The 72089-nt window shown below is 36.6% G+C and overlaps 3 protein-coding genes and 1 pseudogene across 3 annotated transcripts; 1 reads left to right on the top strand and 3 right to left on the bottom strand.

Annotated features, from left to right (window-relative positions):
• Positions 1-20380: 20380 nt before the first annotated feature.
• LOC145956851 (ERBB-3 BINDING PROTEIN 1-like) lies at positions 20381-22993 on the bottom strand. Its single transcript, XM_083072616.1, has 2 exons — positions 21799-22993; positions 20381-21719 (listed from the first exon to the last, which is right to left on the bottom strand). The coding sequence occupies exons 1-2, from the start codon at positions 21931-21933 to the stop codon at positions 21579-21581; spliced, it is 276 nt and encodes a 91-aa protein (XP_082928742.1). The 5' UTR covers positions 21934-22993; the 3' UTR covers positions 20381-21578.
• A 7398-nt stretch (positions 22994-30391) lies between these two features.
• On the bottom strand, positions 30392-31111 carry LOC109813788 (G-type lectin S-receptor-like serine/threonine-protein kinase At1g11300 pseudogene; annotated as a pseudogene).
• A 9616-nt stretch (positions 31112-40727) lies between these two features.
• On the bottom strand, positions 40728-44587 carry LOC109792687 (auxin response factor 4). The gene is made up of 4 exons (XM_029270194.2): positions 44299-44587; positions 44103-44187; positions 43910-44000; positions 40728-43604 (listed from the first exon to the last, which is right to left on the bottom strand). The coding sequence occupies exons 1-4, from the start codon at positions 44389-44391 to the stop codon at positions 43340-43342; spliced, it is 534 nt and encodes a 177-aa protein (XP_029126027.1). The 5' UTR covers positions 44392-44587; the 3' UTR covers positions 40728-43339.
• Positions 44588-61147: 16560 nt separating this feature from the next.
• On the top strand, positions 61148-62243 carry LOC145957376 (uncharacterized). Its single transcript, XM_083073621.1, has 2 exons — positions 61148-61631; positions 61720-62243. The coding sequence occupies exons 1-2, from the start codon at positions 61148-61150 to the stop codon at positions 62241-62243; spliced, it is 1008 nt and encodes a 335-aa protein (XP_082929747.1).
• The last annotated feature ends 9846 nt before the right edge of the window (positions 62244-72089 follow it).

Genomic DNA, 72089 nt, shown 5'->3' with positions numbered 1-72089 from the left:
GTAAGTTTGAATGAATAATATATTCCGAATATAATATAAATAATAATGTATCAAGCTTTCTAGTGTGAACAAGGTATTGCACTATTATTAAACACATAAAAAAATGTTGTGTTTGACCTAATGGTATGAGAGGCTAATTTAATTTAACAAAATCATAATTTGTTAGTTGAGAATTGTACACTAATTTGTAATTTGGTCATATCACTAGTAAGGTGAGACATCTAACATACCACATTGAGAAAATATTGTACTCCTCTTGTACTTAGTTATAATTACATATTAATCAAGAAAATTAGTTAATACTATATATTGATCCGTGCGTTACATGATTAAGATATGTGTAAGTTATATTGTAAAAAAAATAAATTATATAAATAATTTAATATTTTATTGAAAATTTCAAAATATTAATGCATTTTTTATTCATATAAAAAGATTAATTTAAGTCAAAGAAAAATAATAACATATTCTTGATACATATTGTTTATATAAGACTACTTTGAGTAGAGAAATTTAGCACCCTAATAAACATTGGATGCAATATGCAAATAATGTGTTTGGTGTTAGGGTTATTTTATCGGTATTAGTATGAGAGAGTATTTATATAAAGAGGAGAGGGTTATAACATGTTATTTTTATAAGGTTATTTCACACAACTTCACATTGGTGAGATATTGAGATATTTATATTAAGATGATAGGGTTATAACTTATTTTTATAGGATTATTTCATACACGACTTCACAATGGTGAGATATTGTCTGCTTTGAACATAACGATTTTATTTTTAATTATCATACAAAAGGCTTATCAATCATTGAAGTATGTGTATGCTTTATAAATTATTATTTTTTCTTTTATTTTACCGATGAAGATGTTGTTTGTATCCCAACATTTAGTAACATGTATGAATAAGTGATAAGAGACAACTAGAAATAGTCAAGATAATTGAAGAAAAATATATTAGTTTCATACTGTGGTGTGGTAGATCTAAGTCTTTTGAAATAAAAATTGTTCAAAAATTTGTTTTGTTAACCAATACAGTATAGAGACGAAGAGAAGTCTTATACAGAAACTATTAGACCTTGTTTGCTTTTAACATTTTTTTTTGTTTTTATTTTCATAAAAATTAGAAAACAATAACGAAAATATGTATAATTATATTTTAGGAAACATTTCTTTTAAAAGTCAACTAAAATCTAAAATTAAAATAAAGTTGTTTTCAGTTTCCAAACGAAAAAAGAACACCATAGTATGTGGTATTTCCCTTTTCTTTTCTTTTCAAAATATGTTTGATTTTTATAATCTTTGAAGAAGAAATAATTTTCCTTATCTTATTTATTTTTTATTTTTTTGTTACAAGAGAAAAGAAAGGAAAAACCAAGAAACCAAAGGAGAAGCGAAAACTACAAAGGATGAGCCCAACTTGGCGAGGATGTCCGCACAACTATTTGCTTCTCTTAACGTATGAAGGACAAAGCAAATCCAACATCTGTTATGAAGCCTCCTTATGAGTTAGATCTCATTAGCATAGCGGTGATGGTGTTCAACTCCTCAGAATCAGAATAACAAATGACGTTTCTGTATCCAACATTCCAGCATAACTCGAGCCCTTGCAGCAACACTAAAATCTCAGCATGGAGGATGGTAACTGAACCCGCATTACTGTAAAACCGCATCAGAAAGTGACCATTATGGTCTCTACAGAGACCACCTAAGGCAACATTCCCCGACCCCATGAGGTTGTCATCAATGTTCAGAGCCACACAAGGTTCCACTGGGGCAACCCAACTCACCATCCTAGGGACTCTCATATGGGTAGTGGCAGTGGAAAAAGCATCCTGCACATGACGAGTTTGAGTGGCAATAGTCACTTAACTCGGAAACTGACTTATTACTCTCACACCAAATGAGCCACATAAAAAAAAATATTTTATAAAAATTATTTTTATAATATTATTTTATATATAATTTTATAATGATAAAATATTATATGTTTTAGAGTTAAGTCTCCACAATTTTATTTTTTATTATTATTTAAAAGATCTTTTAATTATTAAAATATGTGTGTATTTTATAAATTGTTATTTTCTCTATTATTTTATTAATGCAAGAATTTTTTGTATCTCAATAACTATACTATGCAAGAATAAGTTCGTATGGGAGCACTAAGGTTAGACAACCCACAGGGCAACCCAATAGCCTGAGTGAAAGTGCAGTGGAAGAGGCAGTGACTAATTGTCTCTTCTTGTTCATGGTCTATTTTTTATTTTATTTTTAATTTTTTAATTTATATCATGCATTATTTGCATAGATTTTTTTTAATAGTTTGTAAAGTTTTTTTTTCTTTATTTTTTTTCTTTTTACCCTTAATAGATGTAATGCATGAGACACCAAATCTTATTCTCTCTTTTTTTGAGCTATAATCCGCAAATATTTCTTTTTCCAATTTAACTTATTCTAATATGATGTAAAATTAATTGTTTGAGTAGATCCATTGTTCCATAAAAAAATTTATAATAAAATTAAATATAAAATATTTGTTATCAAAAACTAAAAGAATATAAAGTTAACTAAAAGATACACAATCTTTAATATTATATATATATATATATATATATATATATATTTAATCATAATTATGCATATTATAATATGAATATGGGATATAACTATGTATAATTATTTTCATTGTGATATTGATATTCTTTAATTATTTTTAATTATCTTTTTTGACAAACATTTATTAAGAAAATATATTTATTTATTTAAAAAATTGTAAAATTTGTTAAAAAATATTTATAATTTTCTTTGAAAATATTTAAATAAAATATATTTTGAATATTTTCATTTTCAAAAATTAGACATTGAGAAATTAATTTATTTTCTAAATTTTAAAATTTTAAAGTGAATTTTTTTAAGTGAAAATAGAAACTAAAAATAAACAAAAACAGTTTTTGAAATCAAAACATGTAATTTTTTTTTATTTTTCTCTATCCAATGTTTAATTCATAGGGTGAAAGCTAATAATTAACACTAATTAAAAAGATAGGAGTGAAGAAAGTTTTAATATAATTATAATGACATTTTATTTGATCTTTTAATTTTAGTTCTTATGAGCATACTATGTTAGAAGAATAGTGTACTGATTACATAGAGGTGAAAAATATGAGATAAAAGGACAACACGTTAGATTAAAATTTATATAAAACATGTTTCTAAATCAATGTTATCATTATATGATCTTTAACACAATTTTCAACAAATCATGCAAATTTTAAAATATATATCAAATCATCATATTAACCATAATACATTCTCAAACATAATCATAAATTTGGGAATGTCCTAATTACAAATAGTTCATTAGCTAATTTATGCATTCATAACCGAAAAAGAAACATTGTTATATACAATATTTTCATCAAGATAATAATAATTTACGATAAGTAATCAAAATTTGGGAATGTCTTAATTACAACATTTGCAATATATTAAAAAAAAATGATTTAACTATTCACAATAATATACAAATTCTTTGATGAAGCATATCACCATCAAATATATATGCAATACATACATATTATTATTATTATTCGACTACTATTTTAATTTGTAGCCAAATAAATATCAAGAAACCAAAAGGGAATAAAAATATAAAATTTCTAACATATAGCTAATGCCAAAAAATACATTAAAGACTAATCGATGTGAGTCATTTTAATAGATTTGGAGAATGGGCATGGAATGGGTGAGAGGTGGTGAGGGACATAATAGAATGGATTGTCGAGTATGGTGAAGAGGTTGCAGTGATGGCATAGAGGATGTCAACAAGAGAAGAGACAATATTGGGGTAGACGAGTTTAAGCGTGGTCTTGTCCTAGACCATAAGGTTGAAGGCCTTGCTTGAGAGGGAGAGATTCATGTTAGTGTCACCTCAGAGGAGGTGAAAATAATAGAGGAGAGGAATATAGACATGTCACAGTTGATATATTAGATCCACATCCAATGACAATGGTGGGACTGTCAATCTGCTTGGCTAGCGTAGAAGAAACTAGATTTTCAAAAGTGAATTTGTAGTTAAGCATTTGAAAGTGGATTTGTTGTTAGGGTTATGAAGGTATATATTAAAAAAAGAAAAAGATTACAGAATGACATGTTAGCATTTTTGCTGACATGACAATGCCTAAAATTTATTTTAAAATGATGTGTCATAGTAATACAAAATAACTAAACTTTTATATTATAAATAGATTATTTAATTTTGTTAATTTTAATTTAAAATTATCTATTTTTCTATAGTATATACTTCGTTATTGGGACTTGATATTAAAAATAGAAAGTGTCATTGAAGAATGAGTCTTAATCAAATGAATGATATTTTAAAGAAGTTATCATTAAATAGTGTAAAATTAATTAGTTAATATTTACTTATATTTAGGTCTATAATTTATGAGTTGTTTTCTTTATATCAAATTCTAGAGGGAATATTATTTACTTTTAGTACTATTATATGATTTTAATTTTTATACATTTATTAATGTATAAATTTGTATTCTATCAATTAATTAGAAATACCTTATATATAACATTTGAAGTAACTAGTACATAAATTGATATTTCTCAAATATATGATTGTTCTAGTGGAAAGTATAGAACATATCGACAAACTACATTTATGACAAAGCAACACTCAAGTGATAATAAGGTCTTATTGAACCTTAAAAAGGATGATCTAAATAGAATCAAACTATTTTGGTTGAGCTCACTAAACCTGATAGGCCAAATGGTCTTAAGTCAGGTTAACCTGCAAGCTTATGGGATAGTCCATTTAATTAATAATTAAAATAATTTAAATTAACATAAATTTGTAATGTGTTATAAAATAATAGAATAAAATTTAATAATTCTACAATAGTAATAGTCTTTCATTTTTTTTTTTGTATTTGCTTTTGCTTACAAGTTTAGAGTTACAGTTAGCCACTATAAGAGTTTTGCCCCTCCCATAATCCCATTGTCCCCTTGAAGGCTTGACTCCATGAGTCATCATTTCTGTTCCCTTTATCGATGAAGATGAAGATGTAGTCATGCTCGTGTTTGTGCTCATAGGATGATGATAACGACTCATTGTCACTGGTTAGAGCACAAAATTATAGGGCACCACTTCATTCTGTAAGAAACTTTCTTTTTCTTTATATATATATTTTTTGCTCAATTGTTCAAATATATTTACTATCAAATAAATATTTTTATTATTATGATATTTTTTTATCTTATTTCAGTTATCATCTTTTAGTTAATTTATTGCCTATTGTTGGTGCTACCCTTGATTCCAACTTGTATCAAATACCAAGTATGTTATTTTATTTTTTTAAGGCTTATATTGTGTGCATTGAGAATTGTAAATTGATTTTTTCCTTGTAATTGCTTGTGAATTGAACTAAGAATTATGTTGGCTTGTTGCTTTATAATTCATTGTGAAACCTATAAACTGAATGAGTAAACTTGTTTAATTTTAAATATTATAGTCAAGAATTTGAATGATACTTTTGATAGTATGAATGATGAATTATATAAAATAAAAACTCCACCTAATACAAAGAAAAAGCTTATCATTGTTACTAATCCTATCATTGTAACCATGTAAAGACGGCATGAAAAATCAGTTGGAGGGATGATGAAGTCAACTAATTAAGGACTTCTCTAGATCAATAGCTCCTATGTTGATGTTATGCTCGAGCATAATATTGGCTTCTTGTGAGTTGGTCAACTAAGGACTTCTTCAAGAGCCCCCAAGCCAATTTATGTTACAGTATAACATTGACTTTAAGCTAGGAATTTCCATTTACTTCCATAAGACACATGGGCATCTCTTATTTCAATTTTTAAATTAAGTACAATGACATAACAATTTTTTTTTTATTACTATAAGCATTTATTTAGTTTTTTAATTCAAACTTTTTTAGTTTCTTCTTTACCATTTTCTATTTGAAACCTTTTCACTACTTTACCCTTTTTCCCATGTTTTAGAAGGGACAAAACTTGGATAGAATTTATTAGGTGAGGTTGGTATTATTCTTCAATCAAAATTGGATTTTTACTTACGTAATGTCCACTTGCATTTAATGAAGACCTTATTAATACACATTTACACATATTATTGAGGTAAAATTTCAATTTTGATTGGAAAACAATACCAATTACACTTAAGGAATTGTAACTAAGTTTTGTTCTTTTAAAAATTCTTCATACCGTTTTTGTTCTTATTTAAAATGTAGTAGTGTGTCAAGAACATTACTAAACGTCATGAGAGTTTGGTCATCCATGCTAATGTGGAGAACCTTGCTTGAGCTTGTCAAAAAGGTTTGAGGTTGATGTTTGTATTGGACCAAAAGGTTGTTGACGAGTTGTGCTCTCGAATTCTTATTAATCGGCATGAGATACCTCACGAATGGTTGCTGACCACCCCTAGTGTTGATCAATGTGTTTGAGCTAGAGATCTCTTATTAGGCCATTGGGTATTGATAATCGACATGTCATTTGTGTGTACTCTGTCATCTTCATGCATGATGATTGTAAAATCATCTTTCAAAATTGAATGTAAAAATGAAACAACTTTCTCCTTCTTCAAAATCTCCTCCCCATGTTGTTTTATTTGAGTTATGGTAGGATTACCTCTCAATGTTGGAACTTACTTATCTTGATTTGTTGGGATACAAACAAGTTTTACATCGATAAAATAAGAAAAGAAATAACAACTTATAAAATACAAACATACTCTAATGATAGAGAGACCTTTTGGATAATGACCAAAAGAAAAACCATGAGGGCTTAGACCCAAAGCGGACAATATCTCATCATTGTAAAAAATAACCCTTATAAAATATCCCCTCGGACAAATACCATAAAAATAACCCCAACAATAGTATCAGAGCCACAAGGTTGGATGCGGTAACAACCCTCATAACTCATACTCATAACATATAATGTGATATATAAAGTCAAATTCCGCTGCATGAAAGGTTAGGTCCCTTGTTTGAGGGGAGGATTGTTGGGATACAAACAAGTCTCACATCAATAAAATAAGAAAAAAAAATAACAACTTATAAAACACACACATACTCCAATGTAAGAGAGGCCTTTTGGGTAATGACCAAAAGTAAAACCGTGAGGCTTAAGCTCAAAGCGTACAATATCTCATCATTGTGGAGTTGTGTGTGAAATAACCTTATAAAAATAACTCTCATAAAATATCCCCTCAGACAAATACCATAAAATAACCCCAACATGATTTACATACTTCCATAAGGCAAAAGATTTCAAACATGATCTCATTTTGACAATTCATATATGATAATTTTCCCAAAAAAATTGAGGAACAACAAATACACTATTGTTCCCTAAAGTCATTTTTGTCACTCACAAGTGTTTAATCTCTCCTATCAATTTTTTTTCAAACCACAACCAATAAGATCAATGCTTTGGATACCACTGTTAGAACATGTATTGAGCAATAGGACCATAAAACATAAAAATCATAAAATAAAGAAGAGAATAGTGAGAGAACAAATCAATCTTGTATTTGTTGGATAACCATACTATTTTGCATATTTCTCATTCATATATAATGCAAATATATGAAAATGACAATCATACATCATGTCCATACATGTTAGCAAAACACATGTATTCACCATCATTAAATCTGTAAATTTGTCCAAAATCAGATACTTAGTAGGATATTGTTCACTGAAGTAATAAGTAAACATAATTACAGTAGAATATTAACCACTAATACAAACAACCATAATTAATTACAATAGTAAAAATAAAGGAATTTTTTTTACTGATTTAACAAAAGTATATAAAATACATCATTTCCTAATAAAACTTATACAAATGTTTTATGAATAATAATTTTAGGATAGAGGGTGTCACATTGTCATTAAGTGTTGAGCATGGGATGAGTGTGTTGCTAATCGAGACCTATCCTCAGTGAGCAAAAAGTGTGAAATAGGGATATAGTTGTTTAGCTTGAATTCTTATAGGCCTATCCTTGGTTGAGTTTCTTATTTTCCAAAATTTGCTCAACTCATTTTGTTTAATGAGTTGAACGACATGAATCGATGAACATTGTAAAGGACCTAATGTATTAGAGGTAGGATCCAATGTGAAATTTCCTTCGAGACCATGAGCAAAGTGTACATGCATCATAACATTTAAGTTTGTGAAGAAGGAAAGTATGTTTGAATTTGCTTTGATAGCTTGCTGTGGATGCTTTAAATAACGATATTCCCTTTACAAGAAGCATACGAAGTTCAACTTCAGTATAGGCTACACGGACATATAGATCAAGTCCTCCAGTTGAGAATTGTTGAATGTCAAGTAGATTCTCAATCCAAGACATACAACCAATCCCATCATCGTGAGAATAGGCAATACAAGAGCAATCCTCCAAGCACTGGCTTTTGCACAAGTCAGGTTCAGTAGGAGACCCTTTTGGAAAATCTGGAACTTTAACCATTTGCAGTTTCAAAAATCCATCTTCATTTGTATCTGCACTTGTGTTTTGATCTTTTGTCCTTTCACACTGCAAACCTGTGCTCCTAATGCATCCACTAGTCCAGTTTTGTCTATCCCATTCCTCTTTTTTGCTTGGCTCAAATCCTTTCAAACAGCTACATATTGGTGAGCTCTGTGCATTACATCTCGTGAAAGGTCCACATATACCATAAACACCATAATCCGATTTTCCACTAACACGCGTGACTTTCATTTCTTTCTTATTATCCCACAGTTTTGTAGAAAATGAAGAGACGAGTAATACAAAAATTATGGGTGATCGTAGCAACTCACTGTAATTTTTATTGAATAAGAGATGGCCTTTAAATAGCCATTATACAACGTACCAAATTAACAAGAAGATAACAAAATATCTTATCAAAACAAATCTTATCAAAAAACTATCTTATCTAAAATAAAACAAATAAAACAGATAAACTAACTCGGATATCTCTAAAATTTAAGATTATCTAACAAAACTCCCCCATAAGTTTAAATTTTTTTCTTTTTCTTTCATTTCGATGCCTCTTCCACCAGAGCGCGATACTCCTCCGCGCACAATGGCCCTGCGAGCCACGCGATGTCCAGCACCCCCAGCGCCGAGGTGCTCGATGCCTCTTTTGGGACACAAAAATACCTGCTGTTCTTTGGTCCACCTCTAAACCCAGAAAATACTTCATGATGCCCAAATCGGTCATCTCAAACTCCCTCTTTATCACTTCTTTGAACTCCTCAACTAGCTCAGCTTTGCTTCCCATCTCACTCTTCTCAATTGATCCGATCTCCTCATCCATTGCTTTCTTCCATCTCTCATTAAGTACCGCCTCTTCAAATTTTATATCTTTTGTTCCTGTCAATAGACATACTACATGTAACTCGTCAGTGGAGTTGTAGATGTCTTGCAAGCTCTGAGTTCTAAGCTGCTCAGGTTCATCATCTTCCTCGGAATGCTCATTGGTTCTATCCGAGCTTCTCCTTGTTATCTCCGAGCTTCTCCTTATTATCTCCGAGCTCTCATTCTCAGAGTTTGAGCTCCCCGAAGTCTTTTCAGAGTTACTCCAGCTCCACTCACTTTCCTCATCTACCTGGACATCTCGACTTACCAGAATTTTTCCTGTAATAGGGTTGTACAATTTGTAGGATTTTGCCTTTTCATCATACCCGATCAAAATATACTTCTTGCTTCTATCATCAAGCTTCATTCTGAGCTGAGCTAGAACATGATCGTAAGCAAGGCTTCCAAAGATCTTGAAGTGATGTATACTCGGTTTTTGTCCACACCATGCTTCTTGAGGTGTCATATCCAATTTTGAATGTGGGCACCTGTTCTGTATATATATAGCAGACTACACTGCCTCTGCCCAAAACTTCTCAGACATATTCTTCCCTTTAAGCATAGCTCAGACCATATCAAGAATAGTCCGATTCTTTCTTTCAGCTACTCCATTTTGTTGGGGTGAATATGGGGCTGTGAAAAAATGTTTTATACCTTGCTCTTCACAGTATTCCATAAACTCTGCCGATGTGAATTCTCCACCTCTGTTTGACCTCAAAGCTTTAATTTTGCTTGTTAGTCTCTTTCTCCACCATGACTTTAAACTTTTTAAAAGCTTCAAATGCCTTTGATTTTTCTTGCAAGAAATATACCCAGGTCTTTCGAGAGAAATCATCTTTGAAAGAGATGAAATATTTCTTACCACTGAAGGATTCAGGAGAGATTGGTCCACACAAGTCAGTGTGTATCAGGCCAAGTTGCTCCTTTGCTTTGTACTCGGACGAGCTCGGAAAACTTGTTCTTGTATGCTTTCCGAGTACACACGCTTCACAAAACTTCTTGTCAAACTCAACACCACGTAGTCCGTGCACCAACTCCTTCCTTGATAGCTCGGCCAAACCTCCAAAGCTTAAATGCCCAAAACGAAAATGCCACATCATGGCTTCATCCTTCACGTCAAGCTTTAAGCACTTATTTTGAATGATGTTCAGTTCCAGTTTATACATATATCCGATTCTTTTTCATCTATACTCGGGCTATTAAACGATCATGTGTGTCCTTTAAATAAAGCACTCGATCCTTCATCAGAACCGATTTGCCTTTCTCCATCACCTGCCCCATGCTTAAGATATTATTCTTAAGCTCGGGAACGTAGTAGACATTCCTTATTTCTCCAACTCGTCCATCCTTCTACATATGCCTGATGGTTCCACGCCCTTTTACCGCCACCTTGGAATCATCCCCAAATGACACGAATCCAGCCTTCACCTTGATGAGTTTGTTGAAAAAACTTTCTTCTCCACACATATGATTGCTCGCTCCAGTGTCCAAATACCAGACCGAGTTGTTTAAGCAACCCGAATCAAGCTCGACCTCTGACTTCTCATCTGAGCTTGGAAGCTCAACTGGTGATCTCACCACGCAACTCAAGTTTAGCTCAGCCTCGGAGGCACAACTCGGACGTAGCTTGGTCTCCAAGCTCTGTGTCATCATCAAAATACTTGCTTCCTCGTCCTCTTCTTCTGTGAGAAGATTCTTCTCTTTCTCTTCACTTCGGCTTTTAGCTCGGCAATACTTTGCTATGTGACCGTATTTGCCACAGTTGTAGCAATTTGCCGATTTGCATTCCTTTGCGTAGTGGCCGTGTTTGCCACACTTATGTCATTCCACCTCCGACCTTGGCTGACTTCCTTGGCTACAATCACCTCGTCCTTGTCCACATTCCTTTGCGTAGTGGCCGTGTTTGCCACACTTATAACATTCCACCTCCGACCTTGGCTGACTTCCTTGGCTACGATCACCTCGTCCTCTACCTCATCCTTGACCACTTGATCTTCGGCCCTGGGTGTTCCGAGTTCCATTCAAATCAAGTTGCGCCTGTAATGCTTGATCAAGAGTATCCTTCATCTTCCTCCTCCTTTATTCGTGGGCTTCGAGTGACCCAGCGAGCTCTTCCACTGAGAGAAGTGACAAGTTCTTTGACTCCTCAATTACGCATGCAATGCTCTCGAAATCATCTGTTAATGATCTCAAGATTTTCTCCACAATTCTACTTGCTGGCATTGGCTCCCCATTCCTTCCGAGTTGATTTGCCACCTTCTCCACCCGAGTTATGTACTCGGATACTCGTTCCTTAACCTCCATCTTCAAACACTCAAACTCTCCGAGGAGAGTTTGAAGTCGGATCTGTCTGACACGGTGGTTACCTCTTGTCGTAACCGGGATCACGACGGGATGACGCTAACATTTATTTTTCAATGGAGCCGCCACCAATATTTTATTTTAAGGGAAAAACATTGGAAAACCCTTTAAAAGATAATCTTTAAAATTAAAGTTGGGTTCGGGAGTCGATTACATGTAGGGAAGGTATTAGCACCCTACAACGTCTGTAAAAACAGTACCTTTAATTAATTGCGCAAAATTATATAAATTTATAAACATTTATTTTATTCCTCGAAAATGTGTATACATACATATATCTTTTTTTTTTAATATGAGAGATGTTTCTTTTGTATTTTTTTTTATTAAAAAAAATCATGAGGATTTAGGTTAGCAAATGGCTAATCAATAAACCCTCCCAATAACATGAAAGATAGAATTGTTATTCAATCAATGTTATTGATTTTTATTTGTTGATAATAAAATAGGCTTAAAGGTTAGAACAACAAATAATTATTCTATTAACTTTTATGATTTACATGATATTAAGGGGTAGAAATGCTACGCAATTAATATCATTAAAGCAACATTATGTTTATATTTTTATATTTTTATCTAAAGAAATAGATTTTGCATAAGGATTCAAGTTAGTAAATGACTAAACAATAAATCCCTCCAATAACGTTAAAAATAGAAGTGCTACTTAATTAAGGTTATTGATTGCAACATATCTTTATTTAAAAAAAAAAACAAATTTGTTAAGGAGAGTTTAAGCTAGCAAATGACTAGTCATTAAACTCTCAGGACCTAATAATGTTAAAGATAAAAATGTTATTCAATTAACATTATTATTGGTCGCATATTAAATATTTTTATAAATAATAATATTAAAGACAACAAATCATATTTACTATGTACAAACAATAAATAAAAATAAATAAATAAACAAAGAATAAATAAACAAATAAATAAAATAAACAAATAAATAAAAGAAAAAAAGAAGTTAAGAAAAGAACGATACCAAATGAATTGAATCTTCGAATATGATGATCAAGATGGTGCTTTTTGGCTACCTTTTCACACTACAGAGGTGTCTCACAGATCTCAAGCAATATAGAAGAGAGGGGGAGAGAGAAATAAAAAAATTTTGAGCTCTGAAGAGTATTGGACGAAATTTTTTCGGGGGGTGAAAACTATGCCCCAGACGTCTATTTATAGGCGTCAGACCTGACCTAGAACGGCCCGTTCCAAAATCGGAAATGCCCGTTCTGGATCATACCGTTACAAGCAAAATGTGACTCTGGAACGGCCCGTTCTAAATTCAGAACGGCCCGTTCTAAACGTGCAACGAGCCGTTCTGAAATTTGGAACGGCCCGTTCCACGTAAGGAATTTTGGATCCTTTCAGTCACTTAGAACGGCCCGTTCCAATATTGGAATGGCCCGTTCTAAACTAATAACTGCCCGTTCCCATCTTGGAACGGCCGTTCAAAATTAGGGTTGTTGTATTTTTTTCTAACGTGGAACGGCCCGTTCCGAATTTGGAACGGCCCGTTCTGGGTTACATAACATTTTTTTTAAAAAAATTTTTTTTGAGTCCGGATAAAATTGATTATTCACAGTTGCCCCTCTTTATTTATTTCTTATTAAACAATCTAAATAAGGTAATTTAGATCATTTGTGATAAGAAATAAATACAGATGTGAATTAATTTTATCTAGCTACTCAAGGCATAGCTCTTAATGTTGATGGAATAAGTTCTTGGAAGATTCAATGCTTTTGCTTCAACAGTTTGATGCTAGAATATTGTGTTGGGATCATCAAGTGCTAGTGTTGGATCAACCGAATGTTAATGTTGCATGCTTGTGCTGGAGGGGTTGAATGCTTGTAATGGAAGGGTTGAATGCTTGTGCTTGATCAACCGAATGCCAATGTTGAAGTGGTTGAATGCTTGTGCTTGATCAACCGAATATTTGTGCTTGATGGGATGGTCAAATGCTTGTGCTGGATCGACTGAATGCTTATGCTGAAATAGTTGAATGCTTGTGCTTGATGAACTGAATGTTTGTGCTTGATGGAATGGTCGAATGCTTGTGCTGGATCGACTGAATGTTGGTGTGAATTCAATCAAATGCTGGTGCTGGATTGATTGAATGTTGATGGACTGAATGCTAATGCTGGAGTGGTCGAATGCTTGTGCTGTATCGATCGATTGTTGGTGCCAATTCAATCGAATGCTGGTGCTGGATTGATTGGATGTTGATATTGGATCAACCAAATGCTTGTGATGGATTGGTCGATGGGTCGCGCCAGGTAAATACTGGGCTTATACAAAATTTTTTTTAACTTGTGCCAGGTAAGTACTGGACTTATACAAAAGAAATTGTAACTTGTGCCAGGTAAGTACTGGACTTATACAAAAGAAAAATGTAACTTGTGCCAGGTAGATACTGGGCTTAATAAGAAAAATATAACTGGTTCTAGGCAGATACTGGGCTTTAAAAAGAAAACTGTAATTGGTGCCAGGCAGATACTGGGCTTTAAAAAGAAAAATGTAATTGGTGCCAGGCAGATACTGGGCTTTAAAAAGAAAAATGTAATTGGTGCCAGGCAGATACTGGGCTTTAAAAGAAAAATATAACTGGTGCCAGGTAGATACTGGGCTTATAAAAAGAAAAATGTAATTGGTGCCAGGCAGATACTGGGCTTTAAAAGAAAAATATAACTGGTGGCAGGCAGATACTGGGCTTTAAAAAGAAAGATATAACTTGTGCCAGGTAAGTACTGGGCTTATACAAAAGAAAAATGTAACTTGTGCCAGGTAGATACTGGGCTTTAAAAAGAAAGATATAACCGGTGCCAGGCAGATACTGGGCTTAAACAAAAGAAAATGTAACTTGTGCCAGGTAAGTACTGGGCTTATACAAAAGAAAAATGTAACTTGTGCCAGGTAAGTACTGGACTTAAATAGAAAGTCATATATGAAGTAAGTGCTTAGCCTAAAAACTCTACGTCATAAGTTCTAGGAAGCAAGAGATGCAAATGAAATGTGATCCAATGATGCAAAATGTTATGAGACACAACTTTCAAGACTTAAACTTTTGTTTATTTCCCTTTTGTTTTTGCTTTTGCTTTATTTTTCAGAAATTCCTCATCGTGACACACAGCCAAGTATCATGGATGAGTGAGGCCTTTGAACGTTCTTTGACTTGAATGACAGTTGGTTATTCCCTTGGGTTACCCTTAAGCTGTTGTAAGAACTTATGAGTTGAAACAAAGTTATTTTGTTGGTTGCGCTTTTTCCAGAAATTATCAAGCATACTGTGGCTTTTAAAACTCATAAAAATAAATTGTAATGCCTTGAATTTTATTTTTAGATGTAACATGCATTTCCTTTCAGTATATTATCATAAAATGCAAAAAGAATTGACAACAAAGAGATAGGATAATCTTATTTAAGAGAGTAAGAATGTGTTTACAAAAGAAGTCATTGTATGACAAGAATGATAAATAAGTACAATGGTAACAATAGGAGGTCTCTGTTGTGAGTGACACTTTCCAGATGAACAATGCTAGTACTGCAGTTCAAAAATCTTAATTGCTCGCCAATAAACTTTAGAGGATAATTCAACGTATTTGCCCCAGTTTGTTTTGCTCTACCGTGTCTGGCCCCAATTGATACCTTGAAATTTGGCATGATGCTTATCTGCTAGATTTCTTTTTCGAGTTTTCAACCTAGCATGTCACTTTCAATTTGCTTGGATCACCTTTTCAGGTTTTCAATCTAACCAGCTTTTTTTTTGTGTTTTTTTTTTAATTTTTGCCTAGATTGCTTTTTTGAGTTTTCAACCTAGCGAGTCGCTCTAACTTTTGCCTAGATCGCCTTTTCGGGTTTTCAATCTAGCGAGCTTCCTTTTTGTTTTGTTGTTGACCCTAATTTTTGCCTAGATTGCTCTTTCAAGTTTTCAATCTAGCGGGCCGCTCTAACTTTTGCCTAGATTGCCCTTTCGGGTTTTCAATCTAGCGAGCGTTTTTTCTTTTGTATAAATGGCCATGAAAAATTGCATTCAACCTTTCTCCTCAATGAGATTTAGTTGATCCAAACGGGTTTGGACCCATTCTGCTTCTTCTGATTTGGCTTCCGTCAATACTCTTAAAGATGGAATTTCAACCTCGATTGGAAGGATTGCTTCCATTCCATAAACTAAGGAAAATGGGGTTGCCCCAGTTGATGGTCCTCTTGATATTCTTGTTTGCTGCTCATGTAAAGCAAATGGAAGCATCTCATCTCAATCTTTGTATGTCACCACCATTTTCTGGATGATCCTCTTGATGTTCTTGTTTGCTATTTCAACTGCCCCGTTCATCTTTGGGCGATATGGGGAATAGTTATGATGCTGAATTTTGAAGTCAACACATAAATCTGTCATCATCTTGTTGTTCAAGTTGGTTCCATTGTCAGTAATGATTCTGTTTGGCACACCATAACGACAAATTAATTTCTTTTTGATAAGTTTGCAACCACATTTTGAGTCACATGGGCATATGAAGCGGCTTCAACCCATTTGGTGAAATAGTCAATAGCAACCAGAATGAAGCGATGTCCATTTGACACTTTCAGCTCAATAGGGCCAATAAAATCCATTCCCCACATTGAAAATGGCCAAGGTGGTGAGAAAACATTAAGAAAAGTTGGCAAAGGATTGATGTTATCAGCATACATCTAGTATTTAGAGCAATCATTTTCCATTTCCTCACAAGTCTGATTAATTGCACAATCAAAATTATTTGATGCAACACTAGCATTATCACTTTTGAGCGCATTTTTTTGCATTCTTTAAAGTTAGAATAAGATTGAGTAAAAAGATTAAGGAGAAAGGAAGAGGTAAAAGGTGAAAGATGAGTGAATGTTTTTTTGAGATTAAGGAGAAAGGAAAGGGTAAGAGATGAAAGAAGAATGAATGCATTTTATTTAATATTTAAAAGGAAAAACACGAGCCCTTATTTAAAGAAATAAATCTTAAAGCCTTGGGCATAGCAATAAGACTGACATTACAAGAAAATTACTTAAAATTTGAATTAAAAACCAACAGGCAGCTTGACAATCTCCTAATTGTTAAGTTCCACGTTCAGTGGACAAGCGTGAACCAGACTAGCATGTTCATTCTCGCAAGAGTCTTGCTCAACAATAGCTATTGAGTTTGGAAACTCAAACCCATCACACCAAAAGCTTTCTCACAGATCACTGAGAGGGACCCCATCTACTCTCCTCAATAGAATTAACTGTCGGCCCTCCATGACCTGGTAGAGGGTTATTCCCAATGTTAGGATTGTCCTCTTTAAAGTTTAACCACCCAGCCTTAGTCAAACTTTGTACCTTGGTTTTTAGTGCCCTGCAATTTTCAATGGAGTGACCAATAGCTCCCGCATGATAATCACATTTGGCATTAACGTCATATCCCCTAGGATATGGTGGTTCTATGGGCTTCATCGGGCAACGTACTACTAGTGATTTTTGTAGTAGGAGAGGGAACAACTCAGTATAGGACATAGGGATAGGGTCAAACTCAATTGGTTTCCGATCTTGGGTATTTTGTGACCTCACAGTTAGAATTTTGGTTCCATGGCTGGGTAGATTGAGGTGGTCGTGCGGTAGGTATTGTGGGTGAAGCTTGCAGAGCTTGATGTATAGGTTGATGAGGATATGGTGAGATGGCAGTGCTATTTGGGTAGGCCATGTGAGGGGTATAAAAATAAGGAGGTTGGTAGAGAACTTGATGTTTATAAGAGGCAACATTCATGGGTGAAACCTCAGGTTGGGTAGGTTGCGACTGTGTAGGAGGCTGATTCACCAATGGTTGGTGTTTATCCGGAGGGTCCATGATTGTTGGAGGTGTGTAGTTGGGCGGAAGGCCATATGGTGGCCATTGGACCTTTGGAGGATCAACTTGTTGGTCGGGTCTATTAAGATGTAGAGCTTGTGGTTGTGATGAGATTGGGGTAAAACCAGGTAGATACGTAGGAGAAGTTGACGATTCTCCTCTGATTAATTGAGGGGTCCCTTCTACATTTTCCACTTGTATAGACTGTAACATCTTTAGAATCTGGCTCATTTGTTCTTTCAGTTGATTGATATCATTCCTCAATTCTTTGTTGCGTTCCTCTATCTCATCCATGATCTTAGCCTAGGAGTGTGTCCTATAACAATGTCGAGGAAACAATTTGTTGTTTTTTTGATTTATTACTTTCTAAATACACAGTGAATTTATGAGTATAAAAGAAAAGGAAAAAAATAAATTTTGGAAAAGATTGATTTTGTATTCAAATTGAAGAGCGATTCCCCACATCTTAACGCTAGAGGCAAAAACCCCTTAGGTCATACAATGGTTGACACTTATTTCAAGGGAGCATTCACTCCTCAATGGATAAGGTCATCTTACTAGCAATGTAGCAATACGAACCATATTTTCAAACAAGGATCAATCATCTCAAGATCAAAATGTGATTAACAATCACTCAAGGGAGAACTCTCTCCTCAATAAATGATGTCTACCACAAGTTATAAGTCAAATGTGCTATTATTTTGGCAGATCTTACCTACCCTTTAGAGATCATTTTTTAGCACATTTATCCTGATACTCTTGCTTAACCCTGATACGTTGCTAGTATGATTTTGAATCTCCTCCATATTGAATATTATCAATTATTTTAAGGTTTAAAAGGAAAAAAAATGAGATGAAGACTTAAATTAAATGAAAAGAAGAAAAAAATGAGACAAAGACTTAATTAAAATGTGACTTACTATGCCCCTAATTTGCATGTATGCATGACTTTTTATCATTTATCTTTTATTTGTTAAAAAATTATTTTAGGCAAGAAATGTAACCTAAAAAATGATATTGGATATAAATGTATGATGCATGAATGTATTAACAGTTTTTTTTGGTATGAATATATATAAGAAGAGGGATAGAGAGTAGTATAATGTGACCTATTACGGTAAACCTAGGGTAGGAAAGTTTTAAGGTTAACACCCTACTTTGGAAGGTCATTAAGTCCACCTATTAGTGCATGGTTTTGTGGGTGGATCTAAAAACTCCTCAAGATTTATTGGTCCCCAGGTTGCCCTTATCATATAAATAAGGACCTAGCGCATGAACCAATCACAAGTAGGGAACATACCCTCTCAATATGATTAACCCATGCTACTAGTAACAACCCGAGTAGTGACTCAACAACGGTCAAGTGAGCATCAAGCCCCTCAATAACAGTCATCAAGCCACTTTCTCTTCTATGCTCGCACAGGCTCGGGTATAGAGCCCAAAGTGTGTGAGGTACAAGTGTTAGTGGGTGTGTGGAGTAACAAAATAGAGATGCAAATAAAATAAATAAAACTCTAATTTAAACTTAAATTCAAACAACACATGCGTAGCAAACAAAAATAACAAAACAAATAAATAAAAAAAAATAAAATAAAAGGCAAGAGAAAAATAAAATTAATATTTATAAAGTCATAATTTTGCGCAATTAATTTAATAAGGCCTGACTCTCAAACATCCCCAGTGGAGTCGCCACCAATATTTTATTTTAAGGGAAAAACATTGGAAAACCCTTTAAAAGATAATCTTTAAAATTAAAGTTGGGTTCGGGAGTCGATTACATGTAGGGAAGGTATTAGCACCCTACAACGCCTGTAAAAACAGTACCTTTAATTAATTGCGCAAAATTATATAAATTTATAAACATTTATTTTATTCCTCGAAAATGTGTATACATACATATATCTTTTTTTTTTTTAATATGAGAGATGTTTCTTTTGTATTTTTTTTATTAAAAAAAAATCATGAGGATTTAGGTTAGCAAATGGCTAATCAATAAACCCTCCCAATAACATGAAAGATAGAATTGTTATTCAATCAATGTTATTGATTTTTATTTGTTGATAATAAAATAGGCTTAAAGGTTAGAACAACAAATAATTATTCTATTAACTTTTATGATTTACATGATATTAAGGGGTAGAAATGCTACGCAATTAATATCATTAAAGCAACATTATGTTTATATTTTTATATTTTTATCTAAAGAAATAGATTTTGCATAAGGATTCAAGTTAGTAAATGACTAAACAATAAATCGCTCCAATAACGTTAAAAATAGAAGTGCTACTTAATTAAGGTTATTGATTGCAACATATCTTTATTTAAAAAAAAAACAAATTTGTTAAGGAGAGTTTAAGCTAGCAAATGACTAGTCATTAAACTCTCAGGACCTAATAATGTTAAAGATAAAAATGTTATTCAATTAACATTATTATTGGTCGCATATTAAATATTTTTATAAATAATAATATTAAAGGCAACAAATCATATTTACTATGTACAAACAATAAATAAAAATAAATAAATAAACAAAGAATAAATAAACAAATAAATAAAATAAACAAATAAATAAAAGAAAAAAAGAAGTTAAGAAAAGAACGATACCAAATGAATTGAATCTTCGAATATGATGATCAAGATGGTGCTTTTTGGCTACCTTTTCACACTACAGAGGTGTCTCACAGATCTCAAGCAATATAGAAGAGAGGGGGAGAGAGAAAGAAAAAAATTTTGAGCTCTGAAGAGTATTGGACGAAATTTTTTCGGGGGGTGAAAACTGTGCCCCAGACGTCTATTTATAGGCATCAAACCTGACCCAGAACGGCCCGTTCCAAAATCGGAACGGCCCGTTCTGGATCATACCGTTACAAGCAAAATGTGACTCTGGAACGGCCCGTTCTAAATTCAGAACGGCCCGTTCTAAACGTGCAACGAGCCGTTCTGAAATTTGGAACCACTACTAGAAAAATTAAAATTAGAGAGGGAACAAATCCGTCACTAATTTTGATAAAATCCGTCACTAATTGATTAGTGACGGAATTTGTGACGGAAATGATTCCGTCACAAAATTTGGCGTCACAAAATATTTAGTGATGGATTATTTTTTTCGTCACAATTAGTGACGGAATTAAGGCATCACAAATAGTATAATTTCCATCACTAATTTCTAATAATAAATGTTTAGAAATTAATAAAAATCCGTCGCAATTTGTGAGGGATTAAATCCTTCGCAATTTGTGAGGGATTAAATCTGTCACAAACTGTGAAGACTTTAATTAAGTTTAATCCGTCACAATTTGCGAGGGATTTAGTCCCTCGCAGTTTGTGAGGGATTAAATCCCTCACAAATTGTGAGGGATTAAATCCGTCACAATTTGCGACGGATTTTATCCGTCACAATTTGCGACGGATTTTATCCGTCACAATTTGCGACGGATTTTATTCGTCACTAACTGGGATGAATCCCTCACTAACTGTTGATGACTAAATTTGATGGAACCATTTGTTTTTAAGAGTCTGGTAATCGATTACCTATACATGTAATCGATTACCAGACAATGAGAATCACATGTTCGCAATTTACTTATTAAAAGGTTCTCTGGTAATCGATTACCAATTTCTTGTAATCGATTACCAGTCACAAAACCCATATATCCACTAACCTATACATGTAATCGATTACCTATACATGTAATCGATTACCAGACAATGAGAATCACATGTTCGCAATTCACTTATTAAAAGGTTCTCTGGTAATCGATTACCTATTTCTTGTAATCGATTACCAGAGTCACAAAACCCGTATATTGATTAACTATTATAATTAAAACACATTTTATAGCAGCCAAATATCACAGAAGCAGAAGAAAGACCAACAAAAATGTTTGTGTTTAGTTCTCTTACCTCATTGACTCTAAGAAAATTGCCAAAGCTAAAAAAGATGTTTGTGTTTAGTTCTCTTACCTCATTGACTCTAAGACAATTACCTAGCAGAGAATGGCATGATTGGAAATTTTTGGCTTATTTCACTGAAGATGAACCTAGATGCTTTCATCTTCAAGTGATAGCTCTTGTCAACAGCCCTCTTATAAATAGTAGTCTGCTTCTCATCCAACAACTTAGGCTGCAACAGAGTGAAAATATACTTATTATCATTCATAAATTGTATTATACTGGTAAATATGTTGATATAATTAACCTACCTTGCCATCTCCAGTGCTGGTTACTATATCAATCGCATAAACTTCATTCTCTTCAAATTCTGCTTCGTCAACTCTGGTGTCTGGATTAGACAAACTAAGGACAACTTTATTCCCATCAATAACAAAGTGCTTCATTTGGTGGCTAAGAACACCCTCAACAATTTTACAGTCATAGGCAGCAGCAACCTTTTGAATTGCCTCAGTTACATCCTTGTTCTGTGGAAAAAAGATAAGTGATTAGAAAATGAGTAATTGTTAAAAATAAGGTCATCTATGTATATGATTATTTCCAGCTTATTTTAAATTAGGCAACAGGAAAAGGAAGAAATCAAACAAATTAACTAAAGGAAAACTGGCTCACTCAAAATATCAAGAGGTTAGTGGGTAATTGCCTTTCACATATCCATATGCATTTTATCTGACTAACAATATCATGATCGTATCTTCAGCAATTGAAGTCTGTTTTTAATAACCACAATTCCATTTTAATTTACAAATACAAGATATGACTCTCAAGTTTCAAACAGTAGTATGAAAAGCAAGTCTCTTGGTGGCACCATATCCTCAGGAAACAAAGTAAACAAACCACACACACAGGACAATACTATGCATGAATAAAACAAATCATTATATCAAGGGTATAGGTTTCAGTTCAACTCTCAGAGATATCTTGTTTTTGTAATTCACATTCACATATCCTGAAAACCCACTCTAAACTCTAAAGAAATTGTCACCAAAGGGATGCTAACATGATAATATATGTACAACCGCACAAACATTTCAGTAATAACTTGAGTCCATAATAGAAATTAGAGAAAAACATAACAGAGAGAAACTGAACTATGAGATCATCATTAAGAGAAGCAGTACAGAGGATAAACCCTTATATAGCTAAGCCCTATGACTCACTGCTGAGTCAGCAACTAACAAACACACTAACTGACTTTCTAACAGAATAAATGCAACTGAAATTACAGAACATAATAGTCCAATCAATAGGTATGTAAAAGCACCTCACAAGATTTATTTATGGGCAGACAGAGACACAACGATGCGTGATTAACAATTGAACAAACATTCCAAGGCATGAGATTACTGTTTATTGCACAAGCTCTAGTGAAAGAGTTGAGTACATACAAAATTTCTTGCTAGGTAGCCCATACATAAGTGTAGGATAAAGTCACTTGCTGCAAAAGCCAATACATTAAAATAAATAAATAAATAAATAACAATTGTTAGAATAAACCGTGTGGTGTTATAGCCAAAAGCAAGAATAGCAAGGGCTGAAGTTGCAAGTTAATGACGTTTGCCATTAAAAACAACAAATTTTACCAAGGGCCGAGCCAAATTTCCAAATTTGAATCAAGTCCTCTAGTTGTATTTGAGTAGATTGAAACCCTTTAGGTGAGAATGCCTCAGAAAGCCATGTCTCACACTTCAAGAGAAGTGTCTCCACTCCAAAATAAAGCGCACCCTGAGCCATACAACAATAACACAAACAGCATCAGACAATAGAATGTCAAAATAACAAATACATTCACCTGTTTGGCAACGTCGGAGAGGAGCGCCGCTACTAGCGGCAGGAAAATCCCCTCGCCTTCGTCGACACTGAGGGAATCGCCAGCGCCAGCAAGAGAACGCGGCGGCGAACGATAGGGTTTTGGTGACGACGAAAATGCCCAAGCCTAAAATCGCGGAATCCTCGACCTCCAAGAGCTGAACCTGCGCTCAGTCCGAGCCCCACGCCCCCTTCCCGGACCAGGTCCTGGAGAACGTCCTGGAAAACGTGCTCCACTTCCTGACCTCGCGGCGAGACCGGAACTGCTACACCCTCTCCCCTAACCGTGCGACCTCGCGTTTCACTCGCGTCAAGTCCCTCACCCTCAAGGGCAAACCCCGCTTCGCTAAAGCCTCCTTCTTCGGAATCTCGGAGGCCGGTGGTGATTTGGCGTTGTGTAGCGGAGGCTTGGAGTCTTCTAGGGTTTCGGTGGCCATGGATGGGGGAGGGGGGACCAGAGAATTGGGATTAGAAGAGAGAGAGAAATGAAATTGGAGTTTGATGGAGGGTGAAAGTGTGTGTGGGGTGGTTTTCAAAATTTGATGCCAAATTTCACTCACTCACTCTTTCCCCCTTCTGTTTTTGCTTTTCTCCCGGCAAAACTACTTGCTACTAACCTAAAAAAAAAAGAAAATGGATATTAAAAAATAAAATAAATATTTATGAGCATTTTTATATATTTTTAATTTGTGCTTAATTTATTTAAAATAAATAAATAAATAATTTTTTAAAATTTAATTTAAATCAAACATGTTATTATTGAATTAGATTAAAATAAAGAAATTGTTTTAAATTTCACTTGTGTCGGATAATCATATTAATTTAGTATCAAATTTTTAATTAGTTTCATATACTATTAACATAATTAAATAATTATGTTAATAAATAAAGTTTATTTATGTTAATAAATAAAGTTTATAAATAATTAAATAATATTTATCTTAAAAATAAACATTATTTTTAAGGGTTGGATTGTTAAATTATAAAAATTAAATCATAATAAATCTAAATATTATAAAAATTATAATTCAAATCAAAAGAAATCAATAACTTAGAAAAATAAATTGACACTTCTGATTTCTTTACTTTAATTTAAAAGTTTTTTTAAATTTATTATATTATAATTAAATTATTAAATTAAAAAATTAATATTTTAAACTTTTCTAATTACACATTCATTTTTAATTAATTATATTTTGTCACTTTTTAATCAAGTGAGTGAATGATAATGAATTAACTAAAATTCTAAAATATATTTTAATTAAAAATAATTTTTTGGTAAATACGGTAACTAAAAAGTATTATAATAAATAATTAAATTAAAAAGAATAAATTTTATAATGATTATTTTTTTAATGACGTTAAATTAAATATTCTAATTATTTTATAATAAATTAAAATGAAATTATAATAAAATATGTTAAAATACAATTATTTTTAAAATTACTACCTTATATTTTTATTAATTAAATTAATATATAAATAATATTTTGAATTTAAACTTGAAAATAATGATTAATATAATTTAATTTAAATGCAAAATCGTAGTATTTCAAATTTAAAATAATAATATATTTATAATAACAATAATAATAGTTCAATTTTGAAATTTTAACAAAATTTTAAAGTTTTATGTACAACACTTTTTCTTTCGATATAAAAAAATGATATTCTCTCTAAATAACTACATAAACGTACAAAGTAATCAAATATATTTAAAATTAAATAAACTAAAGTTTTATTATAATATGTATTTAGTTTAAAAGCATAGGCTACAAGTTATTTAAAAAAAAAAACTTATATTACACTTAAAAGATTGATCTACCTGAATAAAAATGAATAATAATATTAGTTATTATTATTATTATATTAAATTTAATGACTATATATAATATATTAAAATTATATATACTATAATATATTAAAAGATTGATCTATTTCAATAAAAATGAATAATAATAATAATAATAATTATTATTATTATTATATTAAATTTATAATAATATATTGAAATTATATATACTTTTATTTATCTTTTTAAATATTAAACTTGTTGATTTATATAATAAAGTGAAATTTATAAGTCTAAAAATTTGTATACTTTATCGTTTAATCAATAATTTTATTGAGTTTTGCTTATATATATATATATATACATATATATATATATATATATATATATATATATATATATATATATATATCGGACAAGATAAGAAGATAAGGAAAATAATTCTTATAATGTGTGTTTGGATGAAAAATTTTACAAATTTAAAGAATTTTAAATTCTTACTATTTGTAATATAGTTTTGTTGAAATGATTTTGTAATTTTAAGGGAAACATTTTCAATCCATAAAATTATAATGACTGTGGATGCTTTATAAATTATCACTTGAGAGTGCAAACGAGAGGTTAGAGTTGTTTGAGGCTAATTTGATGCTGTTTCATTCTACCGTTGACTGTGGATAGTTATTACAATGTCAATTAATTCATATGTTATTTCCCTTACTTTTTCTTTGTGATACATATGAATATATAGTTCTAATATTTATTCATTTAAATCAATTCTAACTCATATTTTATCACAATATTAGGATACTTGAAAACACAAGATCGAGTAATAGCTGTCATATTAACAACTTTCATGCAAAATAAAATATCTCCATTTTTTAGGCTGTGCTTATTTCTTTCATAAATCTAAATTAGATTAATTTATAAGTTTGCTTTTAAGCATAAAAAATAAGAAATTAAAGGATATTAATTTATTAACAAAAAAGTAATTTTTTTTTAATTTTTAACTAAAAATTTAAATTTTAAAATTAAAAATTATGAAATTAGAAAGATATTTTTCAATAAATAACTAAATTAGTTATTTATTATTTATTTTATATTTGTGGACATTATCTTCTTATATTTATTTTAATGACTTTTATAGAGTGTTTTAAAGGTTTTTAATAATTATTAGTATTTTAATAATGAATATTTATGAAAATTAATTTTTATAATATTTTGATTTTTAACTAGCCCAGAACGGCCGTTCTCAAACTGGAACGGACCATTCTAGACTACTAAAATAGCCTATTAAAACTAAAGTGGAATGACCCGTTCTAACACAAATTTATGAACAATTCGCAAATACGGAACGGCCCGTTCCCAAGGTGGAACGGGCCGTTCTAAAATACTAAAATAGCCTATTAAAAGTAAATCGGAACGGCCGTTCTAACACATGCATTGATGATCACTATGCGAATACAGAACGGCCCGTTCCACTTTTTGGAACGGGCCGTTCCAGACATGGCTGATGTACCTTAAAATGTGATCCTAGAACGGGCCGTTCTGTTTCTCCAATTTTGGGCAATTTTCTTATTCCGGAACGGCCCGTTTCACTTTTGAAACGGCCCGTTCCGGTCACTAGCAATTTTGATATTTAACTTATTAAAAATCTAAATTTAACATATTTCTATTTATCAAATTCATTTTTTTATATAAAATAACATAAATATAAATTATCGTTTCAATAATTTCTAAATTCATTTTTAAAAATTTAAATATATAATCATATTTTATTATAAATTCAATTTTAAAATTAGCCTAATTTTGAATTTTGAAATTTATATAATTCTTATGGTTTTTTAATTACAAAAATTCAAATAACTAAATTTATGTTATTTTGAATATTTTATTTAGAAATTTGATTTCATTTGAGTTTTTTCCAAAAAAAAATTATAAATAAAATCTACAATAAATTATTACGTTTAGTCATTTTTTATAATCTAAATCATGTTTACTCATTTTTAAAAAAAATCAATTTAAACTTATTTATAACTTAACTAAAGATAAAAGAAATACAAAGGTTTTGGTCTCCACTTTATTAAAAAATAACCTCCATGTAGTAGTTTTGTTGGTTATCCAATTTTACAGTTTTGTTGGTTTTTATAATAAAAATAAGTCATAATTTAAAACAGATAAATTATTGACGGTTGAAAGAGGATGGAGTAAAGCAATTCTTGTATTTCAAAATCAAAGTGTTTAGGGTTTATCGAATATGCATTCCAATTCATCACAGTAGTAGTACTTTCTATTTTCATTCGAATTAAATCTTCGATATAAGGTTCCCAACCTCTCCATGTTCTTGTTAATCGAATTCATAACGACCATGTGTTACTGTCAAACCCATGGTTGAGTCAAATACTATGGTATTGATAAAAATTTATTCACTAGAGTGTGAGATTGTTTCTCATAATTTGTTAGATATCACTCAATGAAGGGTTTCAAGATATCTTGTTTTCTTACTTTTTTCCTTCATTTAGAAGCAATTAAAGTTAAAAAAATAATAAAAAACTTGTAAATTATCCTTGTCACTTTTAAATCTAAATTACATTAATTTATAGTTTGTTTTTAAACCAAAAAAATAAAGAAATTAAAAGATATTATTTTATTAACATAAAATAAGAAACTTTTAATTTTTTAACTAAAAATTTACACTTTAAAATTATAAAATTATGACATTAGAAAGACATTTTTCAATAAACAACTAAACTAAAAAACAACGTGTATTATAATTTTTATTAATACTATATTATTTGTCTATTCATACATACATATATATATACATACATACATATGTATCATAATTTTCATTAATACTATATTATACTCTCATTAAAAATTTCATAATTTTACTATATATACATATATATATATATACACAATATTTTAAAATTATATTATTTGTCTATTCAAATCAACGTGTATTATAATTTTCATTAATATATCAAATTGTAACATCCCGAATTTTCTATTAGTATAATTGTTTATTATTACTAAATAAATAAAATTTATATATTATTATTTTTATAATATTATTGATGAATTAATATCAATAATATTATTAGTGTATTTATAGATAAACTCATAATTTGATAAATATAACTTATTATATATTAATATACTTTTACAAAATTATAAGTATATTAATTATAAATATACATATCTTATCTAGTATATTTATATTTTTGTAAAATTATATTAACATATACTAAGTTATAATTATCAAATTATGAGTTTATCTATAAATATACTAAAAATATTATTGATATTAATTTATTAGCAATATTAAATTATTAATAATATATACATTTTATTTATTTAGTAATATTAAATATATATCATTTGTTACATTAATAAAAATTATAGTATATGCTAACTTAAATAAGCAAATAATTATATAATTTAAATTATTATATATATATATATATTAAAATTTTAAAATTATTAAATTTTTAATGGGAGACATTCAAATTGTACAATTATGATATTTGAGGGACTAAAATTGTTCAATTAAAAATTAAAGAACTAAAATTGCACAATTACAATTATTTAGGGACTAAAATTATCTAATTAAAACCTTAGGGATCAAAATTGCACAATTACAATACTTGAGGGAACAAAAATGTAATTAAGCCAAAATTAAATTAATACTCTTTTTTTTTTAATTTCACAAGTTTTTTTTTATAAATATTTTTAATGAATGTCTTAATTTCTTATGCTCAAAATTGATAATTTTTTATTTAATTAAATAAATTTCATAATTTTTTCAGTCTTTTAATGAAATAAAATATTTTTATTTTTATTATTATTTTTAAAAATATTTAACATATTTTCTTTAATTATGCATAATTCTTAAATATGAAAGTTTCATAAATAAAATTTAATATTTTGAGAGGGAATAATTCGTCACAAATATTTTCACAAAATATTTTAACCTATTTGTGACGGAATTTTGAGAGGGAAAAATCCGTCACTAAATTTTTTTTATTTAGTGACGAAATTTGTGACGGATTTTTTAGAGACGAAGTTTATTCCGTCACAAAATCCGTCACAAACATTTTTTTTTGTTTAGTGATGAAATTTGTGACGGATTTTTAGAGACGAAAAATTTTCCGTCACAAATTTTTTTTTTGATTCAGTGACGAAATTTGTGACGGATTTTTAGAGACGGAATATATTCTGTCACAAAATCCGTCACAAAAGTCAATAAATTTTAGTCCGTCACAAAACTTAAAATTCCCTCACAAAATGCGTCACTATTAGCGATGCTATTTTTTCCGTCACAAAATTCGTCACAAATATTAATTTTTCTAGTAGTGAACGGCCCGTTCCACGTAAGGAATTTTGGATCCTTTCAGTCACTTAGAACGGCCCGTTCCAATATTGGAACGGCCAGTTCTAAACTAATAACTGCCCGTTCCCATCTTGGAACAGCCGTTCCAAATTAGGGTTGTTGTATTTTTTTCTAACGTGGAACGGCCCGTTCTGAATTTGGAACGGCCTGTTCTGGGTTACATAACATTTTTTTTAAAAATTTTTTTTGAGTCCCGATAAAATTGATTATTCACACCTCTATGCACAACCTCCAAGATCTCCCATGCTTCCTTTGAAGACGCAGCGTTTGTAATCTTCTCGAAACCTGATTCATCCACGTCATTGTACAAAAAATACAAAGTCGATTTGTCCTTTACTCGTGTCTTTTCCAATGCAGCAATCTGAGCCACAGATTGGTCTTCGTCCTCCTCGGGTTCTCGGTACCCCTTCTCCACTATATCCCATAGACTTTGGGAACCCAACAGGGTCTTCATCTGTAAACACCAATTATCATAATTGGTTTTCTTCGACAGTTGTGGTACGGTCATTCCATTAACAACCTTCGCCATTACTCTCTCCCTTCTTCTTTCTTCCCCTTCACAGGCGCACACTATTTTCCTCTCACACTCGGCACTCAGAGAATAAAGCTCTGATACCAATTTGTAGAAAACGAAGAGACGAGTAATACAAAAATTATGGGTGATCGTAGCAACTCACTGTAATTTTTATTGAATAAGAGATGGCCTTTAAATAGCCATTGTACAACGTACCAAATTAACAAGAAGATAACAAAATATCTTATCAAAACAAATCTTATCAAAAAAACTATCTTATCTAAAATAAAACAAATAAAACAGATAAACTAACTTGGATATCTCTAAAATTTAAGATTATCTAACAAGTTTTGCTTCTAATTGGCCTTGCCAATTCATCATATAGATTACAAATTCTAATGCACTTGGTAATGTAAAATAGACATCTGTATTTCCTTCCCCATCATCCCCAACTTTGAATCCATTAAGATACGGTGACATGGTCGGTATCCCTGTAAATATGCCACCATTCCATGGACCACTGCGCCAGTACGGTCGAGTTTCAACATTCCAATTCCAAATGAACACTTCAACTATATTTATGCGTTGAACAACACTACAAGAGAAACTCCCAACAGAGGGATTAGAAGGGCTTTTCCATGATGTTAGTTCTACTTTCGTACTTGTTCTTCTATTGCTTGAAAGTTTCATGCCTGGCAATAATGTATTTAAAGGTTGCTGAAAACTATCCCACAATGACTTGTTTCCTGTTGTGTTTTCTGTGAGAACGAGCTTACCAGAGTCTGAAAGCTTGGAACTTGTATTGAATGATGAATTGTATACATTTGTTGACCAAATGACTTGTTTTTGTCTATTGAGCACCACAGGATTGCCATCTTCAGAAATGGTAACAACTCCAGAAGAATCATTCAGTGATTGGTTTCTGTTAGCAACCCATATGACTGTGGACTCAGACTTCCACCAAATTCCAACGTAGCGCTTTGCAGAGTTTTGAGGGGTGAAGAATCCCAACGTGAAGTTACCATCTTTGGACCTTAGAGTTTCTGAGTCCTTCATGGATTGCGATGATGTGATGCTATCTATGGCAACGTGTCGCTTGGACTGGGAGGTGTCTCTTCATTTTTGTAACGTCACCTTTCAAACGTTTTTCTCGAGGAGGCACACATTTCGTTACTCGGGAAACGACGACTCCTCATTAATGACAGGTCGCTTCCTTTGATGACAAGTTTTGCCAGTTCATTATGGGTGCTATTTACTGTAGTGGGGGGCCCACACTTTTACTTTATTTTTGCAATTCACCCCACAGTCATTTTCATTTTCCTCTTTGTTGGTGTTTTTTACTCTTCGGCGTTCTTCTTCTCCACCATTTTTGGTGCTTTGCTAGTTCGTCCTATCCCTCCTTCGACACCAAGGTACATGTTTTTCGTACCATTTCCGCTTCTTCTTTGCTTATTTGCTTAAGAGCGTGCATCATGGAGGGTAGTCGTGCAAGGGGAAAAGGGAAGGTTAGTAGTGAGGATGAGGATAACAAAAGGAAGCGAGGTGGGAATAATAGGAAAGATTCCCATCCTTTAATATCCATCCCCGAGTATGAGTAGGTGAGCGGAGATGTTGGCAAGTTTGAGAGTAGGTTCTCATCCTCGTCGTCAATTGGTTCACTTCATAAGGAATTGTCCATTTGCGCCTCCTCGGTGGCCGATCTCATCAGGGTCGACCACTGCCAACCTGATGAGCGCGTGTTCTTGTCAGGTCCCTCCCTATTTTTTTACATGTACCGATGCCTCATCAAGGATCTTGGTGTTTTGATTCCCTTTACTCCATTTGAGTGCTCCTTCCTCAGTCACACAACGTTGCCCCAAGCCAACTTCATCCGAACAGTTGGGATTTTCTCCGAGCTTTCAAAGTTTTGTGCTCGATTTTAGGAATAAAGGCTTCGTTGGCCAAGTTCATGCATTTTTATCAGTTGAAGTTTGGGGACCCTCCTCTAGGTTGGGTGTCTTTGAGTGGTTATAAGGAAGGAGGACTATTCCAACTATTCTGCCCTTCTTATAAAAATTTTAAGGAGGATTACTTTAAAATTTGCCCTATCAATGCTGATGTATCATTTGAGCACCTCTTCCACCTTGATGGGGAGCCAAGGTTCCCTTTCTTTTGGCAGCAGAACCCCAATAAGTTAGTTGGCTCTACTGGTTTTGATCTGTCCACCGTTGAAGAGGAGGACATAGACAAGTTGCAGTCTCTCTCCCGGCCTGTAGATAACAGGGGTGTTATATCCCTTCCTAGGTCGAAGAATAGGGAGAAGAGACTAGAAAGTGAGTATGGCCGATGTGTTTACCTTTACCAAGGTGGGCTTGGTGTGTGTCTAACAGTGTTGTTTTATTTGCAGGCCTGATGGGTAAGAGCAAGTGGCGCGAATTGAAGGCCAAGTTTGATATTGTGGTGTAGGAGATCCCTGATGCTGAGGAGGAACAGAGTAGCCTCCGACCGCGGCACAAGCGGAAAAATAAGTCTCTTGAGGTTGAAAAGGAATTGATGGCCGAGGTTGCTACCGAGGTCACTACCGAGGTCTTTGTCGCTCTCGAGGGGACGTCAGGGGGGACCATCGACCTTACCTCGAGTCCTCCATCGAGTTCGACCATGGATGTGCTTGTAGATTATAACCAGCAGGAGGCACCTCTCTCAAAACTGCCTGCCCAAGAGGTATTGTGTCTTTGTATTACAAGCTTGCTTTTATTTGTTTGGCCAATTTTGTGTTATTGAGTTACTTTGCGTGGCAGGTAATAACTCCAACTCCTGTCAATCTGGTTACTGTTGCCGAGGTCGGCCACGAGGCCCTTCATCTGTTGTTCCTTCAACAAGCTCGACAACTCAAACTCATTGCATTTATCAGAGGTTTGACACAAGTTGTCCTCTTGCCAGGTTAGACCATGTGAGCATGTCTCCCAACGTCCTTTCTTTCTGGAATCCCAATTTGACGGCAGAGAACTTCTACGAGGAGCCCCCAACCTTGATTGTAGATAAGGCTGTTATTGAGAAGGTTGGTCTGATCGAGGGGCTCGACTCTGCCGAGGTGTTCAGGCAAAGATCCATTGCTATAGTGGATCATTGGAAGAGGAAGTGGCAGAAAAATTTGGTTGACCTTGAGAGGGCCAAGAAGGAAAGAGCCGAGGTGGACGAGGCGAGGAAGGACTTGGAAAAGACTAAGAAGTCCTTTTTTTCCATTGTCAAGGCAAATGAAGCTTATGTGGCCAAAGTCGGAGATCTGATCGGCAAGGTGAAGGCCACTGAATTGGAGGTAGAGGATTCGAGGGCCCAAGTTCGTCTATGTGAGGAGCAGATCAAAGTGCTGGAGGAGAAGCTGAAGGCAGTCGAGGAGAGGTGCCAGAGTGATTAGGAGCTTCTTGCTGCCAATGCCAAGCAGATTGTTGTCCTAAAGATGGATTCAAAGGTCTTAAGTACGACAAAGGAAGGTGCGGAGAAAGAGCTTGTAGACACTCAGTGCCAAATTATTGTTGAGCTTAGGAGAGGTTTCTTCAAGGCAGCTCGGCAGATGAAGGTGATAGCCCCTGAGGTTTATATTTCCTTGCTCAACATTGACAAAGACGTTCGTGATGGGAAGCTGGTGGATGAGGATGACCTTTCTGATGGTACAAGCGAAGGGAGCTTGTAGATATGTCTGACTTTATTTATTTTGTGTATTTTGCTGAAGTTTGTAACTACTTTATGTTCCAGTTGTTTGTATGCAAGTTTGGACATCATTTACTTTTGGCAAAGTGTTTACATTTGCTCTGGTAATGCGTATTTTGCATTTGGCTAGTTTTCGATGTGTTTCTTATACTTAGCCTTTTCTCGACTCTTAGTATTTAGGATTCGACTAAGGTTCAAATTCGACCTTAGCTAGGAGAATATAATAGCAGCACAAATTTTACATCGAGGTTCAAATTCGACCTTGGCTAGGAAAATGTAATATCAAGGTTCAGACTCGACCTTAGCGCTTTAAGGTTTGAATTCGACCTTGGTAACACAAATTTTATTCGAAGGTTCGAACTCGAACTTAACTATGTGAATATGTCATCAAGGTCCGAATTCAACCTTGGCTAGAAAAATATGATATCAACGTTCGAACATGACCTTGGTACATCGAAGTTCGGATTCGACCTTGGTAGGACAAAGGTTCGAACTCGACCTTGGCCGCACAAATATAACATTGTCGCCACCCGCCGAAACGGACCTTGGCATTCGCGACGATGGTCGGACTCTTTTTAAGTTTTGAAAAGTGGTGGATTGTTAGAACGACTTATTCTCAAACTGAGACCTCGTCGAACTAACAATTTTATTAAATGATTCACCAATCCATGTTAATCCCAAGCGGGACCGTCCATGGATTAGTGGTTTTCGCAAAAAGAAGGGTTCTTGGAGTCGCCACCAATGTTTTACTCAAAACATTGGAAAAAGGGATAAGGCAATTGATTTCATAAATCAACCTTGGTCATTACAATCAGAGTCGGGTAAGGGAGTCGGTTACGTGCGGGGAAGGTGTTAGCACCCCACAACGCCCCTTTCGGGTTCCCTATGACGGATTATTTCATAAATAACAGTGTAAAATTACTAAATTACCCCTATTTATTATAAGCGGCTATGAATAAGATATCTACATGATGAATAAATTAAACATGTGATGCAACAATCAGAAAGCAGTAAAAGAAAGGATTTTGAAGAAGAAACCTTTGAAGCGTGCTTTTATATATTCAAATGTTAGGAGGCTTTTTGGCGCTCCCTCCCACTACACGCTCGCTCGCTCCTTCCCTAAAAATTAATCTTTACTATGGAAATCAAAAAGATTTCCCTTCGACTAGTTCGAATTCTCAAGCTAAATGCTCAGAACTCAAGAACTTCGTCTGATCGGCTCTCGGTGAGAATTCTAGGGCAGAACACTGCTCAAAAACCCCAGAATACTCAAGAAGAGAGTCCAAGAAGTGTGGAAAAGTGTCAAATGACGTCCAAATGACGTCTTATTTATAGTGGTGAGGCGCAGTACGTCCCCTGGTGTCAATACGGCCCGTATTGAAGTTTTGAACTTCAATACGGCCGTATTGAATTCAATACGGCCGTATTGAGGTTCAAAAACATCAATACGGCCGTATTGGTTTCAGTACGGCCGTATTGCAGTTCAAAAATGCAATACGGGCCGTACTGAGCTCCAAAGAGGCCGTATTGAGCTCCACTCCTCTCACTTTCTTATTTTTAGCTACTCTAAGACCTCTAAACCTACAGATAGTCATCCTATGGTCTTCTGGGAGTCCTTCTGGCTGACTTTCCATTGATCTTTGAGAGTCTTCGAGTCTTATTTCCGACCCGGACAATTTTAGGGGTCTACAGCTGCCCCCCCTTTACTTAGTCAAGCGGATTTTTAGTGTACCGGTTGACAAGTAAAGGAGTTGACCCAATTGTCCGGGGAAAAGGCCATCCTTCCGACTTGTAGTGTCTTCCGGTGGAAAATTGCTGAGTAGCCTCTCCAGGTTGAGTACCGCCTCTCCAGGCTTTGCTTCGCTCGTCGCCCGAGCTGGAAGCTGCATACCTCCGTGCTTTTGGTCACTTCGGTAGCGTGAGTACCGCCTCTCCAGGCTCAACTTCACTCGACGCCCGAGCTGGAAGTTGTATACTTCCGTGTTTTCGAACACTTTGGCAATGTGAGTACCGCCTCTCCAGGCCTTGCTTCGCTCGCCGCCCGAGCTGGAAGCTGCATACCTCCGTGCTTCTGAACACTTTGGTAGCGTGAGTACCGCCTCTCCAGGCTCAACTTCACTCGACGCCCGAGCTGGAAGTTGTATACCTCCGTGTTTTTGAACACTTTGGCAATGTGAGTACCGCCTCTCCAGGCTTTGCTTCGCTCGCCGCCCGAGCTGGAAGCTGCATACCTCCGTGCTTCTGAACACTTTGGTAGCGTGAGTACCGCCTCTCCAGGCTTAGCTTCGCTTGCCGCCCAAGCTGGAAGCTGTGAGTACCGCCTCTCCAGGCTCAACTTCACTCGACGCCCGAGCTGGAAGTTGTGAGTACCGCCTCTCCAGGCTTTGCTTCGCTCGCCGCCCGAGCCGGAAGCTGCATACCTCCGTGCTTCTGTACACTTTGGTAGCGTGAGTTTGCCCTCTCCAGGGATCTGTGATGGTTTTGTCTCCACAGTCCACGATGCTGCTTCGACGGTTTGTTTTTGATTTTGACGCCGCTGAGGGCTGGATAACGCAGGGATCCGTCTAGGGGATGTGCAGTTACTCATAGGTTCTTGTGTCCCAACTTTCCTTTGCATAGTTGGTGCCCATTGAGGAATTTCTGTTTCCCTGGGGTGTAGACACGAAGATGCTCTTTCTGAGATGAGCGGTGCCTTATGGTTGGCTGACGTCCTTTCGACGTTGGTGGAGTATCCCAGTTATCCTTATTCGGGTGACTCTTTTTGTTTTTCTGATTTTGTTGCCTCTGTGTAGGCTATTATCCGCTGGGGGATTTTGTCATTGATTGTGATTAGCCTCTTCTGTTAGGCAGATCATCTTGACGCTTGATGTTTGGCTGAGAGCCGGATTCCACTTGGGGAATGTTTATTTGTCTTTTGTGATTTTTTGATTTTTTTTTTTGAAGGGGTGCCTTTGAGTAGGCGAATGGGGATTTAAAATTTTATATATCCCAGAGTATTATTTAGAAAGCCTCTTCAGGCTTAGCTTCACTCATCGCTTGAGTTGGAAAGCTATCCTCCACTGAGGAAGTATGAGTCCTTTCGACTTGGATATTCTGTTTGGATGATCAAGCCTTCCTTGGGGAATCTTGCTGATCTTGGTTTGATAGCTCTCACTGGGGAATTTGGCCCGTGAGTGGAAGATGAGATATCTCTAGGGAGTATTATTTCGGCAAGCCTCTCCAGGCTCAATTATTCTGATGAGGGAGTATTATTTCAGCGAGCCTCTCCAGGCTCAATTATTCTGTGTGAGTATTATTTCGGCAAGCCTCTCCAGGCTCAGTTATTCTGTACGAGTATTATTTCGGCAAGCCTCTCCAGGCTCAGTTATTCTGTACGATTTTTTTGTTTTTTCTGAATTTCTGCCTTTTTTGTTGATTTCGGCTTTTTCTGTATTTTTGCCTTTTTTGTTGATTTTTGGCTTTTTCTGTACGGAAGGATCTCAAACACACTCACAAATGAAGTATGCAGAGGAATGAAGATGTTGTGATGAATGAGAATGGGCCAATACGGGCCGTATTGAATTCAATACGCCCGTATTGGTGTGGACGTTATGGCCAATGCTGCCGTATTCATTTCGGTACGCCCGTATTGAGTTGAAAATTTGTTCATAACCCTGATTTTAGTACGGGTGTACTGAACATGGTACGGGCGCATTGTTTTTTCTGAAGTTTATATTTTTTGTTTTTTTTTGTTTTTTTTTTGTTTTGTTTTTTTTTTTTTTTTTTCAATAAACAGAGAATAAGTGATCTTCCAGTACACCTATCATCTGTATGCATGTATGCGATATGATGCACCTAATTCTATTTGATTTATTTTTTCAAAAGAATTAACTGATGCGTTTCTCTGTTTGAATTTTGCCATTCCTCCAGACGGGCTGTGCGATGCCGATTTACATAATCGAGGAATGATGCGTGTTATATCGAGATGGGCGTCATCAACCCAGTGATTCTTCCCTTCCTTTAGAAGACATGTCAACCCTCCTATTGACCACTATATCTCCATGTTTCCACTAGATTATTCTAAAATCGTTTGGGACAAGAGAGAAAAGAAAGGAAAGATATTTTTGTTCTGAAGTTTGTGTTTTAGAGGGGATTATTTTTTTGAAAATGGTTTTTGTAAGAATGGTTGGCCAAGGTAGGCTTATGTGTTTAGGCTTGTTTGATTAAACACTTATGAAGTTAAGAAAATCTTGTTATTGACGTTGTGATTTTGACAACTTAGATAGCTTCCCTTGAACCTTTTTGAATTCGGCTCATGGTACCATCATGGATTTCTTTTGCTTTTTGATAGTCCTTGTTTTTGCCTAAAACACCCTTTTGTGGCGTTTTAGCGAACTTTTGTTTTTGTTCATTTTTGCAACCCTAACTTTTGCCTAGGTCACCCTTTCGTGGGATTCCTAGCGGGTCTTTTGCTCTTATTTTTGCGCAGCCCCCTTTTTGGGTTTCCTGCCGAGCTTCTTTTATTTTAAAGGATTTCTTTTTATCCATGATGACACTTGTCGAGGCCAAGGGAAGGTGCTCCAAGTTGTCACACACACTTCCACATAAAAATGATGCGGGTTTATTATTATTAAGATGATTTTAACCTCATTCATGTTTACTCAAACAGGGTTAAAATAATGTGGTCTAGAGATTTATTGCAAGCAAGAAAAGAAGCAGTAAGAATTAATGAAGAATGATTTTATTATAATTATAGTGGAAACATGTGCCCTATCGAGGCTCGGGGGTCGGGCTGTCCCCGAGGAGTAATCTCTAATAGTCATCAGGTCTATACATCCCTATCGGAAGGAGAAGAACACTTGATGACGACGACCGGCCTTGACGCTTGTGAACCGGCCTTCCTAAAGATCTGGCTTAAAGAACGTCGAGAAGGATCTTGGTTCCTCTTCGTCCTTTGATCTTTATTAGGGTTGTATCCTAACCCTTGTTTCCCCGGATTATCCTTGATAATAGGTAGCTCGGGAATTCCTTGGGAATCCTTGCCAAGTCCTTGTCCTGGCAAGTATCCGTTCTTGGTGAGCATGGAGGCTACCTTCTTCATTTCTCGGGGAAACGTTTCAACATTGGCAATTTCCAATGCTTGGAAGGCCGTTTCTAAAGCTTCCTCCGCTGCATCCACATAAGGTATGGTGGATGGCTTGCTGATGAGTATGTCGTCTTCAGCTTGTACAGTCACCAGCTTGTCACCCACAATGAATTTGACTTTCTGGTGGAGCGTAGAAGGAACAGCTTTCGCATCATGAATCCAAGGTCGGCCGAGGAGACAGCTGTATGCGGGAGTAATGTCCATCACTTGAAATTCGACGTTGAAGATGGTGGGCCCAATTTGGATTGGGAGATTGACTTCTTCCACCACTTCTCTTTTAGAACCGTCGAAAGCTCGGACGATTATGTTGCTCGGGCGCATTTGGATTCCCTTGATTGCCACTTGATCGAGCGTTCTTTTTGGCATTACGTTCAAGGAAGACCCATTATCTACCAAGACTTTAGCGATGTGATACTCCTTGCACTTTACAGAGATGTGCAAGGGCTTGTTATGATTTGGTCCCCCAGCGGGGATTTCTTCATCGGTGAAAGTGAGGTGATCATTAGCCGTGATGTGACTAACAATCCCCTCAAATTTGTCTTGGGAGATAGTGTGCGACACGTATGCCTCGTTCAAGACTTTCAACAAAGCTTGCCGATGCGGTTCGGAGCATAGGATCAACGACAACAGAGTAATCTTTGCTGGCGTCTTATGAAGTTGATCCATGATGGAGTACTCGCTCTGTCGGATATACTTTAACAGCTCGTCTGTCTCCTCCTCGGATTCTTTATTTTCCTCGGTTTTTTCTTTTTCTTTTTCTTTTCCTTTATTCCTGGGAGCTTTATCATGAAGATCTTCGGGAGTGTAGATCCTGCCACTCCTAGTCATGCCCCCAAGTCCAGCGATGTTGGAGATATCGCTGTCGGCAGAAGAATGGATGTTGTATATCCATGGCACAGCCTTATTCGATTCGTAGGGAAAAGGCCTTGCAGTAGTGATCCTTAACAGTGTTGGACCTTCCCCTTTGTTTGTCTTGATTACCAACAACGGAGTTGACGTGTGTTCGCTTGGCGCGGTTGTTGGCTTGCATTTAATAACAAATGGCATGCGATCCATTCTGAAAATACGCATCGCTTAATCCTTTCTTTTTATTACTATTATTAATGAATTACTATGAGGGATGTATGAAATGCAAAACTAGATCCCTCCATGATCTTTGATAAGAATGCATGATATGAGATGATGGCGTTGAATATGCATGCATTGTGTTTATTCAACTAAGCATTATCATGTTTTCGGGATGTCCCTAAGATGATGCATGATATTGCTTGGTTTGGATAAATAACCCTTTTTTTCTTTTTTTGGGTATTTTGTTTTTTGTATTTTTTTGGGTGAAAAGGGAAACTACCTACATGAATGTGATGATGGTAGATGTTAACACCATGTAATGGAAGATTCTTATTCCTATTTATTCTTTTTTTTAAAAGGAAATGTTGTATGTTTAAAGAATGCAATGTATGCTCAAACAATGTCACATAAACAATGCACAAACAATTCACTCATCCACGAACAGTCACGAGCGAATCACGAGGTAGGGGTATCCTGCAGAAAAGTGCATATTCAAGGAGGTTCTAACTGTTCTCACCGGTCTGAGGCCCCCAAGGTGCCCCCATTATAGGGACCCAATCTCGTCGTAAGCCGATGGAAAGCTCCAACGCACTGTCGGACTCGAGTTCATGGTTATCACCTTGAGTGATGCTTTCCGACAACGGTCTACGGGCACCTATAGACCCATTCGACAACCGGCCGTACTAACATCCACTCCCTATGGCTTGCCACTCATGCCCCCGGGTATAGAGGGAACTGTTGTGTGCAAAGGTTCGTGTGCAGTTTGTATTTCAAACAATTGCGGAAAATTAAACATACAACAATTATTAAAGCCAAATAGATAAAGCATGTTATCATACAAGTAAGGGGTAATGAAGTAATTTTAAACTATTATTTAAAAATAATCCATCACTAAATGGGACTGACTCTCGAGACTTCCCTAGTGGAGTCGCCATCTGTCGCCACCCGCCGAAACGGACCTTGGCATTCGCGAGGATGGTCGGACTCTTTTTAAGTTTTGAAAAGTGGTGGATTGTTAGAACGACTTATTCTCAAACTGAGACCTCGTCGAACTAACAATTTTATTAAATGATTCACCAATCCATGTTAATCCCAAGCGGGACCCTCCAGGGATTAGTGGTTTTCGCAAAAAGAAGGGTTCTTGGAGTCGCCACCAACGTTTTACTCAAAACATTGGAAAAAGGGATAAGGCAATTGATTTCATAAATCAACCTTGGTCATTACAATCAGAGTCGGGTAAGGGAGTCGGTTACGTGCGGGGAAGGTGTTAGCACCCCACAACGCCCCTTTCGGGTTCCCTATGACGGATTATTTCATAAATAACAGTGTAAAATTACTAAATTACCCCTGTTTATTATAAGCGGCTATGAATAAGATATCTACATGATGAATAAATTAAACATGTGATGCAACAATCAGAAAGCAGTAAAAGGAAGGATTTTGAAGAAGAAACCTTTGAAGCGTGCTTTTATATATTCAAATGTTAGGAGGCTTTTTGGCGCTCCCTCCCACTACACGCTCGCTCGCTCCTTCCCTAAAAATTAATCTTTACTATGGAAATCAAAAAGATTTCCCTTCGACTAGTTCGAATTCTCAAGCTAAATGCTCAGAACTCAAGAACTTCGTCGGATCGGCTCTCGGTGAGAATTCTAGGGTAGAACACTGCTCAAAAACCCCAGAATACTCAAGAAGAGAGTCCAAGAAGTGTGGAAAAGTGTCAAATGACGTCCAAATGACGTCTTATTTATAGGGGTGAGGCGCAGTACGGCCCCTGGTGTCAATACGGCCCGTATTGAAGTTTTGAACTTCAATACGGCCGTATTGAATTCAATACGGCCGTATTGAATTCAATACGGCCGTATTGAGGTTCAAAAACATCAATACGGCCGTATTGGTTTCAGTATGGCCGTATTGTAGTTCAAAAATGCAATACGGGCCGTACTGAGCTCCAAAGAGGCCGTATTGAGCTCCACTCCTCTCACTTTCTTATTTTTAGCTACTCTAAGACCTCTAAACCTACAGATAGCACTACTACAAAATCACTGTTCTACATCGGTTCTGGAAGGTAATCTACATCGGTTATAAAACCGATGTAGAATAGAGCGATGTAGATTTGCGTTTAAATCTACATCGGTTGTCAAAAAACCGATGTAGATTTGCGTTCAAATCTACATCGGTTGTAAACAAAACCGATGTAGATTTGAACGTAAATCTACATCGGTTCTACCTTAAACCGATGTAAATTTCATTTAAAAAAAAAACAATTATTTTTTTAGATTCTTTCTGAGTTACCTGTATAAACATATTTCATTCATAGTATAATTTCAAAATCTAATTGTTGAGTTCCAATTCCCTCAATTAGAGGTTATCAGATACAATAACTACTCTAATAAAGCTATAACTTTGAATTCCATTTTATTCTTAAATAACTGTATTGAATAAGAGAAATCTTAAATAATTGTATTGAATGAGAGAAATCTTAAAAATAGGAAAGTCAACATATTGAGCTAAAACTAAACAGGGGCAATCTCATCTCATCAAGGAAATCATGTGATTTTTCTATAAACACCATTGATGTGTCAAAATTAGTTCCCATGAAACAGGATGTTTTCAAAAATCGGTCCAGATTCATACTCTTCAAAAATCTTAAAAATAGGGTGCACATTTGTTCTATAATAATTAGGAGATTTGTTCCGTAATTAGGATAGATTTGGATGATTTGATTTGTACAGTTTTTTATTTCCTTATTTCCTTAATTAGGAGACTAGTAGTATATATAAATGTATTTTGAGGAATTTTTAATTATAGCTGATTATTACAGTTTTTATTTCCTTAATTATAGCTAATTTGTACAGTTTTTTATTTCCTTATTTCCTTAATTAGGAAACTTCTAAATAAATCTCTAGTTTTCGATTAACTTTTAATTTTTAGGAAAGTTTCCATTTCATTAAGTTCATAAATAGGCAAAACAGGAAAATAAAAAAAGGAAACAAATAATAGGCAATTCTTATAATTAAATAGGAATCCCTATAAATCAGTAACAATAATAAAGAATAAATCGTAGATCCTAATCCCTGAAATTCTGCAACATAATAATATCCCATAAATTTTGGGATTTCTATCCAACAGTGATTATTCTGTTAAATTTTTTTGTTTATAACTATTCTGTTAAATATATTGTTATTACTATAATTATGTAAATTTAAAGGTTTTTTTATGCATATATTATATAGAAATATAATTTTACATTTTAGGCAAAAAATATAGGATCTTACAACCCTCGGTTTCAATTTTTTCTCCCCTTCCTGATCTTAGGTAAAATCTCAATTTTAACAACATTGCTTTTGAGATTTTGCATAACTGACAGATAAGTTCTCATGACAAACATCAAATTAATGAATCATCTATAGTTTCCACGACAAAATGGAAATCAAAGGTCCAATAATTAGAGTATGAAGTTCAAACATTTTGCAAAACAAAAAATCTGATCCATTAATATAGTACCGCGGACTGTAGAAAACATGAAACATGCTTTTCGCGAATATAGCATTGGCCACAGAAGAAAGGAAATTGGGATAATAACTCTGGCTACCAACAATTGATTCAGGAAGACCATTTCTTGGTCGAGCAGCTTTTCGGATTCCCAATCTCAATTCTCCATTTTCACCCCTATAAACAAATTAATGACCAATAAGAAACAAACATTATAATGATTTTATTATCAGTCATTTTCCATGCTTCCAAATTTTGGCAAGACAAATTCTAGATCCCCGAGAACCAAAAATGTCACTATGCTAATTTGGTACTTCACTGTCACTATGACAAGAAGCTTCCTTAATATTAACATCAACAATGAATGTTTACTAATCATTCCAATAAAAGAACAAATTAACAGTGATTGCTAGAACAGTATAGGAAAAACAAACATATCAATACCAATGAAAACAATATCCTATTTGAACATGTATACACACCTTAGAAACAGAACTGCATCTCCAGAAACGAGATTCTTTTGGTTAACAAAGATACTCCAGCCAGTAGTGAGCAGATGCCGCCTTGGCTGACCTGACAAAAAGTTACCACATGGACTTTTTGTATCATTTATGTCAATCAATATGTGATTATGAAGCCAGCAACACCAACCTTTTCATTTATTTTTTCAATTACCTCTGTAAATATGTCTAAATTTCCATTCCACACCATGCAGGTCTTTGGCAACAAGCTCTTGAGAGGGTCTCTGCTGCTTATAATCCTGTAGTGAGCACAAAAGCAATTCATCATTCTCAAGGAGACAAAGAATTCAAAACTCTTGAAAAATTTAGTTGTAGAACTTATGAGTGCAAAGTAGAGCATGGTGTCACACCAAAGGAGGAAAACAGTCTTCAGCAGCTCTGCGAGGGACTGAGAACCCCCCATGAGTGCTGGTGTCTAAGGCTGTAAGCGTTTTGCAAAACATGTGAGGTGTTGACTTGGCAGGTGTTGTTTCATTTCCTTGTTCATCTGCTCTCAATTCCTCACGATCTTTCCCCTCCAAATACAATCCTGCCAACTGAACACAACCCAAGATTTCAAGCACTCCCCTTGTACTACAAACAATGCTCAAAATAATAAGAATTTCTCTACTTTTACAGAAGCAAAATAAGGTTTGAACAGCCACAAATGTTAGTCATGTTGCATATCAGCTTCAACAGCCAGCACCACAAGAGTTGTTACAAAGGAGAAACAAACCTTTGCCAAGTAAAGATTGCGGTGGTCATGAACCTCATTTTTTGCTTTCTCCAAACATCACCGCGTAAAATTAAAAATAAGAGAATCACACAATTGAAGAGTAATAAGAAAAATTAGGTCAGTGGCATGAGGGAAGTAACCTTCATTGCCGAGAGTGGATTGTTGTTTGGGGTGTTTCAAGATGGAGAGGCCGTGCTTGAGAACTTTCTCGGAACGGTGAACCTTGAGCTTCCTGACAAGGCAGAGGTAGTCCCACGCGCCGCCAACGGCAGTAGCACAATGCCCATAGCCTCCTCACTCCCAACAGCAATCTTAACCCCCGAATTGTGGAGCGCGGGGAGTTCGTGCTCGGTGACGTCTGCGTCGTCGAATTGGAATGCATGAGGGTTTGAATTTAGGGTTTGGGAAATGAGGAGGGGAATGCGGGAGGGGGCATTGGAGAGGAGGAGGTTGTTGAGGAGGACGAGTGTCGCCACCGGCCCGAAACGGGGCTTTCGGCATTCGCGAAGGATGGTTGGACTCGTTTATTTGTTTGAAAAATGTGGATTGCTAGAATGACTTATTCTCAAACTGAGACCTCGTCAAACGAGCAATTTTATTAAAAGGCTCACTAATCCATATTAATCCCAAGCGGGACCCTCCATGGATTAGTGGTTTTCATAAAGGAGGGTTCGTGGAGTCGCCACCAATGTTTTACTCAAAACATTGGAAAAAGGGATAAGGCAATTGATTTAAAAATCAACTTTGGCCACTACAACCAGAGTTGGGTAAGGGAGTCGGTTACGCGTGGGGAAGGTGTTAGCACCCCACAGCGCCCCTTTCGGGTTCCCTATGACAGATTATTTTTAACAGAACAGTATAAAATTACTAAATTACCCCTATTTATTCTAAGAAATTATAAATTAACTATCTACATGATGACAGTTTAAATATTCATACAGAAAGCAGTAAAAGGAAGGATTGAAGGGAAACCTCTTGAAGCGTGCTTTTATAAAAATGAACTGGGAAGCGTTTTGGCGTTCCCTCGCTCTACAAGCCCGCTCCTCGCTCTCCTAGAACAAAATTTTAACTAAGGGAATCAAAGAGATTTCCCCTCGACTAGGTTCGATCCTCAAGCAAAATGGCTCGGGGCTCAAGAACTTCGTCGGATCGACTCCCAGAGAGATTTCTAGGGCAGAACACTGCTCAAAAACCCCAGAATACTCAAGGAGGGAGTCAAAACTCTGTGTAAAAGTGTGGAATGACGTCCAATTGACGTCATATTTATAGGGAATAGGCGCAGTACGGCCTACAGGGCCAATACGGCCGTATTGAAATTTTTGAACTTCAATACGGTCGTATTGGGGTTCAATACGGTCGTATTGAAAGTCAGAAATTTCAATACGCCCGTATTGAGTTCGCAGCGGTCGTATTGAAGTGTCAATACGGTCGTACTGACTTCAGTATGGCCGTATTGAAGCTTCAATACGGCCGTATTGAGTTCAGTACGGCCGTATTGGGCTTTTTCCCTCCACTTCTTTATTTTGAGCTATTCTAAGACCTCTAGACCTACAGAGAACCCTCCTAGGGCTTTCCAGGAGTCCTTCTGGCTGATTATCCTTCAGTCTTCGAGAATCTTCAAGCTTTTATTTCCGACCCGGACAATTTTAGGGGTCTACAGCTGCCCCCCCTTTACTTAGTCGGACGGCCTTTTGGTGTATCGGCTGACAAGTAAAGGAGTTGACCCAATTGTCCGGGTATTGTGCCGACCTTCTGACTTGTAGCGTCTTCCGGTGGAAAAATGTTGAGTAGCCTCTCCAGGTGGGTGCATACCTCGGCGCTTTTGACATCCTCGGTAGCTGAGTTTACCTTCTCCAAGGTCAACTTCACTCGACGCTCGAGCCGGAAGTTGGACATCAACGCACCTCTGATGACGCTGATGGTTGAGTACCGCCTCTCCAGGCTTAGCTTCACTCTTTGTTCGAGCCGGAAACCAAGCACCTTTGCGACGACGGTGAGCAGTGGGAGTTGTGCCTCTCCAGGCCTTGCTTTGCTTGTTGCCCAAGCTGGAAGCTGTGAGTACCGTCTCTCCAGGCTTAACTTCACTCTTTGTTCGAGCCGGAAGCTAAGTACCCTTGTGACGACGGTGAGCAGTATGAGTTTTGCCTCTCCAGGCCTTGCTTTGCTTGTTGCCCAAGCTGGAAGCTGTGAGTACCGTCTCTCCAGGCTTAACTTCACTCTTTGTTCGAGCCGGAAGCTAAACACCTTTGTGACGACGGTGAGCAGTATGAGTTTTGCCTCTCCAGGCCTTGCTTTGCTTGTTGCCCAAGCTGGAAGCTGTGAGTACCGTCTCTCCAGGCTTAACTTCACTCTTTGTTCGAGCCGGAAGCTAAGTACCTTTGTGATAACGGCGAGCAGTGAGTACCCCTTTTCCAGAGATAGCTTCGCTCATTGCCCGAGCCGGAAGCTGCATACCTCCGTGTTTGTGACGACGGGGTAGCGTGAATATCTCCTTTCCAGGGATTCGTGATGATTTTGTCTCCACAGTCCACGATGCTGCTTCGACGGTTGTTTTTTGATTTTGTGCCACTAAGGGCTGGATAACGCAGGGATCCGTCTAGGGGATGTGCAGTTACTCATAGGTTCTTGTGTCCCAACTTTCCATTGCGTAGTTGGTTCCCACTGGGGAATTTCTGATTCCTTTGGGTGCAGACACAAAGATGCTCTTTCTGATGTGAGCGGTGCCTTATGATTGGCTGACGTCCTTTCGACGTTGGTGGAGTATCCCGGTTATCCTTGTTCGGGTGTCTCTTTTGGTTTTTTGATTTTGCTGCCTCTGTGTAGGCTGTTATCCACTGGGGGATTTTGTCGTTGATTTTGATTAGCCTCTTCTGTTAGGCGTATCAGCTTGACGTTCAATGATTGGCTGAGCCAGATTCCACTTGGGGAATGATTATTGATTTTTATTTTCTTCTCCTTCTGCAGGGATGCCTCTTGAGTAGGCGACTGGGGATTTGGGGATCTTATGTATCCCAGAGTATTATTTAGGAAGCCTCTACAGGCTTAGCCTCACTCGACACTTGAGTTGGAGAGCTATCTTCACTGAGGAAGTTTAAGTCCTTTGACTTGGATATTCTGCTTGGGAGATCGTACTTCCATTGGGGATTTGACGATCTTGTTTGATAACTCTTGCTGGGGATTTTTGAATCCAAGGGTATGAGTTGAGGTTTCTCTGGGGAGTATTATTTCTGCGAGCCTCTCCAGGCTCAATTATTTTGAGATGTGGGGGATGAGGAGTATTGTTTCGGCGAGCCTCTCCAGGCTCAGTTATTCTGTGTGAACTGGTTATTGGATTTTCTGAATCTTTGTATTTTGCTTGCTGCTGTCATACACAAGCAATTTTCTATTTTTCTATTTTATGCAGTTGCCTCATGATAAGGTCTTTGAATGTGCAACTAATGTGTGTGATGCACAAATGCAATACAATTTTTATTTTTGTTCATTTATTTAGAGAAGTGAGTGGCTCTCCCTATCCTCCTCTTCTTGGAGGACTTTCTGTCATTGACGCGAGGGAGTATTTTTGTGAGCCTTTACGCAGGAGATTATGAATTTTACAGGAACCCCTCCAATTTTCTTTTATTGACCGATTATTAAGAGTTTCGTACAATTTTTAGAAACATCAATTTTAAAGGCATAATCACAAGGTCAAGAAAGAAAAGAAACAAATGGATATTTTATTAATATTCACAAATGTTTACACAGAAAGATTTACAAAGGGAATTTCTAAAGAATGGCTGGCCAAGGTAGGCTATACATTTTTGGCTTAAACAATTATATCTGTAATTGTCGCTTTTCTCGTTCCCCTAATCGTTTTGGGTGAGATGCCTGAGCCAGGAGTGTAGATACTGCAAGACGCTTGCTTCTAGAAGATTATCACTTGAACCGCCTTTCGGTTTTCGGTTCAAGTGATCGTTGCTTGCTTTACTTTTTGCATCTTATTCTTTTGCCCCTAATTTTTGCCTAGGACGTGTCCTAGCGGGGATAATTTTGCCTTTGTTTTGCCTAGTACCCTTGTACTGGCGGGCTTTTTGTTTTGCCCTAACTTTTGCCTAGGATGCCCTTTTTGGGTTTTCATCCTAACGGGCTGATGCAAGCAACGTCTTCAAGCATAATACTTCTTTACCACGTCAGCGTTGACTGGGTATCGAAGTTCTTCTCCGTCCATGTCTGTGAGAATCAATGCTCCTCCGGAGAAGGCTCGCTTCACCACGTATGGTCCTTCGTAATTTGGGGCCCACTTTCCGATTTTGTCCTTTTGAGCTGGTAGCAATTTCTTCATCACCAGCTCTCCCTCATGGTAGATTCGAGGATGGACTTTTTTGTCGAAAGCCTTTTTGATCTTCCTTTGGTAGGCTTGACCATGGCATATGGCGTTCAGTCGTTTTTCTTCGATAAGGTTCAATTGGTTGTATCGACTTTGAACCCATTCCGCCTCGGAAAGTTTTGCTTCCATGATTACTCTCAGAGAAGGTATTTCGACTTCAACTGGCAGAACTGCCTCCATTCCATAAACAAGGGAGAATGGAGTAGCTCCTGTGGATGTACGTACTGAAGTCCTATAACCATGGAGAGCGAAGGGTAGCATCTCATGCCAGTCTTTGAATGAGACAACCATCTTTTGTACTATCTTCTTGATATTCTTATTGGCTGCCTCGACTGCCCCATTCATCTTTGGTCGATATGGGGAAGAGTTATGGTGCTGAATTTTGAACTCTTTGCACAGCTCTTCCACCATCTGATTGTTCAAATTGGATCCATTATCAGTGATGATTTATTTCTCCATGCTTCCACTGGATTATTCTAAAATCTTTTGGGACAAGAGAGAAAAGAAGGAAAAATATTTTTTATTCTGAAGTTTGTGTTTTAGAGGGGATTTATTTTTCAAAATAGTTTTTGTAAGAATGGATGGCCAAGGTAGGCTTATGTGTTTAGGCTTGCTTGATTAAACACTTATGAAGTTAAGAAAATCTTTGTTTATTGACGTTGTGATTTTGACAACTTGGATAGCTGCTCTTGAACCTTTCTTTTTGAATTCGGTTCATGTTACCATCATGGATTTCTTTTGTTTTTTGATTGTCCTTATTTTTGCCTAAAACACCCTTTTGTGGCGTTTTAGCGGACCTTTGTTTTTGTTTATTATTGTAACCCTAACTTTTGCCTAGGTCACCCTTTTGTGGGATTCCTAGCGGGTCTTTTTATCTTTAGGATTTCTTTATCCATGATGGCACTTATTGAGGCCAAGAAAAGGTGCTCCAAGTTGACACACACACTTCCACATAAAAATGATGTGGGTTTATTATTATTAAGATGATTTTAACCTCATTCATGTTTATTCAAACAGGGTTAAAAAAAATGTGGTTTAGAATTTTATTATAAGCAAGAAAAGAAGCAATGAGAAAGAATGATTTTATTATAATCATAGTGGAAGCATGTGTCCTTATTTCATCACTGATATGGGTCCCAATGTTGACCTCTTTTATCTTTCGGCCATGCCCCAAATTCACGGTTTCGAATTTCTCTTGACGAGCTTCTTGATCTAGCAATCTTTGCAGATCCGGAGAAGTGGTTTCCTCATCACTGTCCAACTCAACCCTTTCACCTTCGGATCCCGGTCAGAGCGAACAATTACAGACACAATTATTTTATTGGTTCTGTTTAGGTTTAGAATTTATTAATATTGATGAGGAAAGAGAGAAAAGAACAAAAGAGAGAGTGATGTGTGAAATGCCTCTTTATTGATATATGTAAAATGTACAAAAACCCTTATTTACATGAAAAGGTTCTCATGATCTCGGGTACTGATCATGAGTCCCTAAAAGAGAAGAAAAATATGAAGGGGCCCTATTGTGGCTTGCCATTCTCTACTCCTGCTTTGGCCGAAGATTCTTGCTCACGTCGGGCGCTGTTGAATCAAAAGTGATCCACCCGGCATCAATAAGGCTTTGGACCTTATATTTGAGAGCTCTACAGTTCTCCGTTGAATGCCCCGATGCCCCCGAGTGGTATAGGCATTTATCTTGTGGTTTGTACTACTCGGGATAAGGTGGATCAATCTTCTTTAGTGGAACGTAAGCTAGAAGACGTGTTTCCAATAGCTTCGGCAGGAGATCGCTATATGTGGTCGGAAGTTTATCAAACTTCTTCACAGGGTTGAATTGCGACTTTCCTGACTTCGAAGTGGAAGAAGATGAGGAAATGGTTATAGCATTGACTCCTCCTTCCCTCTTCTTCCCAAAGGTCTTCTTAGCTTTAAATGATTGGGAAGGTTTAACTAGCTTCCCACTTTTCAGCTCTTGTTCCACTTTTCCTTCAACATGATGGGACTCATGGTCACTGTGCTCAGCCCCGTGTATGTTGTGGTGACGCATGAGTTCCATCACTTGCGCCATTTGCTCCTTGAGCTGTGAGAGCTCGGCTGTAAGCTTCTTAATTTGTTTCTCCATCGCGTCCATCTTCTTGATTTTCTGCGCGCGCGTGAGGACAGAGAGATGACCAGCCACTTTCTAAAATGAATTTTTTAGTTAGTTTATTTTATGGAATGCATACACTCTTTAACATGAGCTTGATAAACCTCCATCTTTAAGGCGCTGCCTTTTTAAGACGGAAGTTTACCACCCTTCTTTATCTATGATTTCTCCCCAACGGAGAATCTCTATAGTCATGGGTCTCTTTCACTCATGTCAAGAGGTATTGGTGATCCTAAAATGTATGTTTTCATGAGGATGCATGATGTCTTATTGGTAATGATGTACATGCTCCTCACTTTTATTATATTTTCACACATGGTCTTTCCTCTCATGTCATGGTTTTTTATGCATGGGGATTATTTTTAGACCTTATCACGAGGTTATTTATTAATGCACAAACAATTGCACATGAGCATTTACACAAACAATTCACTCATCCACGAACAGTCACGAGCAAATTACGAGGTAGGGGTCTCCTGCAGAAAAGTGCATATTCAAGGAGGATCTAACTGTTCTCACTTGGTCAAAGGCCCCCAAGGTGCCCCCATTATAGGGACCCAATTCCTCTTGTCGTAGGTCGATGGAAAGTTCCAACGCACCGTCGGACTCAAGTTCATGGTTATCACCTTGAGTGATGTTTTCCGACAACGGTCTACGGGCACCTATAGACCCATTCGACAACCGGCCGTACTAACATCCACTCCCTATGGTTAATCACTCATGCCCCCGGGTATAGAGGGAACTGTTGTGTGCAAAGGTTTGTGTGCAGTTTTTATTTCAAACAATTGCGGAATTTAAACATACAACAGTTATTTAAAGCCATATAATAAAACATATTATAATACAAGCAAGGGGTAATGAAGTAATTTTTAACTATTATTTGTTAAAAATAACCTGTCACTAAATGGGACTGACTCTCGAGGCTTCCCCAGTGGAGTCGCCATCTGTCGCCACCGGCCCGAAACGGGGCTTTCGGCATTCGCGAAGGATGGTTGGACTCGTTTATTTGTTTGAAAAATGTGGATTGCTAGAATGACTTATTCTCAAACTGAGACCTCGTCAAACGAGCAATTTTATTAAAAGGCTCACTAATCCATATTAATCCCAAGCGGGACCCTCCATGGATTAGTGGTTTTCATAAAGGAGGGTTCGTGGAGTCGCCACCAATGTTTTACTCAAAACATTGGAAAAAGGGATAAGGCAATTGATTTAAAAATCAACTTTGGCCACTACAACCAGAGTTGGGTAAGGGAGTCGGTTACGCGTGGGGAAGGTGTTAGCACCCCACAGCGCCCCTTTCGGGTTCCCTATGACAGATTATTTTTAACAGAACAGTATAAAATTACTAAATTACCCCTATTTATTCTAAGAAATTATAAATTAACTATCTACATGATGACAGTTTAAATATTCATACAGAAAGCAGTAAAAGGAAGGATTGAAGGGAAACCTCTTGAAGCGTGCTTTTATAAAAATGAACTGGGAAGCGTTTTGGCGTTCCCTCGCTCTACAAGCCCGCTCCTCGCTCTCCTAGAACAAAATTTTAACTAAGGGAATCAAAGAGATTTCCCCTCGACTAGGTTCGATCCTCAAGCAAAATGGCTCGGGGCTCAAGAACTTCGTCGGATCGACTCCCAGAGAGATTTCTAGGGCAGAACACTGCTCAAAAACCCCAGAATACTCAAGGAGGGAGTCAAAACTCTGTGTAAAAGTGTGGAATGACGTCCAATTGACGTCATATTTATAGGGAATAGGCGCAGTACGGCCTACAGGGCCAATACGGCCGTATTGAAATTTTTGAACTTCAATACGGTCGTATTGGGGTTCAATACGGTCGTATTGAAAGTCAGAAATTTCAATACGCCCGTATTGAGTTCGCAGCGGTCGTATTGAAGTGTCAATACGGTCGTACTGACTTCAGTATGGCCGTATTGAAGCTTCAATACGGCCGTATTGAGTTCAGTACGGCCGTATTGGGCTTTTTCCCTCCACTTCTTTATTTTGAGCTATTCTAAGACCTCTAGACCTACAGAGAACCCTCCTAGGGCTTTCCAGGAGTCCTTCTGGCTGATTATCCTTCAGTCTTCGAGAATCTTCAAGCTTTTATTTCCGACCCGGACAATTTTAGGGGTCTACAACGAGGAGGAAGGCGCAGGATTCGTGTAGGGTTAGAAAATCGGGGATAGTGATGCGGTGGTTGAAGGAAGTGGTTGGAGTGGTGTTGGACGAGGAGAGTCTATCGAGCGCGGTGGAGTCGATACGCATTTGAGAGCGGGAGCGACGGCGAAGAAAGAGGAGGAAGCACTTGAGCTCTCCGTGGTTGCTCGCGGCGGCTGGGACGTTGCTGAGTGAAAGGCTTTAACCTAGCGTGGTCGCGGGGTACATATCAGGGGCTCACTTCTACATCGGTCATAATAAAAACCGATGTAGAATGGCTCATATTTACATCGTTTCTCCTCCTAACCGATGTAAATATGTTTACATTTTCTATTTATTTACAAGTTTGCCACCGCGTTTATGATTTACATCGGTTATAGTAAAACCGATGTAAATTTAGCGATGTAAAAGAGTGTTTTTGTAGTAGTGTAGTCATCCTATGGTCTTCTGGGAGTCCTTCTGGCTGACTTTCCATTGATCTTTGAGAGTCTTCGAGTCTTATTTCCGACCCGGACAATTTTAGGGGTCTACAAACATCAAGGTTCAAATTCGACCTTGGCTAGGAGAATGTATCATCAAGGTTTGGACTTGACCTTGGTACATTAATGTTTGGATTTGACCTTGGCAAGTGTAAATTATATTCGAAAGTTTGAACTCGACCTTGGCTGCATAAATATAACATAAAGGTTCGAATTCAACCTTGGCTAAGAGAATGTATCATCAAGGTTCGGACTCGACCTTGGTACATCAAGGTTCGGATTCGACCTTGGCAAGCATAAATTGTATTGAAGGTTCGAACTTGACCTTAGTTGCGCGAATGTGACATCAAGGTTTGAATTCGACCTTGGCTAGGAAAATAGGATATCAAGGTTCAAACTCGACCTTGGTGCATCAAGGTTCGGATTCGACCTTGGCAACGCGAAGGTTCAAACTCGACCTTGGCTGCGTACATATAACATCAAGGTTTGAATTCAACCTTGGCTAGGAGAATGTATCATCAAGGATTGGACTCGACCTTGGTACATCAAGGTTTGAATTCGACCTTGGCAAGCGTAAGTTTTATTCGAAGGTTCGAACTCGATCTTAGCTATGTGAATACGCCATTAAGGTTCGGATTCAACCTTGGCTAGGAAAATGTAACATCAAGGTTTGGACGACCTTGGTAAGTTGTTGTGCCAATATTGAAAGTATGTGGGAATGAAGTTGCTTTGTTGATGTTTCTTGGGTGTGCCTCGTTAAAACCTCCTTGACCAAAAACCTTTTTCTTTCTTTTAGTGGGAAAAAGGCTGAGGAGGAAAAAGAGTACATCACCTGGGATTACAATTTAAGAGAAATAAAATTTGAGGTGGGTGGCATTCCAAGTTCTTGGGAGAGCTTTGCTGCCGAGTTCCTCCACCCGATATGCACTATTCTCGAGGTCTTCAATGACTCTGAATGGTCCTTCCCAGTTGGTTGCGAATTTCCCTTCAGAGGGATTCGTCCTTACTTCTCCCCGTAATCGCCAAACAAGGTCTCCAACTTGAAATGTTCTTGGTATGACCTTGGTGTTATATCCCCTAGAAGCTCGTAGTTTGCAAGCTTCTCTCTGACTCGGGCCTCTTCCCTGACTTCGTCAATCAGATCAAGGTTGGTTATCATTTCTTCATTGTTTTGTTCTTTGTTGAAGGTGAGTCGTTGATGAGACGTCTCTCCAACCTCGATTGGGATCATGGCATCGGAGCCATATGTCAACCTGTAAGGTGTTTCTTGTGTCGTTGATTGTGGGGTGCAATGGTACGCCCAGAAGATGCTCAAGAGTTCATCTACCCATTGTCAATTAGCTCACACCAACCACTTTTTTAGTTCTCTAAGTATGACCTTGTTCACGAATTTAGCTTGGCGATTGGTTTGTGGGTGTTCGACCGAGGTGACTTGGTGCTTAATGCCAAGTTCTTGATGGAAGCTTTCAAAAACTTGGCCAATGAATTATCTCCCTTTGTCGGTGACGAAGGAGTTCGGCAAGCCATATCGGCAAATGATATTCTTCCAGGTAAATTTTTGGATGTTCTCGGCGGTGATCTTGGAAAGTGGGCATGCTTCAATCCATTTAGTGAAGTAGTCGTCTGCGATGATTAGGAATTTGAGTTGGCCCTTGGTAGGGGTGAACGGTTCGAGGATGTCCATTCCCCATTGGGCGAAGGGCCACAAGGACGTTATCTGGTGGAAGGCTTCTGGTGGGAGCCGATGTATGTTGCCAAATTGCTGACATATTTTGCACTTTTGTACATAATCTTTACAGTCCGACTTCAATGTGGGCCAATAATACCCAGTTCGGATTACTCGAGCCGCCATGGAGTGTGCGCTAAAGTGTATGCCGCATATGCCTCTATGAATTTCGTCAATGACGTAACTTGCCTGAGACTTCGTTAGGAACTTGAGTAGAGGAGTCGAGATGCTTCTTTTGAAGAGCTCTCTTGTTACAATAACAAATTGGGCCGACCTTACCTTGGTTCTTCGAGCTTCAACCTTGTCTTCTAATAGTGTCCCGTCCTGCAAGTAGTTCCAGATGTCGGTCATCCACTCCTTATCTTCGACGTCGTTGACATTGAAAACCTTGACATCTAGACTGGGGGAGTTGATGGTTTCTTGAATGATGGTCCTATGTTGTCCAGGGCGCTTTGTGCTAGCGAGCTTGGATAGGAGATCGACCCTAACATTTTGCTCCCGAGGCACATGGTGTATCGTGAATCCCTCAAAGTGGGACATCCATTGGGATGCTTCATGGTAATATATTTGCAACAATGGGTCCTTGGTTTGGTAGACACCACTGAGTTGTTCCACCATGAGTTTTGAATCACTGTTACATCTTACCTTCTACGCACCGATGTCCCGTGCCAACCTCAGTCCTACTAACAATGCTTCATATTCTGCCTGGTTGTTGGTGGTTTTGAACCCGAATTTTAGAGACTGCTCAATGGTGACATTTTTGGGGCCTTCTAGAATGATCCCTACACCACCTTCTTTAGAGTTAGAGGATCCATGAACATGTAAGGTCCAAACCTGTTCTGCCTTTGTTAAGATTGGGGTGAGCTCGACCACGAAATTTGTTAGGCATTGAGCTTTTAAAGGGCCTCGATTCTCATATCAGATTCTGAACTCGAAAAACTCCATTGACCATGCAATCATGCATCCTGCGAGTTCTAGCTTTCTCAGTATATTTGTTTGATTGAGTAGTCTATTTTTACCATGACCTGGTGACTTTGGAAATAAGGTTGGAGGTATCAGGCCGAGGTGACTAGTGCTAGGCTAGTTTCTCAATTGTTTGGTACCTCTTCTCTGTGTCTTGGAGAACTCGGCTAATGTAGTATATAGGGATTTTCTTCTTGTCGTGCTCTTGCACCACCATAGTGCTGATTGCATTTTCGGCCACTACTAAGTACAAGAGGAGGTCAAATTGATGATCTGACCTCTATAAGATTGATAGGGTTGCAAGAAAAATTTTAAAGCCTTTGAAAGGTTCTTCACATTGGGTGGTCCACTCAAAGTCCTTTGGTTGCGCAGTAAGGTGAAGATAGGCCCTGCTTTTTCTACCAACTTAGGTATGAAAGGTGAGAGGGAGGCCAAACTGCCTGCCAACCTTTAGACATCTTTGACAGTTTGGGGACTCTGCATCTGTATGACAGCTTCACATTTTTCAGGGTTGGCCTCAATTCCCCTATTTGTAATCATAAACCCAAGAAACCTTCCTCCTTGGACCCCAAAGACACACTTCTCGGGGTTTAAGCACATGTTATGCTTTCGTATTTTTCTGAACACTTCGGTAAGGTCGATCACATGTGATTTGGATAATGTGGTTTTAACGACCATGTCATCTACATAAAATTCCATGTTCCTTTCAATCTGCTGATGGAAGACCTTGTCCATCAATCACTGGTAAGTGGCTCCTACGTTGAGGCCGAAGGGCATCACGTGGTAGTAGAAGTTGGCCTGATCAGTAATAAAGGCTATGTTCTCCTCATCTGGTGGGTACATCATGATCTGATTGTACCTAGAGTATGCGTCAAGTAAACTAAGAAGAGCATGGCCAAAGGCTCCATCAATCAACCTGTCGATGCTTGGTAAGGGGTATGCGTCTTTCGGGCAGACCTTGTTTAAGTTAGTGTAGTCGACACACATACGCCACTTTCCCAAGTTTTCTTGACAAAAACCACATTGGCTAGCCACGTGGTGTATCTTACCTCTCGGATGAAGCCCGCATTCATCAACTTCTGAGTTTCAGCTGTGATTACATCTCGCTCTTCTTCTCTAACCTTTCGTTTTCTTTGGGCTACTGGTTTTGCTTCTTTGTGGATTTCCAACCTGTGACAGATAAGATTAGTGTTTATACCTGACATGTCGGCGCTTGACCATGTGAAGAGGTCGACATTTTTAGAGATCTTGACCATGATTTTTATTTGTAGCTCTAGGTTTAGCCATTGGCTTATCTTTGTGCATTGCCTAGGCAGTTTGGCGATCTAGAAGTTGACTAGGTCATCAATAAGACTTGGGCGATTGTCATTGGATTCTGACCTTGGGTCAAGGACAGTGATTTCAGCTTGAGCTATGTGAGGCACGATGGGGGTGTCACCTTGGCGTCGCTTCTCGGCTAGGGGTGGTGACGCTTTCAGACTTTCTACGTAGCACTGCCGAACTATTCTCTAATTTGCCTTGATGGAGATTATCTTCCTATTGTTCCCCAGGAACTTCATTGTCAAATGTGGGGTGGATACTACGGCTCCGAGTTGGTTCAATGTCGGTCTTCCTATGATGATGTTATAGGATGTGTTGGCATCGACAAAGAGATATCTGACCATTGTTCTTTTCGAGTAAGGAGGTGCTCCAAAGGTTGTCAACAAATCTATGTAACCACAGTTGTGGACCTGTTCACCTGTAAATCCAACTAGGGGTTCTATGTGAGGTTGGATGAGAGTGTGAGGGATGTCTAACCTTAGAAATGTTGGCCAATATAAGACGTCAGCCAAGCTCCCTTGGTCAATCAATGTCTTGTGGACCTCCTAGTTGGCTACTTCAACCGCGAAGACCATGGGATCATCCTTGTTTGGACAGAAGTCAACGTAGTCGTCATCTGTGAAAGTGATTGGCGGCGTGTTGCGCGGCAGAGTTGAGGTGCCAACATGGACATTGTTGATATTTTGTAGGTGTCTTTTACGTGCCAAGCTGCTCGGGCCGCCTCCGACAAATCCACCTACAATTGTGTTAATGACTCCTCGTAGAGGAGGCGTTGCTGTGTTTTGACTTACCTCGGGTTGTCCTAATCCACCGACATTCTGTTGGGATCTAGAAGGCTGGTTGGCTCGGAAGTTGGAACCTCGACCTCGTCCTCGTCCTCTACCTTGCCCTTGGTAGCCACTTTTATGAGGTTAGGTATCTGAGGTGTCCACCTTGGACAAGCTCCTCAATTCGGTCTTTGAGTGTTCAAAATTCCTCGGTCGTATGATTGTAGCTCTTGTGATAATGGTAGTGTTTTGTCCTCTCAGTGTTGTTAGGGTTGTGCCCAGGTGGTGGTAGGGTAATTAGTTCGACATTACTAGCCTCTTATAGGATATGCACTCAAAGTGCATTCAAGGGAGTGTAAAAATTGTACTGTCCACCCCTATTCTACCGAGGTCTCTTAAATTGAGTGTTGTTCGAGGTCCTCAGCTTGTCCTTATGACCTTGGTCTTACTTTCCTTGTGGTTTACCGCGAATTGTCTCACGAAACTCGGCATGCTCCTCCATTTGGATGTACCCAGTATGGAGCTCATCCATGTTGGGAGGAGGTCATTGGCAAAGGCTGTTGACGAAGGGTCCTGGTTTCAACGCCATGAGCATGAAGTGCAAGGCGACTTCAGGATTGAGGTTACATATTTGGATGGACAGATTGGCAAATCGCTCCATGAGTTTTCTTAACGACTTGTTCTCGCCCTGCCTAAGGTTGGCCAGGGCAGCAGACGTGATGTGATGAGGTCGACTCGTCATGTATTATGCTGTGAATCGTCTCATCATGGTCTCAAAATTATCGATCGATCCTGTTGGCAATTGAGTGTACCAAGTGAGTGCGGAGCCTTTCAATGAGGTTGGGAAAACTTGACACATTAGGGCGTCGTCATTGGTGCACAGATTGATCTGTGTGACATAAGCGTCAATGTGCTCATCTGGATCGGACGACCCGTCATAACGGTCGATGTTCAGAGACTTCCAACCTAAGGGGAGATGTGTCCCCGTGATGCCATCAACAAAAGGATGTTGCCTAACACCAGTCGATGTGTGAGAGCTTGGGTGGTTGCATGGATGACCTCGTGGCTGGAGCGATGCGTGGGCACATGTGACCGATGTGTCATCGGTGGCGGTGAGGGTGATTGGTGTTCCTCCTCGTGGTGATTGCTTTGTTGAGGAGGTTTGTTGGGAGGTTGTTGGTGAAGTTGGGCACGAATGTGCTAGTTTTTCGCGCGTAGTGCCGCTAGGTCGACCTGGTGCTAGGCGCGCATAGCTTTAAGGGCTTCGATATTTTACTATCGCATTTGTTCAATCTAGTCGATCAAGCATCGAAGCGTTGTGTCTCCTTCCATCCTTGGCACATTCTGATCTGTGTTGTCTGTTACTATTCTATTGTGGCTTCGGGTAGAAACCATAAGATTGGCCGAAAAAGGGAATTCCTTTCGGCCCCACGGTAGGGGCCAAGATGTTCTCACCTGAGATTGGACTGGTAACGATCTCTCTAATGAGATTGGTGAGCCGCCACTGGTTCGCAGGTTGGCCTCACCAAGATGGGGATGGTACCTGCAAATGTGACTCCAATGCTTAAGTTAGTACTTGATAGTGTAGATGTCTCGTATATATAGCAAGCGTACCTTGATGATTTTAGGGTTTTTACTGTCTACCGACACATTGGCAATTTTAGGGTTTTACCTCGTGATTGCGACGCTGTGACAAGATTGTATTTTTATTCATCTGATGACATGGCCTCTTTGGGCCGATGTGATCTTCTGATGTCTATGTTTCACAGCCGAGCTTAGTAGCTCGACAATAATGAGTTCACTGCTTGGTCAGGTTGGTAAACCTTTGACCGAGGTTGACAACTAGGTAATGGGTGAGTTCATAACTCGGCTAGGCCAGTACAACTGCTATAATTAATTATGGTTGCTTGTACTAGTGGGTAAAGTTCTGTTGTAATTATGTTTGCTTAGTCTAGTAGATAATATCTTGTTAGGTTTCTGATTTTAGGCAAATCTACACACTTAATGATGGTGGGAACATGTGTTTTACTGATAACATTTATGGGCTCTATGTATGACTGTCATTTTTCATGTATTTGCTTTATATATGAATGAAAAACATGCAAAATGTGATTGTTATCCAACAAATATGAAATTTCTCTGTTCCCTAACCTTTTCTCTTCTCTATTTTATGGTTTTGTATAATTGTTATGTTTTATGCTTCTGCTGCCCATTGCATGACTTAACAATGGTATCAAGAGCATTGTTCTTTTAGGATGTGGGTCTGAAAAAATATGAGAGGAGAGATTAAACACTTGTGAGTGATAAAATGGCTTCAGGGAACGATGGTGTATTTGCTGTTCCTCAATTTTCTGAGGAAAACTATCACATATGGATTGTCAAAATGAGATCATGTTTAAAGTCTTTTGCCTTATGGGAGTATGTAGATCAAGATAAGGAAGTTCCACCATTAAGGGCTAATTCTACCATAACTCAAATGAAGCAACATGAGGAGGAGACTTTGAAGAAGGAAAAATTTGTCTCATGTTTACATTCAGCTTTGTGAGATGATGCTTTTACAAGCATTATGCATCTGGAAACAACAAAACAAATATGGGATGAGCTGAACAAACGATATGCCGGTGATGAACGAGTGAGACCCATCAAACTATTGACTCTTAAAAGAGAGTTTGAAATGCTGAAAATGAAGGAAAGTGAATCAGTCAAGGAGTACACTTCAAAGTTGTCTCACTTGGTGAATCAAATGAGATTGTATGGTGAGTTTGTCCAAGACCATAAGGTAGTCAAAAAAATGCTGATCAGTCTACCCATAAAATTTGAAGCCAAAGTTGCTGCATTGAAGAGTCATGTGATCTTAAAGAAACTAACCATTTCTAAAATGGTCAGTAAATTGCAAGCTCATAAGCAAAGATTCTCCATGAGAATGGATGATGGAACTGAAGGTGCATTTCAAGCAAGACACAAGGGAAAGCAAGCTGGTCAGAAAAATCAAAAGAAGCATAACTATAAAGTAGCTGGTGACCAAAAAGGGAAAACCAAGATGGATGGGAGTAGTAAATCTATAGCAAACAACCATTTTCCTCCTTGTTCTACTTGCAAAATAATACAAATCACTTATCAAACGATTTTTGGTATAAGGGGAAGCCTCAAATCCAAGTAAAATTTTCAAGAAGTGGGGACATAGAGAGAGGTATTTCAGATTCAGGCAGAACCAATCTCAACCACAACATTCACATCAAGTTAACTTCACCGATCAGCAACTCCAAGATGAAGAAAACTTGTTTATGGCTACTCAAACAAGTAGTTCAGGTTCAAATGTTGTATGGTATGTTGATAGTGGGTGCACAAACCACATGGCGAGGGACTCAAGTCTCTTTACAGCTTTGGATAGGACTGTCCAAACCAAAGTTAAGCTTGGAATTGGAGATATTGTACAAGCTGAAGGAAGAGGTACAATTTCTGTTCACACTAGCAAAGGTCCTAAATTTATTCATGATGTTTTATTTATTCCTGATTTGGATCAGAATTTGCTAAGTGTTGCTCAACTAATGAAGAAAGGATATTCTCTTTCATTTAAAAACAATGACTGTATCATATTGGATTCAAATGATTATGAAGTTATTAAGGTTGAAATGTGTGATAATAGCTTTCCAATCAGTTAGAATCAAGTGAATGAATCAACTCTTGTTTCCAAACATGATGATTATGTTCTATGGCAAAAAATATATGGTCATTTTAATATGGGTGCATTGAAATTTTTGCAAACTCATGATATGGTTAAAGACATGCCTACGATGGGTATTATTGATGATTTATGTGATGCTTGTCAATTTGAAAAATGCATAGAAAGTCTTTTTCATCAACAAATGTCACATGAGCAAAGGAAAAATTGGAGCTTATTCACATGATTTGTGTGGTCCAATGAGTGTTCCTTCTCTTAGCCAAAACAAATATTTTCTTCTGTTTATTGATGATTTGACAAGAATGACATGGGTGTATTTTTTATCAAGTAAAGCTCAAACTTTTAATGTCTTTAAAAAGTTTAGAGCCATGGTGGAGTCTCAAAGTGGTTGCAAAATTAAAATGTCGAGATCTGACAATGGGAAGGAGTATACATCAAATGAGTTTAATGTATTTTGTGAAGATATGGGCATTGTTCATCAATTGATAGTAAGTCATACTCCTGAGCAAAATGAAGTTTCTGAGAGAAAAAATAGAACAGTTTTGGAGATGGCAAGATGCTTAATTACAGAAAAGAAATTGCTTAATGTTTTTGGGCTAAAGTTGTTTATACAGCCATGTATCTTTGAATAGGCTACTAACAAGAGCTGTTCAAGAGAAAACACCAATTGAAGCTTAGAGTGGAGTGAAGCCCACTACAAAACACCTGAAGATTTTTGGATCTATTTGCTATACTCATGTTGCAGCAGCAAAAAGATCCAAAGTAGATGACAAAGCTGAAATGGGGATTTTCTTAGGCTATTCTGCAAACTCCAAAGGTTACCGGGTGTACAATATGAGGTCAAAAAAAATTATGATCAGTAGTGATATTCAAATTGATGAGAATGCATACTGGAATTGGGAAAATAATGAAGTTCAAAGAAGCACAAAAACATAACAGTTGACAACCACTTCTGACTAGGAGCATGCTGCAAATGAGAATAAAAATCAGATTGCTGAATCTGATTCTCTTGTGCTAAAATCCAAGTCTTTGGCTGAAATTTATGAAAAATGCAATTATTTTTGTAAGTGAGCCTTCTTGTTTTGAAGAGGCTTCAATGCACGAAGAATGGAAAGATGCAATGAAGGAGGAGCTGACCATGATTAACAAAAATGACACTTGGGAACTTACTTTCAAAGCCCAAGGAAAAACATGTGATTGGCGTCAAATGGGTTTATAGAACAAAATTAAATCTGGATGGTTCCATCCACAAGCACAAAGCAAGGCTTGTTGTGAAGGGGTATTCTCAAATGGTTGGAGTTGATTATGGAGATACATTTGTGCTAGTTGCTAGGCATGAAAAAATTAGATTAATTGTTGCATTAGCGGCTAAATATGGATGGAAAATCTTTCACTTGGATGTTAAATATGCTTTTTTAAATGGAGTATTACAAGAAGAAATATATGTTGATCAACCTGATGGTTTTATTGTTGCAGGTCAGGAAGAAAAAGTTTATAGGCTTCATAAAGCCTTGTATGGGCTGAATAGGCTCCAAGAGCTTAGTACAATAGAATTGATTCTCATTTTTTGCAAAATGATTTCAGGAGGAGCCAAACTGAGCCTACACTTTATGTGAAAGATTGTGGCAATGGAAAGAAATTGTGGTTTCACTTTATGTTGATGATTTGTTGATTACAGGTGATGATGTTGATGAAATTGAAGCGTTTAAAAACAACATGTTGCAAGTTTTTGAAATGACAGATCTTGGAATGATGAGGTATTTTTTGGGGATGGAAGTCCATCAGATTGATGATGGAATTTTTGTCTCACAGAAAAAGTATGCAAATGACTTGCTGAAAAAAATTCAAATTGGAGAATTGTAATCCTGTTTCAACTCCACTTGTTGTCAATGAAAAGCTCTCCAAGGATGATGGTGATGCAAAGGTAGATGTGACTCAATATAAAAGATTGGTTGGTAGTCTTCTTTATTTGACTACAACCAGGCAGTCCAGAATAGAAATTCAAATTATATTTCAAAATTGAATGACAAAAAGAAAATAATATATAAATCTTAAAAGCATAAATTATGACAATGTAAATCCTATTATCCTAAAAAAGCTATAAAACATATGTTTGTCAATGCTATCTAACTAACTAACTATCAAACTATAAACATAATATAACTAACTAAACTTAGAAATCTAACTATTATATACTTTGAAGAAAAAAAGTTGCCCATTATTCTCTTATCTTGATGATCTCATCTTCGGGCAATGGAGATGGATCTTGAAAGACTTGAAACATTAATTTAAGTGTCATTAATATGCAATGTTAATTATCGTAAAGGTAAATATACTTAAATAAATTTTGATATGAATTACCTGCGCCCAAGAATCAGTAATACTCGCAGAAATTATGGCTCTCATCCAATACATGATGTAATAACCACATTCAAACGAGTCTTGTTGCTTATTACACTAAAATGAGAAACAAATAACTATTATTTCCAAAGTCAATAAATTTAAATATTATTGACTGTATTAATTAATTTGCTAACCTTAGGGTATATAAAGTGCAATGTCTTTGATGATCTTCTTCTTCCACTTAAAATATTAGCTCCAGAAACGATTCTAATTAATTGAAATAAAAACCGATGTTAGCCAATATATATAATTACAGTTTTAAAAGATAATGAAAAATTTTAGTTACCCTTGTAATTGGCATTTAATTTCGTGACGGTTTTCGATGTAGTGAACAAAACCACACCAGGTGTATTCCTTAGGAATGATTACCATTAACTGCCAATGGGACCTACATTGTATGACAAACAAATTAGTTATAAAATTACCATGATTAAAAAACCAATTAAAAAACTAACCCGTCAATGTATGGAGTCATGTATATATCTCTTCCTGAGTCACTCATCCATGTTTGCATATATTACTAGATCTGGACCTGAGTGTTTCCTGATTTTTGGATGGATTGAGGCTCAATAAATCCATATACTTGTGCTTGTGCTTGCTCCACACTCAATTTGTCCATGTACCTAACACAAATAATTATTATAAGTTAAATTTAATTATTGTAAATTTAGACTCAAGAAAATATGACTTACATGGCGCACAGCTGTATGATAGATATATTTAACATGGAGTTTCCCCCAACAATCTCTAATGCATCAGGCAGGGATATGTATAGTGGAACATCAGAGCTATCAACTCCAAAAACTCTAATGTCCCACTACAATTGAATTGGTTTCTTCTTTAATCGTGGTAATATGGTTAGAAGCCTAGATATGGGATCATCCTCAGCTTCTACGATATTAGCATGATTAACATGAGGTTCTCTCATGACCTCCTTACCACGATTGATAAAATCCTAAAGAAATAATCAAAATTAGTTAAACAATAATAGAATTATAAGAATATAAAAGAGTAATAATAGTATTACCTTTTCCCGTGCTGAAAGCGGCATGACCAAACGTTTTGGCCAAGCTAAGAATGTGCCGGTTGCCTGCCCCACTAGTTGAACCTCTGTATTGGGCAAAGGCACTAGAGCAGCACCATCTTGAACTTCGTCAACCACAACCCATGTCCAGTCCGGCTATAGAGGGACACCATGGATGGTTGAGCCACCCTCAAATACTCGGCCAATAGCCACTAACCGTGGGGGGTCATCCTCAACATATAACTCACACTGGTTTGGTACATCAGTGTGAGTCTATTCCACTAAGGGATCTGGAGCAGCACAACTTCCTTTCATGCTGACTTAAACACCATCATGAGCAACTACAGTCTGTTGCTGAGAACAAGCCAAAAGTTCAAACTTCTGTTCAAACTCTTCTCAAATATTCTTCAATTTCTCTTCAAATTACATCTCCATTCTCTGCATAGCCTCTTGACTACAAGAGTCAACAGTGCTTCTCGATGATTGTGCACCAAAGAAATCTCAGTGGCTCCAAGAACCACCAGCACCATGCACACGACCTGCGTGCTCTAGCCTTCTTATGGCCGTTGTGAGGATATCATCCCGACCATGGGAAACAAATGAGCCTTGGGTGGTCTGCTTAACTAAACCCTCCTGCATCATATTAACAATAAGTATACCCTAAACTACACTTATGAATTAAATGAGTTGAAATGAAGAGTCTTAGTTTGTATATTTTTACTTACTATTTTATCAGCAACGACCCTTGCAGACTCAGAAGTCATTTGCCCATCTGATTTTGTTCGGGCTGCTATCCACATCTCATGGCGGAGGTGACTCCACAGGGTCAACAGACTCAACCCCTGCTGCCTCTGCCCTAGCCTTCATCATTTTTTTTTAATTCATATCCCCCTCTTGACAATAGATGGGGTGCATCATTCTTGCTCTGTCGTTCTTGGGAAGCTATTCTTTTGGCCTGCAATAATATAAAAAAGAAAATGAAATTAATTAAAATATACCTTAAGTATTTGTGTCAATGTAAGAGTTATCAATAAATAACCTGCCAAGCAGGGTCCAATCGAGTGGCACGAAATTGCATCCACTCCTCATCAGTGATCTGGAACTTTAGATAGGGAGTCTCATTTTGTCGCTCTCCAAATACATACTCCCGTGTCAAGAAAGTCTTGAAGTCTCTCAACCTGATGGCAAGGGCAGATAACATCTTCCTCCTCATGACCTCAGTGTTGAGAATGTCAAAATTTTGCTATGAAAATAAAAACAAATAATAAATAATGTATTTAAGTTATATAATATTAAAGGGATGTGAAAGTATATACCTGAATATCCTACCACATGAGGTTCTTGTTAGCCTCCTGAACATCATCCCATGATGGAATGATAATAGAAACATGTCGTCGAGCTAGGACTCCCAAATAGCTCTTAAACTTGGCAGCATTTGGGCCTGATGCCTTGCCAGAACGAGGATCCACCTCAACCGATGTCCTCTCCATGGCAATGCGTCCAGCTGTCAACCCATACAATCGGGTGACATATCTACCTTCCCTCCTTCCATTGCCAGACCCCGAATCCTCCATAATCCTGAAAAAATTAAACTCTCATTATAAAAATAATGAATTAAATATTTCTACTAATACGATGGTAAACTAAAGGTCAATGCCTAAAAAAGTCCATCTTTAATGCATCTGGAATAGCCCGTACTGAAACCAGAATGGGGCATTCCAGATCAACAATTTACAAAACAAAAAATTTAAGCAGAACGACCTGTTTTGCTTGTAGAACAACCCGTTCCAGATGAACAAATAACAGAAAATAAACAAAAAATTTGCGTAGAGAAGAAACTAACCTCAAACGTGTAATGTGCAGACTCTTAGAGACTTAGAAACGTGCAATGTGGAAACAAAGGCACTTAGAGACTTAGAGAATAAGAGAAGAAGTAATAGGTTTTGTAAACAATGGGACGCGCGGTAATGAGAAATGGAACGTTGGGCATTTTAGGGGGAAATTTATGTCGGACAAGGGGGTCTGACGTAAATTAGTGTCTCTATATTTACGAAACTGCCACCGCGTTTTTACAACATCCGCTTTTCCAGTTTTCGACGTAAATTAGGTGACGTAGTAGCCCTTTTTTGCATTAGTGAACAACGGGATATGTTTTTTCACTTGGTAGTGGAGTATTTTGTTGGAACTCTAAGAAGTAAGACGTGGTTTTTCAATCCTCTGTCGAGGCTGAATATGTAGCTGCAGCAGTAGCCTCAAATTAAGCTATATGGGTCAGAAAAGTCTTTACAGATTTGAGTCATGTGCAAATGGAACCTACTGTGCTATGGTTTGATAACAAGTCAGTCATTTCAATTGCTAAAAATCCAATTTAACATGGAAAAACAAAACATATCAATGCAAAATTTCATGCTATAAGGGAAGCTGAGAAGAATGGAGATGTTCAGTTGATGTATTGCAGGTCTGAGGAGCAATTGGCAGACATACTCACTAAGGCCCTTCCAAGTGCTAGGTTTAATGAGCTAAGAACCAAGTTGGGAGTCTTTAAGAAAATTTTTAAGTAGGAGTGTTAAAGCAGTAAAACTTTTCTGTTATTTTTTACTGCTATAATTAATTATGGTTGCTTGTATTAGTGAGTAAAGTTTTGCAATTATGTTTGCTTAGTCTAGTAGATAAATCTTGTTAGGTTTCTGATTTTAGCCAAATCTACACACTTAATGATGGTGAGAACATGTGTTTTACTGACAACATTTATGGACTTTATGTAAGGCTGTCATTTTTCATGTGTCTGCCTTATATATGAATGAAAACATGCAGAATGTGATTGTTATCTAGCAAATACGAAATTATTCTGTTCCCTAACTTTTCCTCTTTTCAGTTTTATGGTTTTGTATAATTTTTTTGTTTTATACTTCTACTGCCCATTGCATGACTTAACAGACTCCTTGACATGCAAATGAGTGGGAATTTCTAGTTAGCTCCCTTGACACAAATGAATATAAGTCTGATCTGCTGGCCCCCGTTAGATATATAGTTGATCAATTATGTTATCTTAGATCGATTCAAATAATGCGCATAGAATAAATTAACAAGCTTCACCGCTGCCGTTCATTTTCTTTTACTGATTATTATGGTATCAGTAGTGGAAAAAATCTCAATAAGTTTTATTGATAACTAATATGTGATGAAAGTTGACATGTATTTCTCGTAGAGTCTTTTCTCAATTACATTGTTTTAGACTTCAATACTCAAATTTAAAACTTCATAGAATTTGAGCCGAATACTACTTTGACAAGGAAACTTAATTTAGTACCTTTCATTTTCTTTTATATATTCTCTCTCCGTTTAGTCAACTTACCTCCTCAAATTTGTGACGAAAGCATCTGAAGTCATTGCACCTTGACAAGTTCCTAACATGATTAACAAACTAAAATTACTCGGCTGTTTCTATTTTTCTTTTTAAATTATACCTTTAAAATAGTTTTCAAGGTATAGTTGGTGTGCGATACACTATTTTATTATTGTTGAGACGCAAAGATCTTATCTTAAATGAATACTTTTTTTTTTCCTTCCTTTTTTGAATATTGAAGTAAAATTCTGATATATATATATATATATATATATATATATATATATATTTTCATATGCAATTGGTTTAGCCACTTTGTAATAAGTGAAAACGTTAGAATATAAATAAGGTCTCACATCGATAAAATAAAAAATGAAATAATTATTTATAAAACATACATTTACTCTAATGATTGAGAGACCTTTTGGATGATAATAGAAAATAAACTTTGAAGACTTAGACCCAACCATGGACAATATTTCACTATTGTAAAACTTTGTGTGAAATAAACCGATAAAGTTAACAAAATATAACCCTCTTTTCTTGATATAAATATTGACAAAAATAACCCTAACAAAAACTGGGTGATAATCCATGAATTTTGAGAGTAATTATGTTATAATGTACTTTTTACATGTAACATTGTATTTTCAAAAAATACCAGTCAAATTGTAAAAACACTCAATTATTCAAAACATAAATATACCATGTATTACCACCTTATAGCCTGTCTTACTTTGCTGTCCTCTCTTCATATTTTTACAAAAATGTATCAAGCTTTCAAGTGAGAGCAAAATGTTGTTCCATGTATTTAAAGAGTATAATGGGGTTTTTAAATTCATATTATTCATTAAAAGAGTTGGATTTTCATATAAAAATGACATTTAAATAATAATGATTGTAATATATATATATATATAGATATATAATGTCATTTTTATGTGAAAAGATTCAATCTTAATCCTTAAATTGATAAAATAAATAACTTAAACTAAAATATTATAAATCAAAGTTATTATATATTGTCATATCATAGTCGTTTGTATCATTTTTATCGTCACTACTATTATTATAAATTACACTTTTCTTAAGACGTGGATGTCATAAGTTTATGTTTTAAGAAATTTTAAAGAGAAGTTATCTGAACCCAAATTTCCTTCTCTCTCTTTTACGGTGAAAATCCTTTCCTTTCTACCTTTCTACAACTAAATCCACTTGTTTGAGCTAGGAGATCCAAGCTTGAGGAGCTAAAGATCTTGAGTCAGACCCATGCGAAGAGTTTCTTCTTCTTCCTCTTCTTTTCTCTATAGAGCAACTAGAGATAATGGAAGCTTTGTGTTTATTGTTGCCTAAAATCAATTAAATATTGTAGCTGATACTGATTGAATTCATGAGGATGAGAATTTGGTTGTAGTTGAAATCATTGAAGGTGTTTTGAGTAAAATGTGACGATTCTTCGATTTTGATAGATGCATGTTGTTTTTGAGGATGAAATAGCGTTTTTCATGTTATGTAGATGTTGTATTGCCGTAGTGCATGTTGGATTTTGACTGGATTATAGGTAGATTGGACGAATCAAGTTTTTGAGGAAGAGGAAATTTTGATATTGTGCTAGGTGTACTGGGATACAAACAAGTCCCACTTCGATAAAATAGGAGAAGAAATAACAATTTATAAAGCACACATATACTCCAATGATTGAAAGGCCTTTTGGATGATAACCAAAAGTAGAACCATGAGGGCTTAGGCCTAAAACGAACAATATCTCATCATTATAGAGTTGTGTGTTAAATAATATTATAAAAATAACCCTTATAAAATATCCCCTCAGAAAAATATCATAAAATAACCCCATTAAGGTGCACCTTCATCATGTTGGGCGTGGCTTAATGTCAAGGGTTCTCAGTCTCATTACATTGGATGTAGAATTAGTGAGATCGAGTGTTGATAGGTTATTTTATGATATTCGTTTGCGGGGATATTTTATAAGGGTTTTATAAGGATTGCTTTTATAAGATTATTTCACACACAACTCCATAATGATGAGATATTATCCGTTTTGAGCCTAAGCTCTCATGATTTTACTTTTGGTCATCACTCAAAAGGCCTTTAAATCATTAGAGTATGTGTGTGCTTTATAAGTTGTTATTTCTTCTTTTATTTTATCGATGTGGGACTTGTTTGTATCCCAACAATCCTCCTCTCGAACAAGAGACCTAACCTTTCATGCAATGAAATCTTGTCTTTATATATCACATTATCAAATCCAACTTGTGGCTCTAATACCACTAATGAGGTTATTTTATGGTATTTGTTTGAGGAAATATTTTATAAGGGTTATTTTTATAAGGATATTTCACACACAACTTCACAATGATGAGATATTATCTACTTTGGGCTTATACAATGGGCAGCAGAAGCATAAAACATAAAAAACATACAAAACCATAAAACAGAGAAGAAGAAAGGTTAGGGAAAAGAGCAATTTCGTATTTGCTGGATAACCATACCATTCTACTTGTTTTTCATTAATATATAAGGCAAATACATGAAAAATGACAACCATACATAGAGCCCATAAATGTTGTCAGTAAAACACATGTTCCCACCATCATTAAGTGTGTAGATTTGCTTAAAATCAGATACCTAACTAGATATCATCTACTAAACTAAGAAAACATAATTACAGCAGAACTTTATCCACTAATACAAGCAACCTTAATTAATTATAGCAGTAAAAAATAAACGAAAAGTTTTACTGCTTTAACACTCCTCCTTAAAGTTTTTCTTAAGGACTCCGAACTTGCTTTTTAGCTCATTAAACTTAGCACTTGGAAGGGCCTTAGTGAGTATGTCTGCCAATTGCTCCTCGAACCTGCAATACATCAACTAAACATCTCCATTCTTCTCAGCTTCCCTTATAGCATGAAATTTGACATTGATATGTTTGGTTCTTCCATGTTAAATTGGATTTTTAGCAATTGAAATGGCTGACTTGTTATCACATCATAGCACAGTAAGTTCCATTTCCACATGACTCAAATCTGTAAAGA

Source organism: Cajanus cajan, chromosome 4, assembly GCF_000230855.2.
Source record: "Cajanus cajan strain Asha chromosome 4, NIPB_CcT2T_4, whole genome shotgun sequence".
NCBI classification, from domain to species: Eukaryota; Viridiplantae; Streptophyta; class Magnoliopsida; order Fabales; family Fabaceae; genus Cajanus; species Cajanus cajan.
The sequence above is the reverse complement of the archived record's forward strand: the minus strand, read 5'-3'. Positions and strand labels throughout refer to the sequence as shown.

Coding starts and splice junctions, on each gene's coding strand:
- LOC145957376 (XM_083073621.1), top strand. CDS start 61,148: ATGCATCTGGAAACAACAAAACAAATATGGGATGAGCTGAACAAACGA. Junction 61,632..61,719: donor GAAAACCAAGATGGATGGGA/GTAGTAAATCTA, acceptor TTTTGGTATAAG/GGGAAGCCTCAAATCCAAGT.
- LOC145956851 (XM_083072616.1), bottom strand. CDS start 21,933: ATGAAGCACTTTGTTATTGATGGGAATAAAGTTGTCCTTAGTTTGTCT. Junction 21,720..21,798: donor CCAGCACTGGAGATGGCAAG/GTAGGTTAATTA, acceptor ACTCTGTTGCAG/CCTAAGTTGTTGGATGAGAA.
- LOC109792687 (XM_029270194.2), bottom strand. CDS start 44,391: ATGTTTTGCAAAACGCTTACAGCCTTAGACACCAGCACTCATGGGGGG. Junction 44,188..44,298: donor AAGACTGTTTTCCTCCTTTG/GTGTGACACCAT, acceptor TGCTCACTACAG/GATTATAAGCAGCAGAGACC. Junction 44,001..44,102: donor ATTTAGACATATTTACAGAG/GTAATTGAAAAA, acceptor ACTTTTTGTCAG/GTCAGCCAAGGCGGCATCTG.